This window comes from Staurois parvus, unplaced genomic scaffold (assembly GCF_062004578.1).
Source record: "Staurois parvus isolate SC_StPar_1 unplaced genomic scaffold, SC_StPar_1.0 ptg000548l, whole genome shotgun sequence".
Classification (NCBI taxonomy): domain Eukaryota; kingdom Metazoa; phylum Chordata; class Amphibia; order Anura; family Ranidae; genus Staurois; species Staurois parvus.
The window spans coordinates 11,272,295-11,344,383 of NW_028318344.1; the positions used below are offsets into that span (position 1 = coordinate 11,272,295).

The 72,089-nt window shown below is 42.8% G+C and overlaps 2 protein-coding genes across 4 annotated transcripts; both read right to left on the minus strand.

Annotated features, from left to right (window-relative positions):
* Nucleotides 1-13,656: 13,656 nt before the first annotated feature.
* LOC149451179 (histone-lysine N-methyltransferase KMT5C-like) lies at nucleotides 13,657-58,237 on the minus strand. Of its 3 annotated transcripts, none has more exons than XM_089691014.1 (9): nucleotides 58,097-58,237; nucleotides 42,340-42,483; nucleotides 34,223-34,382; nucleotides 29,666-29,775; nucleotides 25,731-25,894; nucleotides 24,735-24,754; nucleotides 21,409-21,545; nucleotides 16,692-16,855; nucleotides 13,657-15,738 (listed from the first exon to the last, which is right to left on the minus strand). In XM_089691014.1, exons 2-9 carry the CDS (start codon nucleotides 42,447-42,449, stop codon nucleotides 14,252-14,254), a joined length of 2,352 nt encoding a protein of 783 aa, XP_089547140.1. In that variant the 5' UTR covers nucleotides 42,450-42,483; nucleotides 58,097-58,237; the 3' UTR covers nucleotides 13,657-14,251. The 3 variants fall into 3 exon arrangements, with proteins under 3 accessions (XP_089547140.1, XP_089547138.1, XP_089547139.1); XM_089691012.1 differs by having other exon boundaries at nucleotides 16,692-16,870; XM_089691013.1 differs by having other exon boundaries at nucleotides 16,692-16,870; nucleotides 58,088-58,173.
* Nucleotides 51,322-52,651, minus strand: LOC149451180 (uncharacterized). Its single transcript, XM_089691011.1, has one exon. It carries the CDS (start codon nucleotides 52,425-52,427, stop codon nucleotides 51,336-51,338), a length of 1,092 nt encoding a protein of 363 aa, XP_089547137.1. The 5' UTR covers nucleotides 52,428-52,651; the 3' UTR covers nucleotides 51,322-51,335.
* Nucleotides 58,238-72,089: the final 13,852 nt, after the last annotated feature.

Sequence of the window (72,089 nt, forward strand, 5' to 3'; positions counted from 1 at the left end):
ACTCAGAATGTGAAATTCATTAAGAAATGGATCCTTTTGTTTCCAAAACTGGCAAACAATAAAAATTTGTTGAACAGTGTAATCATTTAACAGCTTGCTGACCACTCAGCTGCATTGTACTTGTACGTCGGCAGCTGGATCTGAGTGCAGGGTGTGCGCTGGTTTGCTGGTCAGCCCTGAGGAAGTCACATGGTATTGTGACGCAACGCGTCGGCCCAACGTAGTGACGCACTTCCGGTGTGGCAGCCATCTTGGTACACCTTTGTACACCCTTGTACACCCATGCATATTGCATCCAAAAGCGTGTGGTTGGAGCCCTGAATTTTACTGTTCTGAGCATTTTATTTAGTTTTTACTATACTTGGCAATAAACATACTACACAATGGAAGCTTGTGTTTTATGTTCCATATGAGTTGTTTGCGCAGCATGTGATCTTGCTTGGAGAAGGAGCCATTACTGAAGTGCTGATCCCTGGGGGGAAATTTACTGTATATACAGTGGGAGCAGCCGTTTGGAGTGATACTTACCTGGAGGATCTGTGAGAGGGATCCTATTAAACGTTTTGACTCGCAAGGGTCGAATCTTTAAGGTGAGAAGCTGATTCAGCCGGTGTTCAGATGATCTTCTGCTCAACTATCAACCCACTTTTGCACACAAATACCAGCACGAGTGTTTTTTGTTCACCTGAGTGTGATCATCCTTATTTGGACATTATATACACGGAAATATATTTTGTTTGTGTGCAGTTGCACTTATTGAGTTCACATAAATGCATGTTTTGACTTATTCACTATATGGGGTATGTTTAGGTACATACAGTATATATATGTTAATGCACATTTTTAATGTATATGTGTATATATTCACTTGTAAAAGCATGCATTGTCTTTCAGTTGAAAGGATTGATTTTTCACTATAGGAATTTAGATTCATTCACGTGTGTATTATGTGCATGATTTCACTTTAGTGGACACCAATTTTGTTAATTTATTTGATATTTATTTACCAGGTGTTTTATTTTGTTCACATGTTTATTTGAATACAAGCGAGTAGCGCTCCATTGTTTCCACAATTTAATGCTGAAGATCATTGGTATATGATTTAATGTGAGCAGCTTCTCGGGATTATCTTTGTGTTGGGAGTTATCCTGAGCGCAGGAGGTTCACACCATTATAGATCTGCAAAATACTCACCATGCCTCTTATCAAATACTTTGGGTGTCTACTTTCCAAAAAGCAGTAATTTCAGAGTGGGGTGATGAACTATACTTGGATTTCAGGGCCTCTGAAACTGTGATAGGTAGGGAGGAAGTGAACTGAGGAAATTACACCCGTTGAAAGCCTGAAGGTGGTCATTGGTTTTCCACCCCCGTACGTAGCTAGGCTCCCAAAAAGTCATGTGGTATCCCCATACTCGGGAGAAGTAGTAGAATGTGTTTTGGGGTGCAGTTCCACATATAGCCATGGCATGTGTAAGACATATCTAATTAAAATGACACCATTGTGTAACACCCTGTTGCTGTCAGAATAAACAGATCAGTGTTGCAGCTGATGGGCGTTCCTGCAAAGCAAACAACAACGAATAACAATAAAACACAGTAACAATATAACATTAACTCAATAAAAAATTTTATTTTTTTAATTTTTACTTTTTTTGTAACTTAGAACTGTAACTGTAAACGTGGCAGCCTTTGATTTTAGGGTCTCTCAAAATGCGATAGACAGTTCCCTGCCTATTTAACATCTTTCAAGAACCTGGAGAGTGATGTGTGTGCCCTAGACTGTGCTGTGCTTTATACCAATACTCCACTAGTGTGTGGTAGCGACGGAAGCAGTCCTTAACCCCTTGGCAGCGGCGCCGCCTGACCCTTTTAGGGTTTCAGAAGCTGGGAGGCGGGGTTTAGGGTAATGTGACCGGCGTGACACGCCATCATGGTGGTTACATGATCTGGAAAGGTTCCGATCGAAAGAGGAGATCGGGACCTTTCCGTGAGTACCGGACATGTGTGCTGGGAGCGTGCAGGGCGCCACTCAGGGCACCCCCCCCCCCCAGAGCACCGTGCCTGGAGCTGTACCACTCAGCCTTACCAACAGCCCAGGCTGTGTATCCGAGCTGTCCAAGAGTACAAGCTGGACAACATCCACCGCCGCACCACTGTCAAGTATTTTCAGCACTAGTGGGGGCGGGCAAGCATGTGATTGGTTGGTAGGGTATCAGCAGTCCTAACAACCAATCATGTTCTTGCCCCGCCCCTAGGCCCCGACATTCAGCCCTGGTTCACATATGTGCGTTCCTTCAGGCCGTGTTTTGCACGGGCACGAGAGCCCATTCATTTGAATGGACTCTGTGCCCTGGGACATGCAGGGAAGAAGTCCCTGCACTTCTTTGGGAATCACAGCCCGCATGGGTACCTCGGTTCCCAGTGCGGTTGCGATTTCCAGTGCGGGCGGCGTGCCATTAGAACTAACGGCACCCAGCTGCGGGTACGCATTTTGCTGTGTGGGCAGTGCGGCTGCACGGATTTTTGTGCAGAGCCACAGCGGCACCACCCGCACAGATGTGAACCTAGCCTCATAGGAGGAGGAGGGTGACAAGGACAAAACTTCCTTCTTCCAGCTTATGTAGCTGGCTGTAGGAATGAGAAGGCATGGACCGTGAGGTAGGGGGGTTCGGGGGCTCCTGATGTAATGGCAGGGGTACCCACGATGTCATTGGCTCCTGTAGGTGTCAATCACCGAGTTCCAGCCAGCGATTCATGGCCAGGACTCAGTGATCAGCACAGTAGCTGACAGAGAGATCTGCGAGTGTAGTCAACACCGATCTTTGTGCTGTCAGCAGGGACATGCTGCTTTTTATCTCTCTGCAAACAGGGAGATACAAGCCAGCACATCCCCTAGTAAAACACAACATAGTACACAGTTAACCCTTTGATCACACCAGATGTTAACCCCTTCCTACCCAGTGTCATTAGTACAGTATTGGTGCTTTTTATTAGCACTGATGACTGTATTAGTGTCACTGGAGATGTCAGAGGCAGTTAGTCTGTTCCCACCCAGTGTCAGTTATTGCAGTCCCGCTATAAGTTGCTGATTGCCTCCATTACTAGTATAATTAATAAATAAATAAAAATTCCAGTATATATACACTGCCATTTGTATACGCTATAACTTTCACACAAGCCATTTAATATACACTTATTGGGATCTTTTTTTTTTGTACCAGACATGTAGAAGAATACATTTTGGCCTAAATGTATAAAGATATTTTTATATTAGATATGTTTTATAGCAAAAAGTACAAAATATATATTTTTTTAATTTTAGGTCTTTTTTCATTTATAGTGCAGAAATTAAAAAAACGCAGTGATGATAAAATATCACCAAAAGAAAGCTCTATTTATATGAAAAAAAATTATATAAATTTAATTTGTGCACAGAGTTGCATGACCATGCAATTGTCAGTTAAAGTAGCGCAGCACCGTATAGCAAAAAATGGCCTGGTCAGGCAGGGGGGGGGGGGGTAAATCTTCTGGACGCTATAATATTAAACTATGTGAAAAAAAGATAGGAATCTAATGAATACTATTACATGCATTACCGCATGCTGCTACCAAAATACAGGCATTTTTGTAAATAGTAGTCCTTTAGCTCAGATGTCTACACTAATCTGGATTTTCAAGTTTGGAAGTGTTGCCTATAATTTTACTATTAGCTGGCTTTAGCAAACTTCAGCACCGGATAAAGCTTGTCAAATTTGTGGATTAAACAAACAGCTCTTAGAAATAAAGAAAGGCGTTCAGTATTTTTGTATGCAATCAATTTCTGATTTGCTGAGTGTTAGACGCCTGTCCCAAGTACACAAATTTCATAAGGCAGTATTATCTGCCACCTAGTGACCGGAAAGATTAAGTGCAGTCAGAGCCAACTCAGCCTGCCTTATCCTATTTGCCTTCAAGTGTTACTAAACCCAGGACCCTCCATGCACTATATCTGGTCTCCCACAGTACACACAACATGGAAATCCAATTATTTTAGTAAATATAAACTGCTAAATACCTTTTCTCATCTCAGTTAGAGCAGTCTTGTGACTTCAGCAGAGCACTGGTTAAAGCTTGTAGGCGGAGTTTTCTTTCTGCCCTAAGAGGATGCAGAACCCCTGACCCTCTGTCCGGACAGTGCAGATTGGACCTGTGCTGATCACATGCACTCTCCCAAGAAAAAAACCCTCTCTAGCAATACACACTAAACTGAGCATGTGCATGTGACTACAGGTTCAGTCTGTCTTATCAGGTGGACATTTGAACAAGAGAAGGGGCAGAGAAAACAGGACCAAACAGCCTTTTTACACAATGCAGAGGATTAACCCCTTAGGTTCCACAGTGAGTATAACAAGCATGCTTTACTGCATATACAGACTGATTTTACTGTTGTGGGTTTAGTCACACTTTAATTAGCCTGTATATCCTTATTCAAACTATTAAGTTGTGAACACACTACATACGTTTCAGTTGCTTTTTTTCTGCATCCAAAATGCACAGAAAGTAGGTTATATGGTTGTCAGTCATAGTTTACATCAGTGCTTGCATTTGCAGTGCATTTCCGTTGCAGAAAAAAAAAAAAGTAGAACAGGCTGCAATTGTCCTGCACGGAACTGTACTGGAATGCTGTAAAATGCACCGGAACACACTGGAATGCACCAGTCCCTATTTAAATTGAAGAAAAAGGGGAAAAAATGAACTGGAATGCTTCAAAAACGCATAAAAAAAATGCACTGTAATGCCAAAAATTTATCAAAAACATGCATACGGAAACGCATCCAGAACGCATCTCAACTGCGTTTCTATGGTGTGAACCAGCATTTACACTATGGTCCTGATGAACCTGCCAAAATTCGCTCCATTAGTGGGCCTGTTTCCACCCTCCTCGGACTGAAAAATCAAAGGAGTCGGGCAGATAATTGATGGCTGAACAACGGCTGGATCCAATCAGATGCAGCCAACATTCAAGTATCCACACTGCTGCGTACGTTTGTCATTTTCATACAGTTTGGGTCCCCTCTGTCTGTCTTCCTGTCGAAAGTAGAGCTCCAGTCTGCAGCCAGACCCCTCTCCTGAAAGCCCAAGACAAGGAGGTCCAAGAGGTTCTGGAAACAGAGATCCAAACTTTATGAAAATGACAAACGTACTATTCTTATTAAAGGGGGCAATGCTAGCAATACTGTGATACAAGCTCTACAGGATCTGCTTTTACCATTCTGGTGGGAAGTTGGAGTCCGGTCTCTTAAAGGGCCAGTAGCAAGGAAATAGCCACTAAGGCAGTGGTTCTCAACCTTCCTAATGCCGTGACCCTTTAATACAGTTCCTCATGTTGTGGTGACCCCCCAACCATAAAATTATTTACCCAGTAATTATAATTCATGAAGTGTCGTTTTACCTCCAATACTGCTGCTTTCAACACAGTAGCTGCTTTTAACAGAGTAGCTGCTTTCAACACAGCAGCTGCTTTCTACACAGTAGCTGCTTTTTACACATCGGAAATATGTGTTTTCTGATGGTCTTAGGGGACCCCTGTGAAAGGGTCGTTCGACCCCCAGGTTGAGAACCACTGCACTAAGGGATAACGGTGGATAAGCAAGAGATCAACCAACGTTATAGTGCTTATGACCTATATTTTATATGGGCCAAGGAAGAAGGTGAGTGCATGGTACACTCATTGGTGACAGGAAGCACTTTTGCACGTTGGATAAAGTGAATATTGAAACACTGTTTGCGGAGCACGGTGCGCTTTGCTTCAAAGTCAGTGCATATGTTTGGTTCACTCAATGTTTAGTTTACTTTAAACAGTGTTGCACTAGGTGATTTTTTTTTTTTATTTTTAATGCACGGTTTGGAGCCATGATTGAGTGAAGACACTTGAATTTATCGCCACATGAAAGCATTCATTCCTATAAAACACGTTTGACCTATTATAATATGTAGGTCGAACTTGAAGGTGAGCAGGGAGTGTTTTGAACACAAGCACATCTTTTGGAAAGTGATTGTAAAACACATTTATTTGGACACTTTTGGACTTGGGATCTGGACTTTTTTAGTTTATTATGAATTGATGTTTATGGTGCTATTTGAGGTTTATGTAATCAAATTTTTTGATGAGGAGTTAGCGCACTACATATTCTGGGTTTATATGTGTATTCACTGCTCAAACAATTAAAGGAACACTTTGAAAACACATCAGATCTCAGTGAGGAAAACTATCATGGTGGATATCTATACTGATATGGACTGGGTAATGTGTTAGGAATGTAAGGATGCCCCATCGTTTGATGGAAATGAAAATTATCAACCTACAGAGGACTGAATTCAAAGACACCCCAAAAATCAAAGTGAAAAAATTATACAGCAGGCTAGTCCGTTTGCTGAAATTTCATTGCAGAAACTCAGAATGGTACTCAGTAGTTTATATGGCCCCCATGTGCTTGTATGCATGCCTGACGTCAGGGTATGCTACTAATGAGACGACAGATGGCATCCTGGGGTATTTCCTCACAGATCTGGACCAGAGCATCACTAAGCTCCTGAACAGTATGAGGTGCAACTTGGTAGCATCAGATGGACCACAACATAATACCCCAGAGGTGTTCAATTGGATTTAGATCAGGCGAGGCTGGGGCCATTCAATGGTATCAATTCCTTCATCCTCCAGGAACTGCCTGCATACTCTCACCACATGAGGCCGGGCATTGTTGTGCACCAGGAGGAACCCATGACCCACTGCACCAGTGTAAGGTTTGATAATGGGTTCAAAAATTTCATCCCAATACCTAATGGCAGTCAGGGAGCCATTGTCTAGACTGTAGAGGTCTGTGCGTCCCTCCATGGATATGTTTCCCCAGACCATCACTGACCCACAACCAAAACGGTCATGCTGAACGATGTTACAGGCAACATAACATTCTCCATGGCTTCTCCGGACTCTTTCATGTTTCACATGTGCTCAGGGTGAACCTGCTCATCTGTGAAAGGCACAGGGCACCAGTGGCAGACCTGCAAGTTTTGGTGTTCAATGGTAAATGCCAATCAAGCTCTGTGCTGCCAGGCAGTGAACACAGGGCCCACTAGATGATGTCGGGCCATCAGGCCACCCTCCTGAAGTCTGTTTCTGATTGTTTGGTCAGAGACATTCACACCAGTGGCCTGCTGGAGGTAATTTTGTAGGGCTCTTGCAGTGCTCATCCTGTTCCTCCTTGCACAAAGGAGCAGATACCAGTCCAGCCAATGGTTTAAGGACCTCGTATAGCACTGTCCAGCTCTCCTAGAGTAACTGCCTGTCTCCTGGAATCTCCTCCATGCTCTTGAGACTGTGCTGGAAGACACAGCAAACCTTCTGGCAGTGGCACGTATTGATGTGCCACCCTGAAGGTGTTGAACTGCCTGTGCAACCTCTGTAGCGTCCAGGTATCTCCATTTGCCATCAGTAGTGACACTGACCCTAGCCAGATGCAAAAGTAGTGAAAAACCAGTCAGAAAAATTGAGTAGAGAAAGAAAGGTCAGTGGCCTCCACCTGTAAAAACCATTCCTGGTGTGGGGGTTGTCTAATTACCCATCTAGTGCACCTGTTAATTTTATTAACAAAGCAGCTGAAACTGATTGACAACCCCCTCTGCTACTTAACTGACCAGATCAATATCCCAGGAGTTTATTTGACTTGATGCTATACTCTGATTAAAAAGTGTTCCTTTTCAGTACCTGGATCAGTGCTTTTTTTTTTTTCTCATATCAGCCGAAAGGGGTGTTTTCAACAAAACGTTTCAGCCACCCAAATTTTGGTGCATCCCTACAGTTTATGAAAAAAGTTAAAGAACACTTACAAAGCACACCTGGGATAATGCACTAGGCTGGTGAATCCTCTGTTTTCTTGCAGTTATTACCAGACTTCAGCAGTCGTTAGAGTGCAGCAACACTTGGTACGCCCCTTGATGTCATTATAAAAAGAAGCACGTGCGAATAGACCCTAGTCCACCACCCTTATCCGCAGGAGGTATTATATCATTTGAGCTAAAAGAAAACTAATGTAACCACTGCATCTCAAAATGGTAAGCTGTAATATATCATTTTTGTTTAGATGCAATTTAATCTATATATGTGTGAACCTGGCCTGGTTAGGAATAAAAAAAAAGTGCTAACACAATTATATTACACACATCCATACTGTACATATACACACAGTGCATTCATAAAGTATTCAGACTTCCTTCAGCTTCCTCAATTGTGTTATGTTGGAGCGTGATAGTACAGTTAAGGGGGGGGGGGGGGGGGGGGGGGAGAAGAACTCCTGCTTCCAAGCACCTGGGCAGTCACAGTGGGAGCAGGTACCTGTCAAAATCAGGCACCCGCTCTCCCAAAAGGTGCCAATCCTTAACGGGAAGCAGGGGATAAGTCCCTAAAGCGCAACTTCCACTTTTGTTTTTTCTAAAATAAATTCAGACATTTCTAAAACTCGGTTTTCATCTTGTCATTATGGGGTACCAAGTGAAGATTGAGGGGAAAAGTTATTTAAACTGTAGTATCAGCAGTACTGAATACACTGTATCCATCAATCTCCAACTGCACACTATTCCCATTCCTTTCCACTTAATTCTCATTCAAGGATTCTGGTTCTCCCTGTCTTTTCCACTATTGTTTCATAGTCCTATCCGTGAAGAAGAAACAAAAACTATTAAAAGATAGTCTTAACGACAGAGCTCAATAGGATCTTTGGCCTGCAGAGCACACACTTACTGTTCACAACAAGCTTGGCACCAACCATAAATTCTAATGTTGCACCCTCTGAGTATACAAGCCACTATAAATCCTAGAGGGTATTTTTCAGTTCAAATCAATACTCTGGTTTTCCCATCTTACCCAATTGCTTTGCCTAGTCTCATCTGCCTTATTGACACACACACGTGTGCAATGACAGTTCTAGTTTTGTTTTTGTTTTGTTTTTTATGTTATATGCTCCTGTTGACAACCTCACTAGAAAGCTTTCCTATTGGTGTTGGTTGTTTCAGGTCATACAGATTTTTGGGGGAAAAAAAAAAATCAGGAAGTCGTAAGTAATAGCAGCCTATGGTACACACAACTGCAGAAACACACGATTATATAAAAACACCTGTCAAAATAAATAAAAAAACATCACAAGGAACATAAAAAAATGACACCTGTCAAATCTGGTTTGATTAAAAGTGGCTTCAGCTTAGTTCCCCAGCCATGTGAGAACCCCCCCTAATGAGTTTCACCCTAGTGGGGCTTAATTGGGGGACTGGGCTGATGCCTAAATAGGATTCACAGGATGCTGAAATAGTTTGCAGAAGAGGGCCATTTCTCTATACTCAAGGATGAGCTGATGTTCAGCACCTACCCAGCAGTCTATCTAGCCACCTGGGATAAGGAATTAAGGCATCTAATCAGAACCATTTTACTTTTATCAGGTGGAACACAATACAATCCCACCCAAAATCTCTGAAAATTTGTGTTTGGGGGAGAAAAAAAAAAAAGAGAACAGCATTTTGTAAAACTGATCTAAACCAACCAGAAAATATGGCTGATGGCAGCTGACCCCACACCTTATACTTAAAACTAATTGAAACCCATCCCCCCCATGTTTAAGATACAGTAAGGCTAGGTTCACACCTATGCAGTTTGCATTTGATCCATTTCTGCAGAGCTGTTTTTTTTGTTGCTAGGCAGATTAAAATGCATCAAAAACACACTACAAGCTTTTCTGCAGCGTCGCCATTTAAGTTTATAGAACCAAAAATGCAACATTTTCTGTTTGAAAAGAGTCGGGGACTTTTTTTTTTTTTTTTTAAAAAAGCACACCGGGTGAAAAACACAGATGTTAATGTGTCCCATAGGAAATCCTGTTAAATGGACTGTAGTGCGTTTCTGGAAACCGCTTAGGTGTGAACCTAGACTAAAGGGAGGGTTATAACCTGAAAGGTTTTTGTCATGTGTCCAATTATAGACATTACCCTTCACCTCCTTTCCCATAGTCTAAACAGGAATGAGAGGAATCCCTTGGGTGTCACCAGAACTATTGCCCCCACTAGAGGATTGTCCCCCTATTACCTTTTATAGTGTTGCTGACACTTCTTGTGTTCCTACACGTGACAAACAAAAACACCTGAGCTCTCTTGGCTCCCCCTATACAAAATAGGTGCTGTAATACACAGTTATGAGTAAAACCAAATATAACCCACAATACACAGCACTTACATAAAGTGCAAACAATTGTACACGTGTAATTGCTAATATATAAACGTGTGACTTCTTAAATATATACAGTGCTTCATATATATCCTTCAAATCAAGCCATTGTCCATAAAGTGCAACAGTTCCTTCACGACAAAGTGCAATGATATACGTCTCCTCTGTGTAAATAAAGTGCTTCATGCAATTCCACCACTTCCAATTTCTGTTCCTTGTGCTCCACTCCACCTCCGCATGCCACCACTACTGAGACCTCACCAGACAGCCATGACCTTCTCAATTAAGAATTGGTCTATATGCGCTTGCTTGTATAAATAGGATCCCCACTCCACCATGCTCTTCACTTGTGACTTCACTATGGGTATCATGTATAAAAAAAAGGGAGAAGGAGACTCCAATAGTGTAAAATACCCTTTATTAAAAACTCACATAGCAAACATAAAACCATTGGCATTTAATGGTGCATAGCACCCTGCACTTGTGTTTAAAACGCTCAATCTCATACCCGGCCCGCCTTGCATGAGGCAGAGCTACGGGAAGGGGCGACCCAGAACAGTGAGAGGGCATGGCTGTCTAGTGAATTCTCAGTAGTGGTGGCACACGGAGGTGGAGTGGAGCACAAGCAGCAGAATTTGGAAGTGGTGGAATCGCATGAAACACTTTATTTACACAAAGAAATTACATATCGTTGCACTTTCATGAAACAACTGTTGCACTTTATGGACAATGGATTGATTTGAAGGATATACATAAAGCATTTTAAAAGTTTAAGAAGTCACAAGTTTATAGTTTATATATTAGGAATTACACGTGTACATTTGTTAGTTGCACTTTATATTTATGTAAGCACTGTAGATTGTGGGTTATATGAATATAAATAAACCTATGTGGCAGTGTCATGCAGTTTAAAGTACATTAATCCATTGAACATATAAAAGTGCGCTATCCTAACACATCAATGTATTATATGCTTCATATATCAAAACAAATGCGATCAAATAAAACACCAAAAGTCCACGAGAAATGTACACAATAGATCTTAAATTTGTGCAAGATTTCCAAAGACATGCTGGTAGGTTAATTGGCTCCTGTCTAAATTGTAGTATGTATATGTATGAATGCGAGTTAGGGACCTTAGATTGTACACCCCTTGAGGGTTAGGGAGTGATGTGAATGTACAATATATGTAAAGCACTGTGTAAATTGACAGGGCTGTATAAGTACCTGAAATAAATAATTTCAATTCCTTAGTTCGTTTATATAGCCTCCACTTTTAAGCTTATCACCATGTGTATCTCTTCCATCACCTATTTCCATATGCTCTCACCCTGTTTTGACCCAACAAAAAAGGTCTCATGCTCCTTCCCCTTATAGTGAGGACTTTATCATTGGAGAGGGGGCTCTCTCCTCCTCCTCTCTGATGATTTCAATCCACCTCCATCCTCCACAATCCAACATACACAAGATTCCCTCAAAAGGGGACCACTTGATGAAGTTACGCGATTGGCTGACGTAACCACAGGGAGGAGCTGAAGCTTATCCATACTATGAGCCTGGATACTGAAGTACGCCAGTTATAGTGTACAATATAAGTTGAGTATATTTTAAACTTTGATAAAATATTGGTACCCATACAGAGCGCTTGCTATATTTTTTTTGAGAGAATCTCAGGTGTATGTTGCAGGATTGCAGAGGATGGAGGTGGATTGAAATCATCAGTGGAGAGAAGGCGAGAGCCCCCAATATAAGGGGAAGGCGCATGAGAGCTATTGTTGGGTTAAAACATTAAGGTGAGAGCATATGGAAATAGGCGATGGGAGAGATACAAGTGATAAGAAGGTAAAAAGTGGAGAATATATAAAATTACATTAAGGAATTGAAGTCTTGCACAAATATAAGAACTAATTGTGGACATTTTTCATATGGACTTTTGGAATTTTATTTGAGCACATTTGGGAATTTGAACACATTTGTTTGGACATATGCAACATAATACATTGGTGTGTTAGGAATATTATTACACAGGATTTATATAGCGCCAACAGTTTGAGCAGCGCTTTACAATGTGAGGAAAAACCATACAGTTACAATTAGGGATGCACAGAAATTTTGGTGACCAAAACATTTCGGCCGAAAATGTCCCTATCGGCCGGTGGCAGATATGAAAACCAGCACCAATATAGGTGCCGAAAATAACCCTGCCCCCTCGCCGCCCATTTGCTGGCTCAGTCTTACCCAAGAAACCACCAAATGATCCCAGCGCTGGGCATAGAGATAAGTGAAGGAAAGATGGCCTCCACTCACCTCTATGCCCTTGGAGTCCCGGAGCGATGTCACTTCCGGTTTCCAACACCTTGTAAACAAGGCCATTTTGTTTTTTTAAATTACTAGATCAATGCTTTTCTTGATCAAATACTTTAATTATAAAGAGATGTGGGGTCTTGACATTATTTCTCAAGGATGCATGCATTCCTCATGATAGGAATAAAAGTGATTTTTTTTTTTTATTTTTAAAGAGACCAAAAAAAAAAAAAAAAAGTTTCAAGTGCCCCCGTCTCCCTATGCTCACATGTAGTGATGAATGCATACGTATGTTACACATATGTTTATTGTGTTCAAACCACACATGTGAGGTATTGCCACAAACATCAGCGCAAGAGCAATAATTCTAGCCCTAGACCTCCTCTAACTTTACACTGGTAACCTGTAGACATTTTTAAAGCATCACTCATGGAGATTTTTTAAGTACTGTAGTTTGACACCATTTCATGAGCGTGCGCAAATTTTAAAAGCAGGACATGTTGGGTATTGAAAAAAATTGCATTTAAAAAAATTTCTAAAATCGTTCTATTTCAGTTTTGGCCAAGTGCATCCTGAACTTTTGGTACCAGAATTTTCATTTTGGTGCACCATATTTACAATACAATTGAATACAGGAGGAATCAGAGCTTACAATCTAAAAATAGGATAACTCACTTTGTATGTTAGATGGATTAATGCACTTTATACTGCGCAACACTGTCACATAGATTTATTTATATTTTGAAAGAAAAAAAAAAATAATATGATGCAACTGCAGTGTGAGCTGGAGTTTGGATGTACTAGCAGATTTAGATACACTAACAAAGTGATGCCAAACACTAATCTAAGTGTCCTGCGTCACTAATACAGGAGGTGTGTTACTGGCCATATCACCAGGTAAAAGACAAAAAAAGAACAAAAAACAAAAACACACACCTAAGAATTGCTAAACTGCAATACATTACATTTTGGGTCTGAGTATTATACAGCTGTAAAATTACTTTCAAGGTGTAACATAAATACATAAATAAAAAGGAAAACTAAACAAAAAAAAAAAAAAGCCTAAAGCATGCTTAATGGCTTGTTTTGTATCAGTGACACAGCTTGAGCTTTTAGAAAGATTTTTAATCCTGCTGGTACCATATTTAGTACAGTCAGTTTTCGGTGTTTTGTTTTTGTTTTTTTTACAACAAAAGATGCATCAAATACAGATCATACAATACAGAAACTTTGCCATTACATAAAAAGCAATGTTGTTTAGTGGCAAAAAGTCTCCAATCCTAAAAGGGATAACCTTTTAGATAATAGACATAGCACCATAGAGATTAACAACCCATGATAACACAAAAGCTAACTAATGGGAGTGCATATTCAATGAAGGCAAATTATAAACCTGGACAAAGCATGTCTGTATTGATGTCCATCAAGTTTTTTTTTTTCCTTTTAAAAAATAGAGGATGAAGACACTACATAAAATTGGATGTCAACCTGCTTTAGAGACTAAGGCAAACTGGTGTGTTAATTCAAAGAGGAGCTTGGGAGGGGATGATAAAGTCATTGAAAAATATATAAAACCAAACAGCACCCACGGTCAATACATTTGACCTGGCAAAACTGTAAATCCTGCAGTTTCTTCATCTAAACTTTGGAATCACTAACAGAAAAAAAAAAGGAATGACATTATTGGGGTTTGGGCTTTTCAGTTAGACTCATCACTAGCGGAGGATGCAATGTCCAGATCTATAGAACCATTATTAACAACAAGACGCAGTCTTTTGGAAGGGGTAAAAGGACTAAAGGTCACACTTTTTTTCTTGCTGCCATTAGTCAAAAGTTCAGACTGTGGTGAGATGAACATGCTCATGTCAGCAGCTCCCTCTGTTAATGGCACAGGACATGTTTGTGCTTCTGAAACAGAGATTCTTCTTTTGAGATTGTTGTTTAAACTAAGTTCTACGTATGGCTTTAAAGATAGCTTGGGATCCGACTGCAGTTCGACACTAAGTAGTTTATGAGGAGCAGAGTGACGCCTTTCAAGTCTACTACTTCTGTGGTTGCCTGCCAGTTTATTGTGCCCATTAAAGTCTAGATGAGTTGTCTGTCTTCGGTCTTTTGGCTCTTCAAACAATATAGGTCTGGATCGTAAAGAGAAAACTTTACTTGTGTATGTCCTTGGTTTCACATTTCTATCAGCTGGTTCAGTTAAAGAGCTGTCTGCATCCACGACCTGACTGTCAACAGCATTTTTCACTACCATCTGATCATGAGCAATTCCAGTAAATGGCTTTTGATTGCAGCTACGCTTATGCTTTCTGACATAATAGAAAGAGCTTGGAGTGTTTGAATATTCAGCACCTGAAACTCTTGATTTGCTCAAGTTGACTGTGATGTAATGTGTTAAACCAAGCTTTTTAGGCGACATAAAATCTGGAGAGAATTTGAAGCTTGAATTGTTTAGGTTCACAGTGTTTTCAGGTAAGGATCCAGCTGGTGGAAAGTTATCGTCCTCCTGCATTTGAGACACTACAGTTGAACATAATCTATTAGAGTTTAAAGGAGAAACAAGAACACCCAACTCTGGTTGAGCCATGGTGATATCAGCGCCATTTATGTTCATTCTGTCAGAGTTTGAAATGGAATCGGATGCAAAGTTTTGATTTTCAGAGACATCTACATCTGGTTCATCTATACACAAGCTGGTACAGGTTGAGAGGATTTCGGAATCTAAGCTCTCCTCCACCACACTATGTTCATTCAAAGTATGATCTTTGGCGTTTTGCTCCACAGCATTGGTTTTGCCTTGTAGAGATATTCGAGATGAATTGTGCAGGGCTTTATCTAAGCCTTGGTAAAACCTTAGCTTATCAGGACTTACATTTTGCCGCTTAAGTCTCACCACAGGTTCTTTGCCCAATTTGCAGCCATGGACTTCACTAGGTGTTCCTGCAGCTGAGTGTCGACTACATTTGGAATTGTGCAGGTTTATGCGAATGTCTCTTATGATGGTTCCTGGAGGCAATGCAAAATTCACTTGCATTTGTGACCTATTAATAGAACAGCGCCGAGTTCCATGGCAAGACCGGGAATATGGAGATGAAAGTGGCGACCTGAGACGTGACAGAAAAGTGCTATTCTTGCAATTTACAGGGCTCTTTTTGAGGCTTGGTGATGATCTACATCTTAAACCTTAAAATAAAACACAATTATGTGAGCATGAATCAGTAACTTTATCATGATACAGACATAGGATTGGAACAAAATACAATTACAGTAAACATTTAAAAATTACAGCTAAAGAATGAGCCACATGTACAAATAAATGATCCACAAGTACATCTTTAAAAAGGTCACATTTGCATTTCCGTGGTAATTTTGAGTTCCAAGGACAGAATAGGAAGTGTGAAAAATTACAGAACCATCCTTTACTAGTTTGGACAATTCACACCTTCAGTGATTTAAAACCAAGAATTAAACATTTATAGAAAAAAAAAAAAAAAAAAACCCAAAAAAAAACACTTTCCTGCACCCAAGGATGGGATTAGGCAACTAGTACAGGCTGGTTCCACACTTGTCACGCCTCCCATCTGGTCCTTCAGTTGCCAATACAGGGATTGAAATTTGATTGGTTCAGCAGGGACTGGCTGAATTTTGATTCATGCATGGGGCTAGCTGGTTGTACACAATCTGATCCATTGATCAACTTGTGTACAACTAGCCTGTCGGGTTTTTCCTGAACAGTAAGTGCCACCAGCTATAGCTGGCAACACTGATCGTTGTATTCTGCCAGCAGGGAAGGATCCCTGCTGGCAGAACACATTAGGAGGAGCGATTCTCCCATCCACACTGAATGTGTACATGGGGTAATCAGTTTTTTTTTTTTCATATCTATATTTCAACCAGCTGGTTGAATGAAAAAAAGAAGGAAGGCGGTATGGCCTGACTTGGACAACAACATCTGACCTTTCATGGTGATATGATCAAGGAGTTGGCACTACCTGTTTGGATACAAATGCAGGGGAATTTTCCAAACTTTCATTAAAACGGAAGTGGCGGCTTTGACAAGCAACAAAAACTTCAACATTATAGAACAAATCAAAATATATTCAAGAAAAAAAAAAAAAAAAAGAAAAGAATCTTACTTGAGACACGTTTTCTTTTTCGGGTAGTGCCATGCTGGGTTTGTTTGTCACTATGACCTTGCAACCTTTGCAGGCGACCATCAGTTTCTCTGAGCTGGTATTTCTCTAATGAGGTAGATTCACAGGGCTCTCTCTTTTGAAGTCTGAATGCTCCCTCCCCTTTTCTGAAAGGAACACATCTTGAAATGCACATGCATGTGAAAAAGACAAATATTTGCACCAGTGAAGCAAAACCTTTAAATAAAATATTGTGAAAAGTATCCCTTGAACTGTAATAGTGATGGATTTATACAATATACTGCTTCAAGTATTGGGGCACCTGTCTTTACATGCACATGAACTACAATGGCATCCCAGTCTTAGTCCGCAGGGTTCAATATTGAGTTGGCCCACCCTTTGCAGCCATAACAACTTCAACTCTTCTGGGAAGGCTGTCCGCAAGGTTTAGGAGTGTGTCTATGGGAATGTTTGACCATTCTTCCAGAAGTGCTTTTGGGAGGTCAGGCACTGATGTCAGGCCTCTGCAGGCCAGTCAAGTTCCTCCACCTCAAGCTCGCTCATCCATGTCTTTATGGACCTTGCTTTGTGCACTGGTGCACAGCCATGTTGGAACTGCTCTAGAGCCCAGAGCTTTGCACCACTGCATCCGACGCTTTGCATTGCACTTGATGTAAGGTTTGGCTGCAGCTGCTCAGCCATGGAAATTCATTCCATGAAGCTCTCTCTATATACTGTTGTTGTGCTAATCTGAAGGTCACATGAAGTTTGAAGGAATTTAGCTATTGACTCTGCAGACAGTTGGTGACTTTTGTGCACTTCAACATGCGCTGACTCCGCTCTGTCATTTTACGTGGTCTACCACCTGGTGGATGAGTTGCTGTTCCCAGTTGCATCCACTTTGATACAACACTATTAACAGTTAACTGTGGAATATTTGGTAGCAAGAAAATTTCAGATGGACTTCTTGCACGGGTGGCAACCTATCACGGTACCACGCTAGAGTGACCCATTCTTTCACAAATGTTTGTAGAAGCAGTCTGCATGCCTAAGTGCTTGATTTTATACATCTGTGGCCATGGAGGTGATTGGAACACCTAAATCCAATGATTTAGAGGGGTGTCCCAATATTTTTGGCAATATAGTGCATGTACATACAACCCCAATTCCAAAACAGTTGGTATGCTGTGTAAAATCTACATAAAAACAGAATGCAATGATTTGCAAATCTCAACTCAGTATTTTACCCACAATAGAAAACAAGATGTTTAAAACAGGAAACAAAAAACATTTTGAATTTGATGGCAGCAAGATGTCTCAAAGTTGAGACAGGGCAACAAAAAGCTGGCAAAATAAGTGGTACTAATAAGAGCCAGAAGAGCATTTTGCATCTAATTAGGTTAATTGGCAACAGGTCAGTAACATGATTGAGTATGAAAAGGACATCTTAGAGAGTCAGTGTCTCAGAAGTAAAAATGGGCAGAAGGTTCACCAATCTATAAAAAGCTGCGGTTAAAAAAGGTCAAACAATTTCAGAATAATGTTCAACATAAAATTGCAAAGACTTTAAATATAGGATTATCTATAATACATAAATGCATTTATTACAGGTACTTATACAGCGGCATCAATTTACGCAGCACGAGATATAGATATATAGAGATATAGATATATAGATATATAGATCTCTCTCTCTCTCTCTCTCTCACATTCACATCAGTCCCTAACCCTCAAGGGGTGTACAATCTAAGGTCCCTAACTCACATTCATACATGCACATAGTAGGGCCAATTTAGACAGGATCCAATTAACCTACCAGCATGTCTTTGGAGTGTAGGAGGAAACCGGAGTACCCGGAGGAAACCCACGCAGGCTCAAAGAGAACATGCAAACTCCAGGCAGGTGGTGCCATGGTTGGGATTCAAACCAACGACCCTAGTACTGCCAGGCGGAAGTGCTAACCATTTAGCCACTGTGCTGCCCAATCAAAATATTCTGAGAATCTGGAGAAAATCACAGTGTGCAAGGGACAAGGTAGAAATACAATACAGAAAGCCTGTTATCTATGGGTCCTCAGGTGACACTGCATTAAAAACAGGCATGACTTGGTGATAGACATCACTGCATGGACTTGGGAATACTTCCAAAAATCGTCTGAAATCAGTTCACCATGCCATCCAAAAATGCAAGGCAAGGCTCCATCATCCAAAGAAGCCATTTCTGAAAATGATCCAGAAACGCTGTTTTCACTGGGCCAAAGCAGATTTAAAATGGTCTGTTGCACATTGGAAAACTGTTCTGTCAGATGAATCAAAATTTTACATTTTTGGAAAGCATGGGCATTGCACCCTCTAGACAAAGATTAGAGGAACCTCTTGGCTTATCAGCACTCAGTTCAAAAGTCTACATCTCTGATGGTATGGGAAGGGGGGGGGGGGTAGGGGTGCATTAGGAAATGGGCAGCTTGCACACCTGGAAAGGCACCATCAATGCTGAAAAGATATATCCAGGTTTTAGAGCAGCACATACTCCCAGCCAGACCAGGTCTTTCAGAGAAGGCCTTTCATATTACTAAACCACATTCTGCATCTGTGACTGGAGCATGGATTTGCAGTGGAAAAGTCCAGGTATTTAAAACAAGCTCGCCTGCAGTCCAGACCTTTAATGGAAAAACATTTGGTGCACCTTGAAATGATAAATACGACGAACACAACAAAAAGGGGATGGTAAACCTGCTCCTGTCCAGACATTGAGATGTACTGCTGCAATCAGTTTCAAAAATTACTTTTTTTTTCTAAAAATGGTACATTTTCTAAGTTTAAACATTTGCCATGTGTGCCATTTACGATTGTGAATATTTTGGTTTATGAGATTTGCAAATCATTGCATTCTGTTTTTATGTAGATTTTACACAGACTCCTAACTTTTTTGCAATAGGGGTTGTAATAAAATCCAGTCAGACACTGAAATATCCCTTGTAGAAAGAAGTGACTGCTGGATTAGGCTCACTTTTGTCTGCCAGTGTCTAAATCCTTATATAGACCGCAGTATAACCCAACAATAATTGAATTCCTGCATTCTTAAAAACGCTAAAGAAATATACATTTGGAAAAAGGATATTAAAAGACCCAACTACTACTCAACGTATGGGCTAATATGCATACATTAAATTAGTTTTCATAGATTGGTTTCTACAAGACTCTCCAGTCAAAAAAAAAAAAAAAAAAAAAAAAGTCAAGTGGGAGAGTGATATTTCCCCTACTCATACACAAAACATAACTGGGCTCAGTAATACTGCTGAAGAAAAGACACCAACTAGGAATGTGCCCTGCATGACAGCTAATATGGTACAATAGGTTGTATAACAAAGTAACATGAAGGCCAATTATTTATTTCTTGGATTTGAATGCAAATAAGAGCGGTCACAACATTTGGCCAATAAGACAAAATAAGAAAAGGACAGTTTTAGTGAAGTTTGATTGTAAACTAGCAGTGCTGGGTTTAGAGGTGCACATTGAACACTTGATCGGATGGCCATCAATCTACAAGCAACAGGCAAAAGGGAAGGGGGGCTCAGTTATTAGATTACAAAAGTGTAATTTGGTTTACGTGGAAGGTGGAGCATCAATTGGGGGATCATCAGTTGATACCATACACATTCAGAAATTATTCAGGCCCCCTTTCACTTTTTTCCCAATTTTATATTGCAGCCTGATACTACAGTTGTTACAATTTTTTTACGCTCATCAGTCTATATTCAATATCCCAAGACAACAAAGTGAAAACAAAATTTTAGAAATAAATTGCAAAATTAATGAAAAAGGAAAAAATATATCACATTGGCATAAGTATTCAGCCTAAAAACCTTTTGGAAACTCCAAGTGGACTTTCATGTGTTTTGCACTTAGGAGAGGCTTCTGTCTAGCCACTCCACCATAAAACCCAGATAGGTGGAGGGCTGCAGTGATGGTCGTCCTTCTGGCACTTTGTCCCATCTTCACACAGGGTGTCGGGAGCTCAGTCAGAGTGACCATCTGGTTCTTGGTCACCTCTTACTGAAGCCCTTCTCCCCCGAATGCTCAGTTTGTCTTAGCGACCAGCTCTTGCATGAGTCCTGGTTGTGACAAACTTCTTCCATTTGAGAATCAGAGTCCACTGTGCTCTTAGGTACCTTCAGTTTAGCAGATTTTTTTTGTAGCCTTCCCCAGATGTGTGTCCTATCCCTGAACTTTGTAGGCAGTTCCTTTGACCTCATGGCTTTTGCTCTGACACAGTATGCATGGTCAGCTGTGACGGCTTTTATAGAGAGGTGTGTGACTTTCCAAACCATGTCCAACCAATTTACATTTACCACAGGTGGACTTCAATCAAGGTGTAGAAATCTCAGCAATGATCGTGAGAAATGGGATGCACCCGAGCTAAAATTTCAAGTGTTGTTGAAAAGGGTCCGAATACAAGTACTTGTGATATTTCAGTTCTCTTTTTAATAAATTCACAGACATTTCAAAAATTCTGTTTTCACTTTATCATTATGGAACATTGGGTATTGGGTGTAGATTAATGAGAAAAAAAAAAAAAAGGACTTTAAACAACTGCAACATAACAAAACTGAAAAATGTGAAGGGGGTCTGAATACTTTCTGAATGCACTGTACACCCTCTCTCTCCCCCCAAAGTGAAGTGGTACTTCCCATAGCCTGGACTTTAAATAGAACACTCACCTTTCACAAGTGCAGCACTCGCACATCTCATTCTTCTCTCCGAAAAAACTGTCTCCATAGAAGCAGGTGATTTCATCGTCTGGCTTAATGTCCCTGAGAACTTTTACACAAGCTGTATTTCCTTCTGTTGGAACAAACTGAACCACAGAAGAGGAAATTAAGTAAGAGCACTTTTATTACACATCAATTAAACAAGGAATAAAAAAACACAAAAAAAACACAAACAATGCAAGGGCCACCATATAACCCCTCCAACTCCGTTCTTTAGCAAGCATTAAAACCAGAGGGGAGGGTGTCCTGCATCCTGCACCGTATTCCAAGCAATGGATTTTACTGACAAGTCAAAATATTTTCTGGGGCATGGCGAGAAAGCATGCAAGAAAAATTCATGATATCGCAGTGGAAATGGGAGTGGGTACCTGTCAAAACCTGGTACCTGCTCTGTGACAGAAATATTTATCAACAATCTCCCTCAAGAAATTTAAGATAGATGAATTCAACTTTTTCAGACTGTTGAAAATATTGGAGTTTTGTCTTATGATAGACAGGTTATTCTAGTGAAAGCAAACAAGACAGCATATGTAAGGTACTTTGTGTATTCAGGAGTGGGCTTGTTGCCAGGCGGTCTGTGGTGGACACCCCGAGTAATCAAAGCATTGTTTGAGTGCTTGGTTAGCTTACTGTTAGCGGTTGACTGTACTTTTTACCATTTGCACTGTTTAGGGTAATGTGATCAAGCTCTTACCTAATCAGTGTGGGGTGTTTATCATAATGTGGAATATTTGTTTTTATTGTTCATGTGGGGACTGCCCCCATTTCTGAGTGTATAAAAACCTGTATTTCTGTTGACTAAAGAGTTCCAGTTTTGCACCTAAGCTAGTGTTGCCTAGTCTTGCGTGTGATGCCCAACTAATACCTTGTTCCTGTGTTCCAGTGGTGAGTAAACAGTTCTCTGATGGAAGCACTCAGGCAGTCCATCACACGCTCCCCACAAAGGTGCCAATCCTTAGGTGGGAGCAGGGGACAGGGCCTTAAAAACAGACCTTCCCCTTTTGGGTGGAGCTCTGCTTTAAGGTGATAGACCTTATCCTTATCTCCTGGGTTCAGTCCAAATTTAGGTTTACTACTTAAGAAAAAAAAAAAAAAAAAGGGAGAAGGACAGTATAACCTTCAAATACTGTGGGGTGTCTAGTTCTCTCAGTGATGTCTCCTCTTGAAGACTAAGCCTACTGTTCATCTCCTAGAAAACAGGATGCAGTCTGTCTATAGTCTAGACATTAAAGAGTTTACATGGCTCCTCCAGCTGATCACCTTCTGCAACATCATGCAAGAACATTTGAAGAAGTTTCAAACAGCTTTCACACAAAGATAGTGACTTATCCCAAAAGGCTGATATGTACACATGAGCTTTGATGTATCCTTTTACCGTGCTTACTAACAAAAAGGACCATTGCACATGTGAATAAATTTCAGCATAAAGCTGGCTATACATGTATCGAATTTCGGCCAGTTCAGCAGGAACTGGCCAAATTTCGGTGTGTGCGTAAACATGTCTGTTTAATAGAATCCAGTGGTTAGACCGGCTTCTGTCGAACAGTCCATCTAGAAAACTACCACCTCCAAAGGCTGCAGCGCTGATCAATGTAAAAAAACAAAAAAACAAAAAAAGTAACGCTACCAGCTACCATAGATAACTAGCAGTTGCAGTGCTAGTTCTGGATGGGACCCAAGGGAACTTCTGAGTCCGGATGTTTAAAAAGGGCACCAGTAAGAATAGTTGCTATACCCATGCGGCTTTAAATTGGCCTCTGGGGCTCACAGGATTAAAGAACCATATACCAAGAGAAAAATCTTAACTGGATTTGTGTCAATTTGTCAACCAGTCAAGATTTGTCTTTAGTCTATGGTTCTTAATTAAGAAATAAAATGCTAAGGTTTAGAAATGACGCTCTATAAGCAAATCCATGATGGTCAAATTTGCAAGTAGGATAATACAGCAGAAGTGTATATACCGAGTTGCTGCCTAATGGTTTTACTGAAGATATGGATTCAGTACTAGTATGCAACTGCCATGAAGTCAATTCTCAACATTCATACTTGTTTCATGCCAAAAGGTTAAGCATTACAGGTTATGATAGTGACCAATGCATTCCCCTCACACCAGGATTCCTTTAAAGTCTATTTCCACTTTTGCAGGTAAAAATGCAAAAAAAAATGCAAAAAAAAAAAAAAAAAACACACCTCACTAGACATTATACTTGCCAAGTGTTCCCATTCATACAACATGCCCATTTTTTTTATCCTTCTCAGCTTTAGAAGGTTTCTTAGGAGAAGGTGCCAGGTCCGCATGCCGCACAGACCTGACCGCAGGGGGTTTTATACATAACCCAGTGGCTGCAGCCACCAGGATTGTGTATAAAACTGACAGGCAGACTCCTGCCTGCCAGGTGGAAGCAGTCAGGCAGCTCTGCTGTAGCCGATCACTTCCACAGCCCCCTGTGCCCTTCCCAGGGGTTCCCGCCATGTAAAAATCGTGCTCTGCTTGCCCATCTGGGAACCCAGGGAGAGCCATAACAGGTGCTGGTGAGTAGGGGGGGGAGAGGAGAGAGGAGTGCAGACCAGCCTTCAATTCACTGTGACTTGGAAGGCAATATCCATGACTTCCCGGTCACGGCTGGTCATTTCCTGGCTAGAATAGCTGGGGAAAGATGTATTACAATGCGCACCAAAAAAAATCATCACAATCACTTTATGTCCCTATGTAATTTGGGGGGGGGGGGGGGGGGGGTTTGGGGGAAACAAAACACACACCACAACACCCTTACACCCAAGCACACAATCCCCCCCCAAAAAAAAAATTGAGGCACCCCCACATATGAACGTAAACGCACATGTTGGGGCATCTACACATGAAAATGCCGATTGTGATGCATATTATATATCAGGGGGGTTTTGTGTAATCTTCAAGCCTAAACCTATATAAGCATGTATGCAAAAACTGCTCAGGCAGCGAAAGGGTTAAAGACTTGCCTGGACAGCGCAGACAAATGTACATTATAGCAAACACAATTTCCCATCCCCTCAAACAAAAAAGGCAAAACTAGTGAAATTTTTCCTTCCTGGAGGGTCCAGAATAGAATCTAAAAAAAAGGTAAGCAACAATTCTGAAATCTTTTTAAGTTATGCTATGTGAATGGAGATAGGTAACAAATATAAAAAGTAGGTGTTCTCAATTCGGCTGGGGAAAAAAAAAAAAAAAAAAACAAAAAAAAAGCAACACAACCCGCCAAAAAAAACTCCATTTACTTTGTGCAGTGTAAATTTACCTTGCAGTTGGGCCGACAGTCTTATGTTCACAGAAGTAATGAAAACATGAAGAAAAAAAAAATATATAATATGAATACAAGCAATTGAACTAGAATTATACAAGAAAAACCCCCAAAAATGACATACTTAAACACACAAACCTTGCCCATAGCATCTATTTTGTTAGCATATTATCTGTGATTTCTATAAAATTAGTTACAAGCCAAGTCTATGCACAGTCACAAACTACTATTCCTATACACTGTATGTTTAAAATTACAGTAACCAAAACAAATAGCTTTCTGTTTATTTTACTTCGCCTGTAACAGGACTAACAAGTTACTATGGGCTGGCAAACTCTGCACTGGTTTTGGAATCTGAACCAGGGTTTCTTTTGAAAAATGTTCAAGAAGCCAGCTATGGAGGCTATGTAAACCTATGCAGTTTACAGTTGATCCGTTTCTGCAGTGCGTTTGACATTTTTTGCATCTCAGGAAATCATTAAATACACTATAATGCGTTTCTGCATAATGCACCACAAAATGCTTAGGTGTGAACCTAGCCTTACTTTGTTAGCCAGAAAAGCTTTTTTTGTGTTCTGATTACCAACACCTAACTTTCCTGATTATGGCCAAGCTTAACTGCTAGCCCCTGTCCAACAAGTCTTCCTCAGAAGCCAATACAGATGCCCTCAATGAGCTGGGGGATGGGATGGCAGTTGATGGAACGTGGTCAAAAAGTTAAGCTGCCATCTTGCAGCAACCTGTGTGGAAGGTTTTAGTACACCACTTCTACAAGCCTAGGACCTGAATATAAAACCCAAGTGGGACTTTAGAACTATTACTCTAATGGCATGCATGGTGTGCACACATTTTGCACAAGATAATAAATGTCTGCTTCGGCTACAGTTTAGTACTTCTACAAATACTGATCATGAGCACATACCGGACACAAAAAAAAAAAAAAAAACAAAAAAAAAAAAAAACGTATGTACAATTTTAGGCAGGATTGTTTACCATGATTAATAAAAGCAGCCGGCCCCAGCCAAAGCTGTGCACACTTCTTCCTGGTGGAGTACATAACACTGAAGTCATTCTCACCAAAGCGAAGGAGGCTCTCGTCAGCTTTGGTTAACTCGGCTATGCAGCCTACAAGCAGAGCTATTTTCTCATTCTTTACCCTGAAAAATAAATCGACAGCTGTTAAAGGAAAAGAACCAATGCAAACCTTTTGAATATTAGCAATCCATCTCTTTCATATACTTATCCTAAATAAGACTCAAACGAAGTATAATGAAGTTTAAGTTCCCCTTTGTTTCAGCCCAATGTAAAGTTTACATGCTAATAGGGTTTCAATAGTTTAGGAAGCAGGAGTGATCAATAGTGTTGTATTTCCAATAAAATTTTACCTTGAAAGCAAAAAGAATCATTTTGTATGCTTGACTTCTAGAAAAAGGTCTGATATGTTTGGAAAGGTTCACTGGTAATATAAAGATATAAATCCAAAAAATTGTGGGACTTTCCTGGTACAGTGTAGGACAGACATCTCATTAAAAATCATTTTATAAAATGTCACTGAACTCCTATACCACAGAGTCAGCGGAGATAGGTGGCAGGCAGATGCAACATCAGGGTGCAAAGTGCCAGGGGTACTGAATAATTTAGAAGCTCAAAGTCTACGCTGACTGAGCAACACTCAACAAGGTGCAAACTCCTAGATAGCATTGCAAGCAAGGCAAGCAATAAGGAGTTTAGTCAGCATGAGGGAAGGACATTAGGATGAAAGCAATTTAAACTATAGTTAGCCTTTAGGCCTGTTTCAGACATGTGTTGAAGTAGTGTACAATTTAGAGACAGCATAGAAATAGACGGCTGAGAAAGGCAGGAAAGGAGCAGAGCAGTGTATACAGTGACTGGCTATCACTATATGTCAGTGCCAGGTTTGAAATGTAATTACCGGCTTTCTTTTTTTTTCACTATAGCTCACAGAATTAGCCGTCACTTTCCCCCCAAGCTAAAAAAACAAAAAAAAAAAAAAAAAAAAAAACCCACCACAAAAAACAGCAATTGCATTTAAAAACCAGCACAGACATAGTGACAGCCAGTGAGGGAGCCTCTCCGTATACACTGCTCCTCTCCTGCCCCCTCCCCCTTACAAAAAGAGAACTGGTCACTCATATGCTATCACATAGAGGACTATTGGTCACTATGTGAAAGCAATAAAATCATAAGTTAAAAAAAATAAAAAAAAATATACATGAAGTAGAAAAAAAATTTTTTTTTACAAATTGGAGCCTCCTCACATACACAGACATTTCAGTTTCGGCCACATGCATTCTGAATTTTCGGTATTGGTTTCGACACCAGAATTTTAATTTCGGTGCACCACTAAAATAAAGCTTATGCGTTGGTACAAGTAATTTTGTAATAGGTTATTAAAAATTACCCTTCAAATTTCAAATCTGCAGGTGCTGTAATTTTGTAAAAAGGTCTAAAAATTCAATGCAATATAGCAACTTGGATGTATTCTGTACATGGCTGGTGTATACAAGTTCCCCAGAAATGTAATTTCCTGCCTGTGCGATTGGCTCACTGATGTTCTCAATTTTGCAATGATACAAGTCAAATTTTATGCATCCCTGCTTTTGGAATTTCAGTTTTGGCAATATACGCTCAAAAGGGTTCAGTACTTCTAAAAAAAGGGATGCAGATACTGCAACTTTTAAAGTGCATTAGGTGATTAATATGTCAGCACACCAAAGTATCTTCAGAAAAGCATTAAAAAAAAACAAAAATCAAATCACAGCAGTAAATTGCAGTGTTTCGGGACCACGCAGGACCCCTTTCATCAGTGGGTACATACCTGATGGAGTCCTGGGTAGCTCAAAACATTCAAAATTTATTACAGTGATGTGATCCTATTCTGAAGAGCTATTGTGTGCTGGTATGGTTTGATTTGTAGCAACTACAGCCTGGGAACCAGCATGAGCACAGCGCCGACTTACTTCAAGCCATTTCCAGAAACATGCGTGATAAGAACATTCTACTTTAGGTGATTATAATGAACACAACCCCTCCCATTCAGGAATCAGTGTAGAAACAACTTGGTGAAAAAGCAATTTCTTCAGAACTGAAAAGGTAGGCATCTGCAAAAACATTTGTTAAAATTGTTGCAATGTAGACACATCACCCATGAAAATGTTTAAGAGAATTCATCAGTAAATTTGATACCTTAACTTTAAAGTGGAACTTTACCCATAAAGACTTGAAAAAAATGCCATATAGCAAAGAACAGACATTTCACAACAATAATTCTACCAAAAAATTAGGGCGTGCTGTAAATTGCCTCCAGCAATGTTCCTGTTTATTCTTGCTGGAGGCTGCCATTTTCCTAACCCCCAGAGCCCCTGAGCAGCAGTAAACCTTTAGGCTGTGAGAACGGCCTCCACAAATTCTAGAAATAGAGAGCAACTGAGCATGTGCAGAGCAGAGTAGGACTGTGTATTACTGGATTTTAAACAATATAGGCGCTTATTTTTAATGTTTTACATAACTATACCTGCAAAAGGGGCCAGCCTGAAGCGATCTAGCAAGATTTGATTTTCTGACTAAAGTTCCACATTAAAGAATGTCATTCAAAAGTTCTTGCAAATTCCATTTGCTTTTAGCATTCGGTTGTGAAGTGAATAGGCTTCCCACAAAAATCATACTCCGTTAGGAAAATGTGAATGAGCAGGATGGAAATTTGTTTTTTTTTTTCTTGAATGAACAAATTTCTATCATTTCGGTCAAAAGTTAATTTGACCTTAATAATGATCAGAAAAACTGAACAAAAACATTCTTAAAAGAAAAATTCTTGCACAAAGTTATATTGGCATATGGCCAGCTTTGCGCTAGAAGGATAAGGAAACTTTTAAGCAGTATTTTTCTGAATATTTTAACCACCCCATCTACTCCCCCACTGCACTGCTCTAACTACTCCTCCCATACTCCCACCACTCTGCGGTATACCTGCGCAGTTCTGACAGTTCCCCAGTGTTTTGCTGCAATGTTTACCTGTGGCCAGTGAGTCTTCCCCTTCTCATTGCCTGTGCATTTGCAGTAGAACACGAAAAGTAGATCCACCAGCCATGCATAGGAAGCAGGATTCAGACTCAATATTTTGCTATTCTGATCTTCTACAACCAGCAATCAGCTTCCGGCACTGAAGTCTCCCAAAGCTAATAACTTATTTGGAGCTCGTCGGTAGATCACATGACCAGGAGAAACCACAAATAAGTCATTTGTGACAGGAGACCTGCTGTGCTGGGAATGAATCGATGCTTTCAGCAAAGACAGCTGCCGGTTAGAGATCAGAAGCACTGTCATTAAATACCAGGATGCTCCGGAGGGTACTGTAAAGCGTCTGGGATAATTCAAAATGGCAAAAGTGCAGTAGCATAAATGTTTAAATGTACTCCAGCACCAGTCACACCAACCATACCCCAGTGGGACGTACATCCAGAGTGGACCATACTGCAGACATGTCTATGATGCAATGGGACATGGCTCTCTAAATTCTGGCCCCGTCAGCTCACACCACCCATACCCCTGGCTTGTAATGCAACTTATACAGACACCAATCCACGTTCTGGCTGCTTATACCACCAAGTCCCTAGTAACTTGAAAATACCACAAACTCCATGCCTGAAACCTCCCCATGTTACTGTGCCTACACACCACCAGTATTCTTACCTCAGCATCTGATGCCACCATCCTCACTCACTGCACCTGACCCCTATTCACTCTCCCCACTCTCACCACTTCTCACTTCATTCACCACTGCACCAACAACCACCTATGGACTCACTGCCACTGCACATATGGATTCCTTGATACTCTCCACCACTGAAAAAATGGGTACTTTTGTGCTCTCCACCATTGCAGTAACACACCCTTCTGTATTCACTTACCAAGGCTTTATAGCAACTACTTTGGCTCCATTGGTTTCCAGAGAGTACCGATTGCAAGGCAGGATCATGAAGCCACTCTCTGGCAGGAACATTCGCAAGTATCGGAATATCTGGAAGTGAAGAGCAGGAGTAAAGTTTTAAAGACTTGTCCATGGTCATCCAAAAAAATATAAAAATCTGCTTTGATGTGGTAGTAAACTTGACACCAGCACTATAAAAGCCCTGACCTAACACAAACATATCCATCCATTCACCATCATTATAGAACCAGTAACAACCTCCCACTTCCACCACCACATAGAGAGAGAAAAAAAAAAAAGTTTCCCGCATCAACATAAGCAATGTTGCTGAAGGGATCTACCTGTCTGTTCTTTTGTATTCTGATAAGGGGGACTCCTACCACTGTTAGACTACACAGATTGGGGCTGCAGTCAAGGCAGAAGACCAGCTTCTGTTGAATGGACACCGCTATGCATTTACTACGCCTTAGAGACACCGGTGACTGGACACTGGCAAAAAAAATAATTTGATAGGGCAGTACCTATTCCACACTCCTGAAACCCAAAAACCTGTGTCGCCAAGGTGACACGGGGCCAAAAAAACTGGAGATTTATACGAGAAACTGCCTGAAGAAAAAAGTTTTGGTTAAAAATTGCAAGGCAAACTGTTTCTAGAAGAGAATGGTTAGGGCAGAAACCAGTCCCTTAGGGGAACTCAGAGCAAGACACTGGGTCGGGACCAGACAACAGAAAGGAAACTATACAGTGTTGCCTCCTCTTCCTGTCCTCACTAGGCAAAGAAAGTACAGTGCCTTAAAAAGTATTCATACCCCTTGAAATTTTCCACATTTTTTTATGTTACAACCAAAAACCAATGTATGTTATTGGGTTATTCCGTTTGTTTTCCAGCATGTCAGAGATTACTCGGCTATAACTGAGGCCATGGAGGAAGAGGAGGACTTTTAGGCTGTGGTGTTTCCTGTGTTATGGGTGGAGCTGCGCTCTCTCCAGGTGCTGTCCTGAAGGGCTCCTAGAAATACAGTAACCAGTAAATCCAACTAAGGATTTCTATAGGCGACCGTTTTAAAGCCCCTTATAGGTCATCAGTATAGTGATTCGGAGGATTTCTCACGCTAGAATTATTGCTCTCATTCTGGTATGTGCGGCAATATGTAACATATGTATTGCAATGAACATTTTCATGTGTAGACATGCTTTTACTTTGGTACGTGTGTATATGTGGGGGCTCAAATTTTTTTTGAGGGGATGTTATGTGCCTGGGAGCATAGGATGTCCTCCCAGAAAGCACCCTCCCACACGCCCCAAGCCGTGTGCACCTGGCGATCTCCGTGATCGCTGTGTCCTACAGACACAGCTGATCATGAGATGCGGTAAAAGGCCAATCACAGCAGAATTTTACCGTGTAATGACAGAGCAGATCACCAGGTAATACAGCTGCCAAAAACCGGCAGCTGTCAGAGAACAGATCGGCACTGATGATCAGTGCACTGATAAGTTCCTGTCAGTTCTGCATATCAGTGCCACCTCAGTTCCCATCAGTGCTGCCTATCTGTGCAGCCTCATCAACACACAGCGAAGGAGAAAAATTACCTGTTAGCAAATCATTTGAAAATTTTGCACTTTTTTTTTTCTTCACTATAAAACAAACACCCAGTGGCAATTAAATACCACCAAAAGAAAACTATGTATGAAAAAAATGATAAAAATTTCATATGGGTACAATGTTGCATGACCACACAATTGTAATGCAAAGTGCGACAGCGCTGAAAATTGGCCTAGGCAGGAAGGGGGTACAAGTGCCCAGCAAGCAAGGGGTTAATCCTTATGCTACTAGGCTTACAAATAGATAGGAAAGCATAATATAGATTTTCTTGATTTAAATTTTTTTTTTACATTTCTTCAGTCGCTTCCTTTTTGGCATTTCTCTTTCATCTGGATTGGGGAGTTTGTGAACATTTAAAATGAATTAATAGAGGTTTCAGTTTGTGGTACTTTGGCTTAAATTGGGCAATAAAGTGAAATTTAATCAAACTCTTCTCCAGTACTAGCTGTGGTTTTGTTGGAACATGCTGCTGGGAGATATCACTACCCTCTGTGTGAGAGCAGCTAAGTCTTTAAAGCCATCCAACAATGCTCACTTCAGCAAGCATTGCCACTGACAGGACAGTGAACAAAAAGCGTGTTAAAATTTTCCCCAAAAGAAATCTCGTTAGAAATGTTCAATATAGGTTATTGGACCCTGTAACCAGTGCAGTGTATAGGACATTTAAGACATGCCTCAGAGATGACACAAGCGCAACTGTGACAGTTGCTTATCTTCAACCAAAATTTAAAGCCTATAAATGGCTGATGCCCTTGCTAATCAAATATGCAGCACCATGGCAGTTGCAAGGGCGAAATAGAGGCAAGGAGGGCATTGTTCTTAGATGCAACAAGATGCATGGGTTTAGTTTTGCTTTACTACTAGGTGGGAACCATGAATCTAGTTCAACACCTTTACTGTGACCTTAACCACTTGCCCTCCAGAGGATTTACCCCCCTTCCTGACCAGGGCATTTTTTGCGATACGGCGCTGTGTTACTTTGACAATTGTGCAGTCATGCAACACTGTGCCCAAATGAAATGTATATCTTTTTTTCCCCCCCACAAATTGAGCTCTGTGGTATTTGATCGCCTCTGCTTTTATTTTTTCCACTATAAACAAAAAACACATAAATTTTTTTTACTATTTATTAACCGCTTCCCGTCCACCCTACAGCGATTTTTTTACATTTTTTTTTATTGGACATGTTTAATAGCAAAAAGCCAAAAATAGTTTTTTTTCCTCTCAAAATTGTCAGTCTTTTATTTATAGCACACACAAAAAACAAAAAACACAAAAAACCACCAACAATCAAATACCACCAAAAGCAAGCTCTATTTGTGAGTACAGCGTTGCATAACCGTGCAATTGTCCGTTAAAGAAATGCAGCACCAGAATGCAAAAAAATGGCCTGGTCAGGAAGGGGGGGGTGGGGCGTGGGTGTTTAATCCACTGGAGGGCAAGTGGTTCAACATGTCCAGTAAAAAAAATATTAGAAAAAAAAATAAAAAATTTAGGACAAAATATATTCTGCTACGTCTTTTTTTTTTTTTTTTTTTAGAAAAGACATGTAGCAGAATATATTTTGTCCTAAATTTTTTTTTTTTTTCCTTTTTCTAATTTTATTTTTTATTTTTTTTTTAACTGGACATGTTGAACCACTTGCCCTCCAGTGGATTAAACACCCACGCCCCACCCCCTTCCTGACCAAGCCATTTTTTTTTTTTGCATTCCGGCGCTGCATTTCTTTAACGGACAATTGCACGGTTATGCAACGCTGCACTCACAAATAGAGCTTTCGGTGGTATTTGATTGTTGGTTGTTGTGTTTTTGTTTTGTTTTTTTAGCCAAAAGTCCAATATTTGTAAATTAATTGGTTTACATGGAAGTTATAGCATTTACAAAATGGTGGTATATATACACACTGGAATTTTTTTATTTTTTAACTAGTAATGGTGGTGATCAGCGACTTATAGTGGGACTGTGCCAGGCATTCTGACACTAGGGAGGGAACTGGACTGTCACCGACATCCCCAGTGACACTAATACAGTGATCAATGCTAATAAAAAGCACTGACAATGTACTGACACTGGGCAGGAAGGGGTTAACATCTGGGTGATCAAAGGGTTAACTGTGTGCATGTTTTTACAGTGTAAGCATGCGTGCTTTGTATTGCTCTGCTATGTAGAGCAATACAAAGCAGCGTGCAGGAGCGGACAGGGGAGAGATCTGTATTGTTTACATACAGACTTCTCCCCCGTCAGTGGTACTTGATTGCCGGTGGGGAATCACCGACAGTGACTCTGTGATTGACAGCTGAAGCCGCCAACGGTGGCGCACCACCTACCCAGAAATGCAAAAGACACACACTAATTTGATGGCATTCAGTTCTAGAATATGACGGGAGTCCAACTCCTCAGAGGACCAGTTCCTTTGAACCATTCGTAAACCAAGCCCCATCCCCCAGCCTATAAATCTAGCATCCGTTGTCACTACCTGTCAAGGCATGAAAAGGAATGACCTTCCCCAAATCCAGGGCAGAGGTGGAGATCCATCATACCAGGGAGACATGCAACTGGGTGAACAGATGCATAGGGTGATCTATAGGATAAGTGCAGCTGTGCCGCCCTGTAGCAATATTTCTGCTATAGGGCGGCGGGCAAGCAACTAATGATAACACTTGAAAATATACAATGCACATCAACATGCAGTCTCATGGTCACAGGTAAGAATATGCTTCCACAAGAAGCACAAACATATACTGGATGTATGTTAGCACATTTACTATAAACATCTTGAAATTGAGAATTAATCTCTGGTGTGGGAATGTACCATGTGTTAAGTGCACATTTACACCCCTTAGTCATTAATAGGTTCAGCATGCCTGATGATACCCTGCTACTGAATGAATACAATACACAGATGCATACATATAAATAAAAAAGTCAATTTACATGTGCCTTCAGCGTAGCTTCCTGCTGTGTTATTTGGTTTTTGAGGTAATGATTGGCCCCTGTTATAAGAGCACGGAATGCTGCCTCCAGGTCTCTCTTCTTACGGAATGTGTGCAGTGCCTCTCTCAAGTGATGCTGTCTCCTTATAGAAGGCAGTGGACTAAAAAAAAAAAAAAAAAGAAAAAGAAAAAAAAACCCACACATTAAATATATTGCACATATACACAACAGGTATCCCTAAGGTTAACCTAGCCTTAAGGTAACCCCAATTTATCTTAACAGTGATAACTTGCAACAAAAAATAGTTAAGTTATATATAGAAAATTTGTATAAAATGAAAGGCTTTGGAGTGAAATGTAAATAAAAATGGTTTGTAAAGCAAAGGTTTACATGTGTGAGGATTAGAATTTCTCTCTGCATCCAAGAGACATTAGATAAAAGAAATAAAGTAAAATATGCTCACATTGCACAAAAAGCACCAGTGTTTACATAAAAGCAGTAAGGTTTTGGTTAAATGTTAAGGTACATGCAGGGAGCGAATTAGAGCACAACTAAAGCATTCCTTTTGTTTTTACATGCAAAACACTGCATTTATGCATGCACTATTTGACTTGCAATTTCAAATTTAATATCTTGACCTATATTTAGGTTATCTCTCCATGGAATTAGTGGGCAGGTGGTGAAGGCAGTGCTGCATCTGAGGAAAGGAATGTCCTTCCCTCAACTAAGTTCCCTGTGGGAACTACTCATCCTTTGCCAGGAACCGGAAGCAGGTAAGCAACACAGCACTTCCTGGTTATCCTCTTCCCAATCTTCTCTTTTACCAAGCAATTTTATAAAATTAAGCTGTCAATCACATGAGAAGGTAACCTGAAAGCTAAGAGTAGGTGGAGTCTTGTTTTGTGTGGTCTGTTATACAGATATAGGAGGGACGTTTGAAAAGCCTAGAACACACAAAAACAGCTTCACGTTCTGCTGGAAGCGTGAGAAGTGGTGTTAGGACTCCAGATCAATTCTTAACTGAAAATCTACAATGAGGTCTGTAATTTTTATCATAGGTAGATTTTTAAAATGATAGAGACAGAATATCAACCAAAAATCCATAAAAAACACGATACAAATGTTATAAATGTAGTTGCAGTTCAGTGAGTAAAATAAGTATTTGATCCCTGAGCAAAACATGACTTGGTGGAGAAACCCTTGCTGGCAAGCACAAAGTATTGACGCATACATCTTGTAGTTGGTTACCAGGTTTGCACATCTCAGGAAGGATTTTGGTCCACTCTTTGCAGATCTTTAAATGCTTAATCGCTTCTCGCTCGCAATGCATTGCATACAGGGTGGCAGCTACAGGCAAAGTGACGTACCCGTACGTCGCTCTGGCTGTACTAACACAGGGGGGTGTAGAGCCCTTCCCCCTTGCGACTGATGTGTCCGGCGGACACAGCGGAATGAAGATCGTGGTGAACGGGACCCAGTGATCTCTATACGATCACATGATCACAATGTAAGCAAAGCTGTTATGAATCAATCATTCATAGCAGCTCTGCTCCTCTTCCTAGTAAGCTGTGATTGGCCCACAGCTGTCACATGGGGCCAATCACAGCACCCTGTAAAATGTTACCAGCTCCAGCCAATCACAGATCACTATCCTGATCTGTCAAAACTTAACTCATTCATGACAATTAATGAATGAGTTAGGTTCATGACAGCAAGCTTTGCATTGCAGGAGAAATGAAATTTATTTCTCCTGCAAAGCAATCTGTAAAAAAAAACAAAAAAAAAAACCTAAAAATCCCTGATCACCCCCCCCCCCCCACAGTAGTACAGTGTTACCATAGTAACATTGTGCTTTTCTGATAAATTAAAAAAAAAAAAAAAAAAAAAAAAAAAAAACACTACACCTCTTAATTTTTAACCACTTCCAGACCGGACACTTTTACCCCCTTCCTGACCAGGGCAATTTTCAGCTTTCAGCGCTATCACACTTTGAATGACAATTGCGCGGTCCTGCAACACTGTACCCAAATTAATTTTTTACCATTTTTTGAGACAGATAAAGCTTTATATTGGTGGTATTTATTACTGCTGGGATTATTTTTTTTTTGCTATGTAAATGAAAGTCCAAAAATGTTGAAAGTGTTTTTTCATAAAATTTTGCAAATAAATATTTCATCAAAAATCTTGGCCAAAATTTATTCCGTTATCTTTTTAGTAAAAAAAAAAAAAAATCCAAATTAGTTTATAAACAAAAATTATAATTTTTTAAAACTTTTTTTTTTTATATTTTTATTTTTTACATACTGTCACCCTAGCAGTACAGTGTCACCATGGTGACACTGTACTACTTGTGGGGGGTGATGAAGTTTTTTTGTTTTTTTTTTTACACCCATATAGGATGTAAAAGCAATCATTTCTTTCTCTCCGTCTGCATTCTTGCAGTCATTGAGAAGTACTGAGTGAGCTGTGATTGGTCACAGCTTGTCACATGGTACAAGGCTGGTGTGAATCGCCTTGTACCATGTGACCTCTTATCACAGATTTCACACGTAGTAAGCAATGTCACAAGCGACATCTTGCTTACTACTTTGCATGTGATCACTGATTGGCCAATCAGTGATCACATGATTGGGACCTCGTACAGAGGTCCCGTCCGACAATCTGTTTCACTGTGTCCAGAGGACACAGCGGGCTCCATATCGCGGTGCTGCGCGCTCCCAGGAAGCGCGCACAAGCAGGGTGCAGGGAGGCCGTTTATATACAACGGCCGGTCGGGAAGTGGTTAACTACTTGCCAATCGCTTACCTGCATTTTGCGGGCGAGCAGCAGCTCTTGGCAACGCGACATAACCTTACATCACTTCCCCATTTTGGGGTGTGAACGCACCTGCCCCCCCCCCCCCACGGCATCAACTAAAAGCACTACAATACACAAACACACCCCTTTGGTTGCCCCTATTAACTCTGATCACCCACTCACCCAACCACTGCCATTAGTACAGTGCCAGTATATAACATTTTTCATTGCCACTAGCGGCATCAGACAACGTCAGGGTCAGTAAGCGCCCCTCCCAGCCAGGGGTATCTAGCATTAGATTGCCAGCACACTACCGCACTCACGCTCTAGGTTGATCACCGCCATTACTAGTTTAGTGTTTGTACAGATAAAGAGATTGATCACATACAGAACTATACTAGTGCCTCCTTTGTATAGAGTCCCCAAAAACACTTAATATGAGCGGCCCAGTTCGCGGCCAGCACTAGCGTTTAGTCTCTCTGCTGTTTTTCATGGAAGATTTGTATCATTTTGATTGTGGGCCAAGGCATTTTATACGCACAACAATACGTCACCGCCCACCCAAATTCAGCTCTTGCCAATGCGGATGGAAACCTATCACGGTCTCTGAATTCAAAACTCTTTTGGGCCCAACCCTCAACATGGGCATTACAGAAAAGAATGAATTGCCGTCATATTGATCCACAGAGCCAATTCATCGTATGCCCAGGTTCTCTGCGGTTATATATATATGCCCATCGTGGACCAGAAACATTCTGGCACGTCACAGGACTTTGAGAGGTCCAGTTTTCTTGGGTTCTCCTGTCCCAGAGAGGAATCAGAATGCAGCCAGCAGTTCCGCTAGCTGACCGAAGAGCTGGTCAGAGAACAGAATGGCTGCAATCATCTCTATAGTCAGACAGTGGTCTCCAAACTGCGGCCCTTTGCTTGCCTTTATCCAGCCCTTGGGGAACTATTCCTCTGATACAAGACACTATTATGTCAACTGACACCACCTAAGGGGCACCATTTCTCCAAATGATACAAAACGATGATGCACTATTCTTCTACTTAACATGAAACGTGATGTTAACTCCCACTGATGCCAGGTAAATTTCCGCTCCCACTGGCCACAGTCCGGCCTACCTAAAGTCTGAAGGACAAAAACGGGCCCTTTGTTAGAAAGTTTGGAGACCCTGGTCTAAGAAAATCGGAAACCAATAGCAAGCATCTGATCACACACACAAAAAAAAAAAAAAAAAAAAAAAAAGTTCCAAGGACTCAACATGCCTCTCCTTGGGGTGTCTACTTTGTCATTTGGGGAGAGAGAGAGAGAGAGAGAGATCACGAGAGAGAGAGAGAGAGAGATCACGAGAGAGAGAGAGAGAGAGATCACGAGAGAGAGAGAGAGAGAGATCACGAGAGAGAGAGAGAGAGAGATCTCGAGAGAGATCGAGAGAGAGATCTCGAGAGAGATCGAGAGAGAGATCTCGAGAGAGATCGAGAGAGAGATCTCGAGAGAGATCGAGAGAGAGAGATCGAGAGAGATCGAGAGAGAGAGATCGAGAGAGATCGAGAGAGATCGAGAGAGATCGAGAGAGATCGAGAGAGATCGAGAGAGATCGAGAGAGATCGAGAGAGATCGAGAGAGATCGAGAGAGATCGAGAGAGATCGAGAGAGATCGAGAGAGATCGAGAGAGATCGAGAGAGAGAGATCGAGAGAGATCGAGAGAGAGAGATCGAGAGAGATCGAGAGAGAGAGATCGAGAGAGATCGAGAGAGATCGAGAGAGATCGAGAGAGAGAGATCGAGAGAGATCGAGAGAGATCGAGAGAGATCGAGAGAGATCGAGAGAGATCGAGAGAGATCGAGAGAGATCGAGAGAGATCGAGAGAGATCGAGAGAGAGAGAGAGAGAGATCACACACGTTTTTAGAGACTATAACTTTCACACAAGCCAATTAATATACAGGTGTACATCGGTTTACAAAACGCCTTTTTTTCAGAATTTGAAGTGTGTGTCGGTGTCGATTTTTAAATGCAATTGCCGGCTTTGCTTCAACCCCGACCAGTCTCCCAGTCCCTGCTGTGGAAAAACACCCCCATAACATGCTGCTGTCGCCACCATGCTTCATTGTTGGGATAGTATTGGGCAGGTGGTGAGCAATGTCTGGTTTCCTCCAGACATAACATTTAGAACGGAGGCTAAACAATTCAAATCTTGGTTTCACCAGTCCAGAGAATCTTGTTCCTCAAAGTCTCAGAGTCCTTCAAGGTGCTTTTTTGCAAACTCCAAGCGTGCCTTAATGTGTTCTTCACGGAGGAGAGGCCTCCATCTAGCTACTCCATAAAGCCCACATTGGGGGGGAGGGCTGTCCTTCTGGAATTTTGTCCCATGTCCACACAGGATCTCTGGAGCTCAGTCAGAGTGACCATCAGGTTCTTTGTCACCACTTACTCAGGCCCTTCTCCATCAATTGCTTAGTTTGGCTTGGTGACCAGCTCTTGGAAGAATCCTGGTCGTGCCAAAACCTCTTCCATTTGAGAATTATGGAGGCCACTGTGCTTTTGGGAACCTTTAGTGCAGCAGAATTTTTGTAGCTTTTCTCAGATCTGTGCTTTGCAACAATCCTGTCTGAGCTCTACAGACAGTTCCTTTGACCTCATGGCTTTTGCTCTGATACAGTATGCATGGTCAGCTTTGAGGTAAGGTATTTTAGGCACCATTCACACAAATTATTTTTTAGTGCTTTTTGCAGAAATGCACCCCAGTCCATTTGACAGTTTCCTATGAGACATGCTCACATCTATGCTTTTTTGAGCTGCTGCGTTTTTGGAAAGGGTCAGGGACTTTTTTAAAAGCAAAAAGTAGTGTTTGGACAATAGAAGATTGGAAAAAATGTTGCCTGGTCTGAGTCTCGATTTCAGCTGTGACATTCAGATGGAAGGGTCACAATCTGGCATAAACAGCATGAATTCATCCTGCCTTGTTTCAACAGTTCAGGCTGGTGGTGTGACAGGCGTGTGGGTCAGTGGCCCCCAGCGTAGATGGTAGTTGCTCACCAGAACTCCTATCAAATAAGGACAAGCGGCTGTGTCTGTGCAGCCACTGTATCCCCAAAAACTAACAATGGCTGGAGGCTCAAGCTGCATACATTAGACCATACAGCCCATGTGAATGAGGATTAAGGGAAAATCTACCAAGCTGAGGCAATGGCTGCACTTGGTCCACATCAGGAATATACAACTCCTATTCTCAGTGATATGGTTACCTTGGAGTACATTTTTTAAATATTTGTGTCCAAAACACATTTCATTGTGAAAAAAAAATATATATATATTTTTCTTCTTCTAATCCATCTGATTAAACATTTTTATATTAGATTTGCTGTCATAGCACCCACCCCCCTTGCTTATCTATTACTGAACAGGACACCACCTAGTGTATGGAGTCATCACCAACTTCAGATGGCATGTGCCACATTCAGATACCATGACCAGAGATAACCTGGATTTTGGACAGGACTGCAACTGATGTGCAATCAAAAATGAATCCCACTGCATCTGGTGTGGGCTCTTAAAGAGAAAGGCAGGAAAAATATTGATAGTTCTGGTGCCTTAGATAAAAGGTCTACAGATCAATTGTAAAGCTTTATTTTTGGAGTTAGGTTTGGGTTCAAAAGAGGTCATTTAAAAAAAAAAAAAAAAAAAAAAAGTGTAAGTTTTTTTTTTTTTTAAACCTCAATTTATGCACTTTCAGCAACGGATGTAATCACTTAACCGAGTATGCAGTTTCTTTATCTACCGATTCCTACCCACGTTCCATTTTGCATTGGTGTCGCAACTGCTGCTTCAGGTTTCCAGGTAGCTCCTTTCTCTGCAGCATTCTATGGAATCACCCTTGCGTGCAGACACTAAAATGTTGTTTCCCTGCACTGTGTGTGCATCAATCGAAATGTACAGCCCCATAGCCTAGGACAGCAAGGCACTCCCCCTGCTCCTCCCCATCCCTTCTACAAAAGGGACAGGCAGACTGCAGACCACACTGCCCTCTTATCCTTTTCCTATGTAGCCTAGAACAGGGAAACAGCTCTGAGAGCAAAAAACAGCAGCATTGACAGTTGTAAACCAAGTGCTGGGGTAAGAAGTTTAAACAAATTGTTTACTGGGAAAATGTAATTTTATTGAACTCAATGTGTTAACTTAGTATTAATTAATTTAGGAATATCAAACCCTCATTATTTTGTTATTTTTCTGTCCATTTAGTTTAGGGGTTACATTTAAGTCTTATGGGTAGTTTAAGGATTAGTAGGAGGGATTGACAATAAGTGATAGAACAGGTAAACCTTGGGAGAATATGGGTGTTTATACCGGAAATGTATACTTTTTTCAGTGCTGATATGTTAAAGTGTTACTAAACCCAGGACCCTGCAATCACTATATCTGGTCTCCCATAGAACGTGGAAGTGCAATTATTAAAGTAAATATGAACTGCTAAATACCTTTGCTCTTCAGCAGTATATAGCAGCCTTGTGACTTATATCAGTGTCCAGCAGAGTACTGGCTAAAGCTTGGAGGAGTTTTCATTCTCCTCTCACTGTCCTATGAGATTGCAGGACCCCTGACCCTCTGTCTTGACAGTGTTGACTGATCCTGTGCTTATCACATGCACACTCCCAAGAGAAAAAAAAAAAACCCAAAAAACCACCACCTCTAGCAATACACACCAAACTGAGCCTATACAGCTTGCCATCAAGGCTCTGTTCTATCAGCAGATGAGTCGTGGACTGTGGAAGAAGAGGAGGATCAGAGAAGACAGCATTAAACATCCTTTTCACACAATGCAGAGGATTGCTGCACACAGGTTTTTTTTTTACCTCCATGCATAGAATGCATGAAGGTAAAAACCTTACACCTTTAGAAGCACTTTAAGTTTCAGTGAGTATAAAAAGCACACACTTTACCGCATATACAGATTCCTTTTACTGTTCATATACAGATTGATTTTACTGTTGTGGGTTTAGTAACACTTTAACCTTAGTTGTCTTGTGACTTTCTATATTCATGCATTCAATTGCGATTCAGAATTTAAACCTGAGAAGCAGATGTAGCCTCTGAATCGGTTCGATGTTCCAGTAGGTGCATGACAAAACCAATGTGTGTGACACTGATTTAAATTAAGCCCTGAGACAGGACACTGCACCAAGCTTGGATGCTCAACACTGCTTGGTTTTTCTAAACAAAATCTTAAGACAGGAGAATAGCAGAGACTCTGGAGGAAAAATAAAGCAACTGGTCTATTCAGCTGAAATGGTATGAAGACAACATAGCATGCAGCTCACCCAACGTTCATTTTGTGTGTTCGGAATCCCAGGTAAGGATCAAGCACCAAGCTGGTTGCCAGGTCATCATTTTCACAGAGTTCTCTTGCGGTCACTCGGTTGGAACCCATAGTATTGTCGGATTGTGTATCATGCTGTTATTACCTATCCCAAAAAAAGAAAAAAAAATGCAGTCAATCACTCTCGCAGGAGGGGAGGGGTGAACAATCTCTGTAATAAAACACATTCCCTGGGATTCATAGATAATATAGTAGACAGTCCTCAGAGTAGCTCAGGAACGCCAAGCTGCCTGCCTGGACACTGCGTCTGTTACACAAACAGGTGCTGCAGACAAGGAGTTTTGCTATTATGTGGCCAGAGGGTAATGGGAAACTATCCCAGCAATCACTTTCACAATATGGTTTGTTTGAGAAGTGGAAACAGCTTGTATATATTTTGTTTTGCAGTTACTTCTCCTTTAAAACTCTGGGGTTTCAATTAAATCCAACACCCACTGCATCTCATTAGAAACATCTCATTAAAAATAGCTCAGTGGGCTACATGATCACGATTACACCTGCTGCTGTGTTAAAATCCTCTAGGAATCCAAACACACTGCTACACGTGAGAAACAGAAAAGTTTCATATGTGTAATTAGACCTCATATCATCTTTCATAGCAATTTGTGGAACACCATACTTGTGTTCTGTACACAGAAAGGCACACAACAGCCTATTATGCCTGCTCTGAAAGATAAAAAACATGAAAATGTTACATTATTCAAAGCAATTGTATTTTATATCAGTTTAGGCTGTGTCATTTGTTTGTACTCCCATGTACAGTACATGCATTGCTCTGCCCGTTTAGTGTTGATTCACCTATGTGATGGATGGACACAGGTCCAGTTTTTTTTCAATCATATGCAGGGGAAATAATGGGAAAGCTTCCTCTGCTCAGTGTCACGCATCAGGATGAATCCGGTGCAAAGTGCATGTCAGTGCTGGGTCACTGGGCACAATCTGCGCAAAGCAGCATCCTGCATCTGCTGATGGAAGGCAGATCTATAGACTCACAGCGGCATCTCCGTGTCCAGGCCTGAAGCAACTGAAGACCTCCCTACTCAAAGCAACTGCCAATTACTAGGTAGTGAAATGAATGCAAAATGTAAAAGCTATTCACACATTTAAAGTGATATTAAAAAGGGCAATTTTTTTCTATTTATTTTGTTATAAAAAAGCGCTCCTGGCCCCTCCCTCCCGCTCAGTGCCCCCAGAGCAAGTAGGATGCTGTGGGGAACCAAAAATCAGGCTTAACTCCAAAGTCACTGATCCGTGTGTCCATTCACACACGCAGAGCCCAGGTAAGTATTAGGAGGGATGCTGCACACAGGTGGTTTTTTTTTTTTACCTTCATGCATAGAGAAAAAAAAAAAAAATTATATACACATATACATATACATACATACATACAGCTGCAAAACACACTAGGAGATATATATTATCCATAATAAAGTGCATGAAATAAACTGCTTTTTTTCCCCCTAGCAGTGCAACACCGTTTATTTAAAAAAAATAGCTTTGGACTGCAAGAAAAATGCAAACCCTAACAGGTCCAAAAAAGGTCTATATCTATAGCTCTGTATTTATTTATATTATCTTGTTATCTTTAGTAATGACAAGGTTATTGCTGAATACACAGGTTCATAGCAGATATGTGAAAACTGCTCTGGTCCATAGGGGGGTGATCAGGTGTGAGGCTGAATTCACACTTGAACAATTTGTAACCTGAAGCTGCAAAAATGCTCAAATTTAAAAAAAAAAAAAAAAAATCAGTTCTCTATGGTGTCCGTTCCTGCAATCGGGTGTGAACAGGCACCATAGAGAACAATTGATTTTTTTTTTTTTTTTTTTTTAAGTTTTAGGCATTTTTGGAGCTTTGAACTTCAAGCTACAAAATAGCTCAAGTGTGAATCCAGCTTGAGAGGTGAAGAAGTTGAAAGACTGCTAGCAGCTTGATTAAAGTGACTGCCAGCCCTCATATTAGGATAGGTATTAAAAATTTACAAAATTTAAACTGAAAAGGTACTTTAAAAATTCTACAAAGCTTGCTGAAAGCTCTGCAAATGTTTTGCAAAAGCCTGCCCTTATACAAACCCATGTGAAACAAGGGAAAGACAGCAGGTGGGTGGATGGGCTTTGCCTGCTTCAGTCTGAGGCCTTCAGTCACTCATGTACCATTAGACAATCAGTGAAGCTTTAAACCCTAGGGCCACAAACTTTGTTTAAAGTGTTATTAAACTCGCAACAGTTTGGGAGGGTGCATGTAATCGGCCCAGGGCCAATCAGCGCTGTCCAAACAGGATCAGGGGTTATGAAGCCTCATAGGACAGTGAGAAGAATGAAAACTCCTCATATAAGATTTAACCAGTTCTCAGACTGGCAATGATAGAAACATCACAAGACTGCTATATACTGCTGATGAGAAAAAATATTTAGCAGCTTATATTTACTAAAATAATTGCATTTCCATGTGTGTACTGTGGGAGACCAGATATAGTGAATGCAGGGTCCTGGGTTTAACATCACTTTTAATTAGTTCCTCTGGGCAGGGGTTTCAACCCTCAGAGCCACGCTAATAAGTTGGCTGAAACCCACTCGGCATAGACAGACACCTTCTCTAAGATACTCAACATACTACCAGCACTGGATACAAGACTAAAGAAAATTTGGAGGTTAGGATGTAAATAAAAAGGGAATTTATATTTTCCCCACTTTGTAGCACCAGCAATCTGATTTTGCATTTTCGTCAGTCTCTGATCCAAATAACTGGACATATTACATTTTATTGTTCCTCCAAAAGGATTTTGTAATGCAAAAGCTTTTGTACTTATTACATTGATGTTGTAACTGCTTCGCAGTCAGCAGTGGAAATCATTGGTTTGGGCAACCTCTGTTTAACGTCATATTGTCAAAAGCTCTGGACACTGGCACAGCACTACATTTATTCAAAGTGACCCCAAAAGTCCAAATTACATAATCACATTGTAACACACTGGAAACCAACACACATGGCAACATATTACTTCAAGGGTGGTTTGAGTGCCAGACATCTCTATCTACGAGCAAGTAGGTACTTACAGGGTGCCTAAACATATCTGCCGCCAGTAATTGACGTCCACCCCACCCCATTTTGGATAGTGTAAAAGGAATTTTCCTGTCATCTGTGTCCCATTAAGGTGATTTCATTCTCTGCCGGTCACATAACCAAAACAGGAAGTGATAGGAAATCCCGATGCGTCACCAGAACAAGAGTCCCCATTGGAAGATTTCCCCTCTATTAATGTCTTGATGTCACCCTAAAATTTGGCGGTCTCTTTCGCATTGATAATGGTAAACGGGGAAAATAGAGATAGAAGAAAACCTAAGCTCTCCATTAGGAAAATTCACTATTTTTATCTGGTGATCCAGTAAGTCTGAAGAGAAAGAACAAGCTCTCCAGCAGATGCATCAGAAGAGAAAGAACAAGCTCTCCAGCAGATGCATCACTCACAGGGTTGGTGTAAACCATTTAATACTGGCAGGGGTGCTTGCAATGATCAGCTTTTATGTGCGCTGTAACTGCTTATAAAGTGTTAGCTGGTGTCTTGCTTCAATTTGTTAGTATATTTAAAACTACTAGTACATTTAATACCCGCCCCCCTCCCAGACTGAGAATGCTACAGTCCAAATATGCCACCTGTGTTCCTTCATCCAGTGTGGGGGTACTCGAATGCAGGAGGTGTGTTACTGGCCAGATCACCAGGTGAAGAGAATAGGGGGAAAAAAATTAAACACTAATGCAGCCACCACATCTAATGATAGGTAAGCTGCAATATATTACATTTTGGGTTTATTACCAGTTTGATACATGAACTGTAGTGTTTTTGGCAATCAGCCACACTAATCACTGGGGTATTGTACACGCTTGTGTTACTTTAGATAGGAAACTGCTGCATATCTGTGCACGCTTTTCTTGGTTAAAACTCTCTTAAAGCCTCTATTAGTATGTCTGAGGCAAAGAATCAATTTCAAGATATCAGTACATGTGCAGGCACCAGACCAGAATCTCTCACCCATTATGCTCTGTTCAGCATTACCAACTGTTAGGTATGAAAATCTGGGACTGTCATTACAAACTGAAGATTTGAAGCACATCCATTTTGAAGATTGTGTTTTTATGTACTGTAGGTCGCGAGATTCAATTGAATGGGCTGCAGTGCTCTTGAAAGGTTAAAAGGTCCCTGCATCATTTTGTGAAGTTGCAGTCCACATGGGAATTGCATATGTAGTACAGCTACATGCAGGAAGTGGCTGCTGCAATTGCCTGTGCGTGAGAGTCCCAATTAGAATTAATGGCACCCACATGCATCTCCTGTATTTTTCTGTGCAGGTGGTAGCAGCTGAAGGAACAGGTGTGGATCCCCAGCATGAAACAAGCCTGAATGTAACCCCCACCTAGTCAGTCAATTCTCTGGGGTAATACCAATAAGTGGTCATTAGCACCACTACTATATGACAGGATTTTTGAAAACGCCCCATAACTAAACTGCCTATAGAAGATGGCCATCAATGGATCAAAAAGGTAAGCATGCATAGTCCACGGGACAAATTAGCAAACAAGGCAATGTCCAGCCAACACATGCTGATCCTGGACCTAAAAGTACTAAAGCCAGACAACTAGCATTTTCAAAAGACAGTGAGAAATGTCAGCCCCAATATTTTTCCTAAGACACATTGGGTAAGTTAAGATCTACCTCAAACCCGTCCAACTTAAATTAATGATAAAACTGATTCATAGCAGAATAGAACCAATAGGAAGTGTCCAGGTCATGCAGGCAGGAACTAGGACATGCGAATGAGGATTCTGCCAGAACCAGTACATACAACCTGCACTTAATACCAACCCAACATCTATATGCAGCCTGACAAAAGCTTTTTTTTTTCCCCACCTGGATAGGTAGCGACCAGTAAATCAAAAACTAGCACTATGAAAAACTCATTACTGTGCAATACTGAAGAAAATACACACTAGTAGAAGAATGAAAATACGTAAAACATAAAATAATCTCATTCCAACAAAATATACAGCATGTGCCCAGTGAAATAACACAAACGTGCACAAAATCCATACACAAGTGTATGCAAACTCAAAATATTATATTGTAACAATTCATTCAAAGCCCTTGATGTGTCCATCATATGCCAACAATCCATCAACCTAAATCATTCACCTCTGTGCACAATATATAACTGCAGAACGCTCAGTAAAATCATATGACCACTTTATTTCAAAGATGCTCAGAAATCACCATAAAAAAGGCAGGGCCCCACTGGCACCAAACACCTTCGGTTTAGAAGCAGACAAACGTCAATTTAAAACTGCTTTCATATAAATGTTAAGATTGTAATCACAAAAAAATAAACAAGATCTTTAGTTTAGCAACTACCTGAATATGTTGAAATAGTGGCAGGTCTGACATGTGCATGTACTTGGCACAGTACTTTCTAAAGTGACAACATCACCAGAAAAGTGTTCCAAATGCTTTATTGAATTGCCCCCATTGGGTCTTCATTCAAGGTTACTGGAAGTGTATGTTGTCTTGTCACTTCAAAGGGTACTTTGTGGTTCCTCTACAAGATAAAAGGGCCCTTTCACTCCTGAGCAATTTGTAGTTCAAATCTACAAAAAACACTTAAGGAGGAAAAGAAAAAAAAAAAAACACAAAAAAACCAAGTTACACTTACGGTAACGTCTTTTCCAGGAGTCTTTCAGGCCAGCACTCTGAGAGACCTCGGCTCCTCCCCATCTGAGGAAACACCTCCACCTACAATAAAAAAGCTCCACTCCCCTCTGACCTCAGTTCTCCAAGCATCCTCCGGTCATCTGGGGAGACACAATGCGAGACAACATAATCATAATAAGCCATCTTCACATAACCAATATCAACAGTGGGTGGGAAACCGGTGCTGGCCTGAAAGACTCCTGGAAAAGACGTTACCGTAAGTGTAACTTGGTTTTTCCCCTACCGTCTTTCAGGCCAGCACTCTGAGAGGATAAGCGAGTACTCACCCTTTCGGGCGGGCTAACTGCTTGTAAGACCTTACGACCAAAGTCCTGCTCCTGCACCGAGACCAGGTCCAGTCTGTAATGCTTGGCAAATGTGTCATAGCTGGACCATGTTGCCGCTCTGCAAATCTGCCCTGGGGAAACCCCTGCTAACTCTGCCTGGGTAGCCGCCACAGCTCGGGTGGAATGTGCCTTGATACCCTCCGGGACCTCCAGGCCTTCTGCCTGATATGCTCCTGTAATCGCCAGCCGCAGCCAGCTGGCCAGCGTCCTTCTAGACGCCTTCTTGCCTCTTCTAGCCCCCTTAAAAAAAACAAAAAGGGATTCGGTGCTTCTGAATCCCTAGATTTCTCTAGATACTGGAGAACGCACCTTCTGACATCTAAACAGTGATACCTCTCCTGATCTACCCCCACCGGGTCAGGAAAAAATGAGGGAAGGACAATGTCCTGTTCCCTCTGGAAACTCCGAGCTACCTTCGGAATGAAGGACGGGTCTGGTCTGAAAACGATCCTGTCTGAAAAAATACGGAGATAGGGTGTTCTGATCGAGAGGGCCTCCATCTCACACACCCTCCTCGCCGTGGTAATTGCCACCAGAAAAGCAGTCTTAATGGTGAGCTCACCTATCGGACAGGACTCCAAGGGCTCGAATGGAGCCCTAGTCATCCCCCCGAGCACCTTGGCCAAATCCCACACTGGAAATGGTCTGGACCTCGGAGGCCTCTGCCTCACCAGAGCTTTGAAAAACCTACTCACCAACGCCTCCCTGGCCAGGGGCGTCTCCAAGAACACACTGAGGGCCGAGACCTGGCCCTTGAGCGTGCTGACAGACAATCCCTTGTCCGCTCCCGCCTGCAGGAATTCCAACACAGAAACCAAACTATGGGTTGCCACAGCTGTCCGGTCACACCAGGCTGTAAAGCAACCCCAGACCCTACCATAAATGGCCTGGGTCTCCTCCTTCCTACTGGCCAGTAATGTCGCCACCACCCTAGGCGAGAACCCCTTTTCTAAGAGGAGCTGCTGCTCAGAAACCAGGCCGTTAACCGCAATCTTCCTATGCTGGGGCAAAGAACCGGCCCCTGTGTTAACAAATCCACTCTTGGAGGCAGCTCCCAGGGTGGACGAGAGGCCAAACTCTTCAGGGTCGCAAACCACGCCCGCCGCGGCCAGAAGGGAGCTATCAGTATTAACGAGGTCCCCTCTGTCCTGAATTTCCTCAGGACCAGGGGGAGCAAAGGAACCGGGGGAAAGGCGTAACAAAGCCGGTAGTCCCACCTCTGACCTAATGCGTCCACCGCTCTGGACCCGTCCCAGCGGGATAGAGAGAAGAAATTTGGGACCTTGTTGTTCCTTCCGGAGGCAAAAAGGTCCACATCCGGGGATCCCCACCTTCGCACAATCTCCTGAAAGACATCGGGGTTCAAGGCCCATTCCGACTCCCTGAGCCGAGTCCTGCTCAGGAAGTCTGCCTTCTGGTTCAGCTCCCCCTTTAAGTGTATCGCAGACAGGGACGCCAAATTCAGTTCTGCCCAGGACAACAGTGTCGCCGCTAAGGCCCCGAGGGCCTTGCTCCGCGTCCCTCCCTGCCTGTTTATATAAGCCACTGCCGTGGCATTGTCCGTCAGGACACGCACGTGCCGGCCCCTGACCTCCGCCTGGAAGGAGTGCAGAGCCTCCCACACTGCCCTCAATTCCTTCCAATTCGAGGATTTGTCCTTCTGCCCTAAGGACCATTCCCCCTGAGTCACCAAATTTCCCAGGTGGGCTCCCCAGCCCCTGGCGCTGGCATCCGTAGTGACCTCCGCGGAAATCGGAAAGCACCACAACAGCCCCTGAGTTATGCTGGACGATCTCCTCCACCACCATAGAGACCTTTTCACACTGGGGGGCACCAAGACCCTGCGTTCTAGGGAGTGACACTTCCTGTCCCAAACCCTCAGGATCCACAACTGGAGGGGACGCATATGCAGACCTGCCCACTGAACTGCCGGAATGGACGCTGTCAGCAATCCAAGTACCGACATGGCCTGTCTTATGGACATCGACCTGCTCCCCTGCAGTAATCTGACTCCGGCCTCCAACTTGGTGACCTTTTCCAAAGTCAGGCTGGTCTTTTGGTCTACCGAGTCTAGAGTGTAGCCCAAGTAAATCACCTTCTGAGAAGGCACCAGGCAGGACTTCTCCAGATTCAAAACCCACCCCAAGCTTTCCAGATGGTTCCTCACTACAACCAGGTCTTGCCGTAAGTGAGCCTCTGAATCTGCGAAGAGCAGCAAATCGTCCAGATAGGCCACCACTGAAATCCCCCTCAAGCGGATAGAAATCAGTGCCTCCGACAGAACCTTGGTGAATACTCTTGGCGAGGAGGAAAGGCCGAATGGAAGAGCCCTGAACTGCCAGTGTCGAATTCCTTCCTCCCCCCCCACTGCCAACCTGAGGAACCTCTGAGAGGCTTCCGCCACGGGCACGTGTAGGTAGGCGTCCTTCAAGTCTATGGATGCCATGAATGCACCTGGTGGGATTAGGGACCTGATTGTAAAAATGGAATCCATGCGGAACCTCCGGTAACGTACTGACTTGTTCAAGGGTTTCAGGTTCAAAATCAGTCTGAACGCCCCAGACGGCTTTTGAACCACGAACACATGGGAATAAACTCCCTTCCCTCGCTCCGCTACCGGAACCCTGGAGATGACCCCCTGGGACTCCAGAATCTCCAAAGCGCCCACCAGAGCCGCGTCCTTCGTCGGATCCCTTGGACGGGTCGTCACTAGAAAAGTCTCGGGTGGCGGTCTCAGAAATTCTAACCGGTAACCCCTTCGGATGACATCCAAAATGAAGGGGCTGGTGACCACGGCTTCCCACTGTGGGAGGAATGCCGCCAATCTTCCCCCCACAGGAGGAACCAAGTCACCTTGGTTTTTGGGGCTGCTCAGGAGGGCGAAAAATCGCCCCCCCTCTTCCCCTACCTCTCTGTCCAGCCGACCTACCCTGACCAGGCGGTCGCAGGCTCAGCCTCTTTGCCGGGCGGGCCTTCCGTGTCCCCCCCTCCTGCATTTTCCTCTTGAGGGGGAAGGACTTTTTCCTATCAGCTGTCCGGTCCAATAATTCCTCCAACCCCGGGCCGAACAGACAGTCTCCTGTGAGGGGGATGCCGCATAACCTAACTTTTGAAGTGATGTCCCCCTGCCATGTCTTTAGCCACAGCGCCCTTCTGGCTGAATTGGTCAGGGCAGCAGACCTGGCCCCCAATCTCACCGACTCTGCGGAAGCATCCGCAATATACCCCACTCCTTGCAAAAGGGTCTCAAAAGAGGCCAAGATTTTTTCCTTGGGAGAGTCTGCCACAATATGGGCCTGTAATTGCGTAAGCCAATACTCTAAGTTCCTGGCTACCACTGTCGTAGCCATGGCCGGTTTCAGGTTGTACAGGGTCGAGTCCCAGGCCTTCCTAAGGAGAGACTCTGCCCTTCTGTCCAATAAGTCCGGTAAGACCCCCATGTCCTCAAACGCTAGGTCAGTTCTCCTGGTTGTTTGGGAAAAGGCCGCGTCTAGCCTGGGGCTCTTGTTCCAGACCGCCTCCGGGTCTTCCGAAAACGGAAACCTCCTCCTCAACGCTTTTGAGAAGAACGGTTTCCTTTCCGGGTCTTGCCACTCCTTCTTAATCGTGTCTACCAAAATGTCATGCACAGGAAACATTCTGTGCTGGTGCTCCTCCAATCCCTGATACATTTGGTCGTGGAGAGATAAGGCCTTAACCTCCTCCTTAATGTCCAGGGTTTCGTATATAGCCCCCAGGAGCTCATCAACCTCCTCTAGGGTCAACTTATACCGGGAGGGGCCCCTCCCTTCCTCTGAGGGACCCTCACCCGCTGATTCCTCCTCAGACTGGGAGTCCCCCACTGGTTCCTCCCCAGTCATAAGGGGTTCCCGACGACTCACCGAAGCCACCTGGGGGGGGGGGGGGGGAAGTGTAGGTAATGGGAGGGCAAACCTCTCCATGAGGGACTTGAAGGAGTCGAAGGTGGTAGCCAACTCCTTCACTGACCTAGCTAGGTCCCCCTGTTCCGGCTTCTCCTCCCTCACCAACCCCTGTATACATGGGCCACAAAGAACCTTTCGCCAAGATTCTTTTAGAACTTCCTTACAGGAAGGGCATCTCCGCTTGGGCTCCTGGTGCCTAAGTTTAGCTCGGGCCTTGCCCTGCAAGACACAAAAGAAAAAGGGGGGGGGGGGGGGGAAGCCCAATCAGTCCGACACTAAACACCCCCCCCCCCCTGCTTCCCGGCAGAGCAACAAGGGCCTGAAAAACCACAGACCCCTTGCCCTACCTTCTGCTAGGGGCCCACAGGTAGGGGAGGCCTCACTGAGGCACCTTACCTGCGACTGGCTGGTGCTGGCATCTCCTGGTCCCGGTGCCTCCGACATCCCGTACCGGAGGGTGGTCGCCTGGTGCAGGTCTGTCCCCCAGACCGCTGTGCACCGCACCGCCACATTCAAATTTCGCGCCGCCGTGGTGTGAAGGCCGCGACCGGAAGCGGAAGTCGCGGCCCTGGGCGAAGCCCCGCCCCTTCCGCCGGAAACCGCCGTCTCCCGACGTCCGGCCCGGCAAAGCCCTCAGACCGCCAGCATGGGAAGGAGCGGAACTCCCCCCGATCCTCCCCAGACCTCACCACGGCCACCCCCCCTCGCCGGAGGGGGCCGGGGGGCGAAGAGCAGGTAAGTGCCCTGTCCCGTCCCCCGGGATGCACTCTCACTGCTGGCAGCCTGCCCTGGGAGGATATGCAGCCGGACACTCCGGCCTTCACTCCCGGCTGCGTCGGGCCTCACAGCCGGCTATCCGGCCCTCGGCTCCCCTATCGTCCTCCTGCGCCTCCTCGTGTCTCCCCACCGGAGGAAACACCTGAACTGAGGTCAGAGGGGAGTGGAGCTTTTTTATTGTAGGTGGAGGTGTTTCCTCAGATGGGGAGGAGCCGAGGTCTCTCAGAGTGCTGGCCTGAAAGACGGTAGGGGAAAAAACAATTATTCTCAATGGAGATGGTTCACTCCACTCCGAGTCGCCTGAATTCAAACGTTTGAAGCTTTGTTTTGTTGCTCAAATCAGGAAGATTTGCGGGCTTGAGTGTTTTTAATTAATGGGCATGCGCAATTCATGCATTTTTTGGAATGTTTTCCCGCTCAAATTAAAAAAAAAAAAAAACACGTAAACACAAAAATAATCATAAATACATATGTAATCATTAACCCTTAACACCCCCAAAAAAATAGGGTGTGTTTATATATATATATATATATATATATATATATATATATATATATATATATATATAAAACACCCTAACAAAAAATAATAAACATTTTGTGTTAGGGCTTTTTTTTTTTTTTAATTATTTTCTAACTTTTCTTTTATAAGAGTTAGGGGGCTGAGGTTAGGGGTTATTTATGATTATATTGGTGTATTTATTTTACATTTATTCATTTATCAATCATTATTAACAGCCTAACAAAAAATAAATAAAAAGACATTAACTCCTAACCAAAACCCTAACCCATAATCCTAACCCAACCTTAACTCGTTATAACCCCTTACCCTAACAAATAAATAAAATCTGATAGAAAAGCTTAAAAAGCAGAACAAAACTAGGAACAAAAGGATGCAACAGATGATATTTTTCTCTACTGGTAGGTGAATTGATTCCTGTCCAAATTGGCCCTAGTATGTGTATATATGAATGTGAGTTAGGGACCTTAGATTGTACACTCCTTGAGGGTTAGAGACTGATGTGAATGTAATATATATATAAATAAAGAGCTGCGTAAATTGACGGCGCTATACAAGTACCTGAAACAAATACTGGCCAATTAAAAAAAAAAAAAAAAAAAAAAAAAAGCTCAGCTAGTCTTACCAACCCCCTTAAGCTGCAAAGGAAGCCAGGCAGGCTTGAACGCACAGAGTGATTATGATGGTTTTCAGCATACAATTATCCCCCCATTGCTTTCGGCAGACAGTACTGCCACGGAACGTGCCCCATTCAAATGAATGGGGCAACAAAGCAACTGCAAGACAAGTTGCAAGGGTTGTGGTGTGGTATTCCCATTGAAAACCCGTGCTCGGTTTTCAGGAGGCGGCAGTATTACCTACTGAATGCCTTTCAGCCATACCTGCGGCACTCTTTGAAAAAAGATCTACCGCAGATCGTTCTTCAGGAAGCAAAATAGATGAAAATAAAACTCGGGAAACGGTAAGGGTTTGTTTACAAGGCCAGCTATAGGTTCATACTAACCAGTGGTGCACCGAAATGAAAATTCTGGTTTCCGAAACAGATACCGAAACATATGCCCATGTGGGGATGGGGAGACTCCAATTTTGTTTTTGTATTGTTTTCTACTTCCATGTATATTTTTATTTTTTTTAAATGTATGATTTTATTTCCATCACATTGGGGACCAATAGTCCCTTATGTTATAGCATATGAGTGACAGGTCCTCTTTATAGGGGGGCAGTGTGTGCAAGGAGGGAGCAGGAGAGGATCAGTGTATACAGAGAGGCTCCCTCACTGGCTGTCACTATATGTCAGTGCCGGTTTTTAAATGCAATCGCCGCCTTATTTTTTCTTCTTCACTATAGCTCACAGAATTAGCTGTCACTTTCCCCGGAGCTAAAGGAAACTTTCTTTTAACTCAGGAAAAGAAAACTAGAAGGAAACTTAGCTTGGGGAAAGTGACAGCTAATTCTGTGAGCTATAGTGAAGAAAGAAAAAAAAAAAAACACAAGCTGGTAATTACATTTAAAAACTGGCACTGACATATAGTGACAGCCAGTCACTGCCTCTCTCAGTCGTCTCCCCTCACCCCCACCTCACATCTGCAGTATACCGTCTCCTGTATTGGCTAAATTTTTCCTATTGCCAAAATGCAGATAGGACTATTTTCGGCCGATAGGTTTCGGCGGCCGAAATTTCGGTGCATCCCCAATACTAACATTTATAGGAGTACTAGATGTCAGCAAGGAGTTCTATAACCATTTAATACCCAAAAACTAAAATTTGCAGGACCTGTCAAGGAGCGCTTAGCTTGCAATGTGAAGAACATTATTATACTGAGGGTTTACTGCAGCTTAAAAGTGATTTTTCATGTCCTTGTTTACTCGTTTATAAAATCGCGTCTACAAATTCCACAGTCCCCTCCATGTATGTCAGTCCCCAAAAGTCACATCCAACCTAATGCCCCATCAGTCATACAGACACAATCGTTAGTTGAATCTAGTTAACATGTATTACAAGGATACATAACACAGGTATAGGTAGAAGTGTATTGTCATACCATTCTGAATGGCTAAAGAGCCAACACACAGCAGAGAAGAATGCACCTATGCTATAGGTCACTGCAATAAGCAATCATGAACGGTGTGTTATGGTACACTGCACTGGAGGTTGTTTTTTGCACATTGAAGTTTTAAATTGGATGCCTTAACGCAGCAAGCCTAAAGCGTCATAAAAACCTCCACAAGGCCTGGTTCACACCTATGCATTTTTTTTTGCAGAAACATAATACAGACAATTTAATGTGGTTTGCTATGGGACACATTCACATCTATGCGTTTTTCAGCCACTGCATTTTTAGAAAGGGTCAGGGCATTCTTTTTTTTAAACGCAACATGGTGCTTTTTTTGTGTTCGATGGACTTCAATGGACAAATGGCAGAAACGCATGTAGTGCATGTTTTATGCATTTTGGGTTTTTTTGCTAATAGGAATGTATGACAGTTCTGGTCATGTAGTAGGACTTGGATGCAACCATACACTCTCTGGTGCCAAAGTCGCACCCAAGTCCCACCGAGCCAAAAAAAAAAAAAAAAAAAAAGCGCAAAACATCAAAAAAAGTGTGTTAAATGAAAAACATACCAGAAAAATGCAACAATCTCAACATGCAGAGATATGAACCAGGCCTAAAAAGCAAATGTAGCAGCAAACCTTATGTCACCTTTGTTTCTTTTCCTCTTTACTGTGCAACGTTTAGAGCAAAACCATTTATGAAAGTCTGGTATGTGAAGTTTCTGCCTATAGGGTGGCTCTTTTGCCCTGCAGACTCTCCCTGGAGCCACCCTATTGTGCACTCCTGGAAAGGAACACACACACACACACTTTTGGTGATGTATTTGCCCAACACATGCGCAGCACGGGCAGCTACTGCTCTTTTGCTGTAGTGGCTGCTTGTACGGTGCATGTTTCACCCACACAGCATCTGGACTGCAGCCTGTACCGCACGTGTGCTGGGTAAACGCAGCATGCAAGCAATCATTGGACACAATCCTGGTGATTTCAATTTCTGATGTGCTTGGGGAGCAACCAGAAGTTTGGGGGAAACACTGAAAAGAGAAAAAGAGGAAAATAATCCAATAATGTACGTACAGTAAAAAGAAATCTAAAGCATCTATTTGAGTGGACTGTAATGTGAAGAGCATGAATATACTGAGTGTCTGCGGATACTTTAAGACATGCATAAGGTGAAACGAGTCCTTAGTGTGTGCCAACAAAACAAACTGCCCAGTACTAATTTATCCTTGTAGATTAGTCTCTTTTTTACCCAAATTGGAGCCCCCCCCAAAAAAAGAAACAAGAAAATTAGGGGAGGAGCTAAAGCCTACACAGGTCTATACCTATAGGGTATACTGATCCAGGTAGACAAGACCCCAGTGATGCAGTGTCCTACTACCTGCCTACAGAAAAAAAAAAATTATGCAGCTAGTCGGGTAAAAAGGGAACTTCAGCCTCACTCACAAGGGCATACTGATCCCTACACCCGTATGAAGGACCAACTTCAACCCCCCAGGATGCAGACGTGTTACAGGCAGACAGCCTGCTCAAACCAATGACAGGCAGGCGACGTCACGGATCTCCTAGCACATCCCTGACTGAACATGTGTGCAGGAACAATGCATAGATCAGTACACAGAGACTTCATCCCCAACATTACCATGAGGTGCCATGTGCACCCTCACCTCCCTCAGCAATACCATGATGTGCCCCCCCCCATCCACCATGAGGTGCCCTCTGTGCCCCCCCCCTCGAACCAGCAATACCATGAGGTGCCCTCTGTGTCCCCCTCCTTCAGCAATACCATGATGTGCTCTCTGTGCCCCCCCCCCCATCCACCATGATGTGCCCTCTATGCCCCCCCTCCTACAGCAATACCATGAGGTGCCCTGTGTCCCCCCTCCTTCAGCTATACCATGAGGTGCCCTCTGTGTCCCCCCTCCTTCAGCAATACCATGAGGTGCCCTCTGTGTCCCCCCTCGCCCTTCCAATCCACCAATACCATGAGGTGCCCTCTATGCCCCCCCCCCCGATCCACCAATACCATGAGGTGCCCTCTGTGCCGCCCCCTCCCTCCTCCAGAACTGTGAGTACACAGGGCCTCCATGCTGTACACGGTGTCTGTCGGACTGAGCTGCAATGTCACAACACGTTGGATGGACGGATCACTATGTGCGGGGGGGGGGGGGGCACTTCCCTTACCGGGGAGACCCCTGCTGGCAGGAAACCCCATCCCTTCCTTCCCTCCCGCGCCCGGCACCTCACGTTTCCGCTCCCACAATGCCTTGCGAGGTGTGCTTAGCCTGAGCTGACCCAGCCATGTCTACCCCGCCATAGACCCACTCACACGTCTTACCGAACCTCAGCACTCCTCCGCCCGTAATTTACCGATCCGCTTCCGCCCTCCTCCGACGCCTCCACCTCTCCTTTTTTTTCTATTAGCGCGTCCCTCCTAGATCAGATAGGCCGTCCTTTCCATTGGCTGACAGCTTCCTAACCGTCTTTTACGATAGGTTAATGGTGCCGCCAATCAAACCAGTCCTGGGCCTTTCTTTGGTAGACACAGACATCCGTCTAAGGCTATGAACTCCACCCACTAAGAGGGTATGACGTAGTAGGTTCTCCTGCAGTGTAGACTGTAGCCATGCGGCGGCAGACCATAACGTTACCCGGGTAACTGCCAGTTGTGTGGAACGCTGCCACTTCTAAATGTTCACTGAATATTCCATCAATGTATTTGCAGGAAATAACTGCCGTGTCTGTGCGCCTGTGTGAGGAAGACGGTGCGTTCCTTGTCACAGGCATTCCTGGTGATACTGGAGTGGGTGGGGAGGCACAGCTCCCAGTTCAGGAACGGAGCCCACAGTCTTCCCTCACTGGAGGGCTCAGAGGGAGGAGTGGACCCCCAATGTGGGGACCAAAGAAAGCCTCCCTGACCGCCACAGAGCCACACATAAAGGTCTCCAATACAGCCAGAGGGGGCAGCTCCCAGGGCAACAGCAATGCTTTGTGCATGTCAGTGGGGCCACATTGCAGCCACAAGCGTACAATGCACTGCTACCATTGTAAGGCCTCATGCACACAGGTGTATGCACCAAATATGCTGCCAGGTTGTCGGAAACATGGCGCTCATCTTGCGTTTTTCACTCGCATTTCTGTGTGTTTCCAGACAAATGCCTTTTAGAAACATTTGAATGTAGACTCGGTCCATTTACAGCTAAGGCAGCGTCTATGGGCCTTCATGTTATTGCAAATACAACAACTCTTCCTGCGCTCAGGGACCCAGATCCATAGGTGACCGATGGACCAGTACTCTTGAAGACTATGGAGATTCGTCCAGGACCGATCAAAGGCCGTGCAGCTCAAACAAAAAGCTGGAGAAGCTCGATACAAACTGTAGTGAAGAACAAAAGACAGAGCGCACCAGCCTTGCGCATTACCTCAGTAAACAGTTAATGGATTTATTGATTTAGGAGATCTACTCACAAACATAGTAAAACAAGCATGTAAAGTCCAACGTTGAACCACATGATAAGGAGACACGTGCGCATCTCATCAGAAATGAAGACTCTCAGAGTGACTCTGACGCGTTTCGAAGGGGGATCCCTTCTTCATCAGAGCTAGTTTTACTACTATGTCTCCTAAATCAATAAATCCGTTAACTATTTACTGAGGTAATGCGCAAGGCTGGTGCGCTCTGTCTTTTGTTCTTCACTACACCTTCAGGTTATTGGCCAGGATATTCATGTATTCTAGCCCTTAGAACAGGGGTGGGCAAACTTTTTGACTTGAGGGCCGCAATGGGTTCATATATTGGACCCGGGGGCCGGACCAAGAGTAGATGAATGATGTGTATGTGTCATCCATAGTAAGTATAGTAATATTCCCCCATAGTAAGCATAGTAATTAATCCCCCATATAGTAATTCATCCCCCATATAGTAATTAATCCCCCATATAGTAATTCATCCCCCATATAGTAATTCATCCCCCATAGTAATTCATCCCCCATATAGTAATTCATCCCCCATAGTAATTCATCCCCCATATAGTAATTCATCCCCCATATAGTAATTCATCCCCCATAGTAATTCATCCCCCATATAGTAATTCATCCCCCATATAGTAATTCATCCCCCCTATAGTAATTCATCCCCCATATAGTAATTAATTCCCCATAGTAATTCATCCCCCATATAGTAATTCATCCCCCTATAGTAATTCATTCCCTATATTAAGTCCCCAAGTCCCCCCTGTGTCAATTCACTTACCTTTGCTCCGCGTGTTCCTCTCGCCGTATTCCCGCGCCGTTCCGGTGTAGCATGAAAATCTGTCTCCTATGAGGATCTGTCCCCCTCGACGTATCTGCGCATGTGCCAGTTTCAGGCATTAGCAGCCGATCGGCGATCTCCGGCACATGCGCAGATACGTTGAGGGGGACAGATCCTCATAGGAGACAGATTTTCATGCTACACCGGTCTTCAGGGCGGACTGTGAGAGGAGCCTAGCGGGAGCCTAGCTCCGTGGGCCGGATTAAAAGGTCCGCCGGGCCGTATACGGCCCGCAGACCGTAGTTTGCCCATTGCTGCCTTAGAACAAAGTTCTGCTCACAAGTGTGCCTTTAAACACTCTATGTGAGTTCACACGTAAAGGACGCTCAGAAACTCCTCTCCAAATGCAGTTTTGGTGCTTTAATGCCTATAAACGCTGCTCTTAAAATATGAATCTAAATGCCCAGTGTGCTTGGTCACATGGACTAATGCAGGCCATAGACGGGTCGAATATCAGCTGATTTTTCGGCAAAAAGAAAAAATCGCCCGATTTTTGCACCATTAATGGGTTAATTGGTCGACCGTTTTTCAGGGTTTTGGCACATTTTTTTAATCGGTAAAGTTGGAATAAAATCAGCCGATTTTCCCGGCAATGATGGGAAAATCAGCCGATCGTTTTACCAATGAAAAATCTGTGCATGAACCATGACCTGCAAGAAGAAGAAAAAGAAGAAGAATTCCAGTCTGCTATTATATTTGACATGAAAAAGTATTGCGGTTGCAACAATGTATCTATTTGTATCTGAATAAAACCATCTGTATCCGAAATGGATACAAAAAGATACATTGTTGCAACCGCAATACTTTTTCATGTCAAATATAATAGCAGAGCTCTCTGCAGGGACAGAAGTAATTAAATGTCGGCCGTAGACGGGATGAAAATTGGCCGATTTTTTTTACCGTTGGTGGTAACGTCTGCCTATTGAACGACCGATTTTTCGTTTTAAAAAAAAAAAATGGCCGGTTTTCGACCCGTCTATGGCCTGCATAACACAGAACTGAATTTAACCACTTAAAGCGGAGCTCCACCCAAAAGGGGAAGTTCCACTTTAAGCCCTTAACCGCCGCTCCCGATTAAGGATTGGCACCTTTGGGGAGCGGGTACCCGAATTTGACAGGTACCCGCTACCACTTCCGCTGCAATCACCTTGGTGATCGGAAGCGGAAGTTGTCTCCTCCCCCTCCCTCCCCATAGTCTTTTAGGACACGTGACAGGTCCCAGAACACTACGGGACCATTCACAAAGCGCAGCGCTTCTTGCACATGTGCAGTGAGCACCTGGCTGTGAAGCCGCAAGCTATCACAGCCGGGTGCCCACACTGAAGATGCCGGCGCCAGGGAGAGAAGACAGCCGGTGAAACCAGCCATAGTGAGGACACCACTGGACCGAGGGACAGGTAAGTGTATTTTAAAAGTCAGCAGCTACAATTTTTGTAGCTGCTGACTTTTTTATTTTTTTCAGGTGGAACTCCGCTTTAAGCTCCAGCAGATTTTACCCCATTCATGACCAGGCTATTTTTTGCTGTACGGCACTGAGCTAATTTAACTAATAAATTGTGCAGTCATGCAAAACTGTACCCAAATGTGAAAAATAAAAACACAGTGGTAATCAAATACCACCAAAATAAAGCTATATTATCATTCCCAGAACAAACCAAGTGGAGCTGAACACTGCTCAGCCATTCACAGAAAGCTTTGTATTTTTCTGAATGACTACATAGCTTCCTCTGATTGGGTGGATGACATCATGATCTCCTCAGTTAGTCAAAGGAAGCCTTGCATTCATTCATAGAAATAAAAGGCTTCCTGTGAATGGCTGAGCAGTGTCCAGCCTGACTTGATTTTGTTTCAGGAGTTGGTCGGGAAGTCCTTATACCACTGCTGGAACACAGCTCTGCATACTGTATGTACCTGATGCTATATACAACTTATACAGCTCTCACATCTGTTAGTGAAGGTAATAGTTCATTTGGACCAGCTCAGCCCAAACAAACTATTTTAAAGTAGCAGAAAGCCATTGTAATTAATGTAATTTAACCACTTGCCCTCTTGAGGATTTACCCCCCTTCCTGACCAGGTCATTTTTTGCATTACAGCGCTGTATTACTGTAACTGACAATTGCGCGGTCATGCAATGCTGCACCCAAATGAAATTTGCGTCCTTTTTTCCCCATGAATAGAGCTTTCTTTCGGTGGTATTTGATCACCTCTGCATTATTTTTTGTGCTATTATTACAGGTACTTATGTAGCGCCGTCAATATATGCAACGCTTTACATATATATATATTGTACATTCACATCAGTTCCTAACCCTCAAGGGGCATACAATCTAAGGTTCCTAACTCACATTCATACATACACATACTAGGGCCAATATAGACAGGAGCTAATTAACCTACCAGCATGTCTTTGGAGCGTGGGAGGAAACCGGAGTACCCGGAGGAAACCCACACAGGAACAGGAAGAACATGCAAACTCCAAGCAGGTGGTGCCATGGTTGGGATTCGAACCAATGACCCTAGTACTAACAATTTTGAGAAAAAACAATATTTTTTACTTTTTGCTATTAAACATGTCCAGTGAAAAAGTAAAAAAAAATTGTCAGAAATTTAGGCCAAAATTTATTCTTCTACGTCTTTACTGAAAAAAAATCCCAATATTTGTAAAGTAATTTGTTTACGTGAAAGTTATAACATTTACAAATGGTGGTATAGATACTGGAATCTTTTTTCCTTTTTTTAATTTTTACTATTAATGGCGGTGATCAGCAACTTATAGCTGAACTGCGGAGGGCATTCTGACACTGGGGGAACTGACTTGGTGTCACTCACATCCCCAGTGACACCAATACAGTGATCAGTGCTAAAAAAAAGCACTGACACTGTACTAATGGCACTGGGCAGGAAGGGGTTAACATGAGGGGCGATCAAAGGGTTAACTGTGTGCTGTTCTCCATTGGGCTGTGTCTGTGTGCTTCACTGTAAGCACACTGCTTTGGATGGCTGTGCTGTGCACAGCCATCCAAAACAGTGTGCAGGTGCTGACAGAGAGGAGAACTGTTTTGTTTACAAGATGCTCAGTAATCACTGGGTGCCAGCGAGTAATCACCAGCTGGGACCCGGTGATTGACAGCCGTGGCCACAAATGGCGGCGCAGGTAGGCCCCCTACCTGGAGATGCAAAATCACGTATATATACGTGATTTTGTGCACCCGTGCTGCCCTGTAGCAGTATATCTGCTATAGGGCGGTCGGGAATCGGTTAATGTAGCCAGTTCATTGGCTTGCAATAACAAAAAAAGCATCAAAGAGGCGCTGGGAATTTGATGTGAGTTTTTACAAAGTAGTTAGAGGGCAAAAATATTCGTAGAGCTCACTGGCTCAGATTAGGCTGCTCACAGCAAACAGGGCTACCCTGTGGGTATCCAGCAGCTTACTAGAAGAGAAACAGCCAGCAATGGAAGGAGTGCCAGACCAAAGGGTAAAAGAGTCCAAATGAATGTATTGCCTTACAATAAAAAAATTCAACACATTTCAGGGGTCAGAAGAAACCCTCCCTTCATCAGGACTTCAGTTAAAATAAGACCATTGATTGGACTTAGAAAAGACCTATAAATACAGAACAGCTGTATTTATACTGAGATTAAATTATACACAGGAGGGCTCTACTTACTAATTAGGTGACTTCTGAAGGCAATTGGTTCCACTAGATTTTAGTTAGGGGAATCAGGGTAAAGGGGGTTGAATACAAATGCACTCTACACTATTCACATATTTATTTATAAAAAAAATTAAAAACCATTTATCATTTTCCTTCCACTTCACAATTACTGTATGTGCCACTTTTGTGTTGGTCTATCACATAAAATGATACATTTTTGGTTGTAACATGAAAAAATGTGGAAAATTTCAAGGGGTATGAATACTTTTTCAAGGCACTGTACATGAGCAATCAAGAAAACTTCCATTGGATTGGGTTTCCATTGCAACAGAACTAATAAAAACAATCCACACCTGCACCTGTTTCTCTGATGCAGCGTACCTCAGTGTACATGCATGCACAATGCGATACCATGCCCTGTGATGATCTGCAACATAGTTGCTTAGCCCTGAAGCACTGGGGTGATAATAAAAATGAACGCGCACATTATCACAACACATAATAGAAAGGAGACCTTTAGAGAAAACCTAGGAAATGTAGGTTGCCATTGCTGTCCGTTCCTTTTGAAAATGTGGTCAAGGAATCAGTTCTTTCTAAAATAAGAGAAATTTCCTGTTCATTCTATAAGGCTCTTTCATACCAGCCTACACACTAAACTGATTCATTTTAGCGTGTGGGCTGGTGTCCGGTCTTGTGTTTTTATAACATAAGGCACTTTTTATTATAAAATATTTTTTATTTTATTGAAATGTCACAGTGTGGTACAGTGGGGCAAAAAAGTATTTAGTCACCCACCAATTGTGCAAGTTCTCCCACTTAAAAAGATGAGAGAGGCCTGTAATTGGCATCATAGGTAGACCTCAACTATGAGAGACAAAATGAGAAAAAAAATCCAGACAATCACATTGGCTGATTTGGAAAGAATTTATTTGCAAATTATGGTGGAAAATAAGTATTTGGTCACCTACAAACAAGCAAGATTTCTGGCTCTCACAGACCTGTACCTTCTTCTTTAAGAGGCTCCTCTGTCCTGCACTCATTACCTGTATCAATGGCACCTGTTTGAACTTGTTATCAGTATAAAAGACACCTGTCCACAACCTCAAACAGTAACACTCCAAACTCCACTATGGTGAAGACCAAAGAGCTGTCAAAGGACACCAGAAACAAAATTGTAGACCTGCACCAGGCTGGGAAGACTGTATCTGCAATAGGCAAGCAGCTTGGTGTGAACAAATCAACTGTGGGAGCAATAATTAGAAAATGGAAGACATACAAGACCACTGATAATCTCCCTCGATTCAGCCATTCAGCACTATCCAGACAGAGGTCAGGGGATTTCCATCCTCCTAGAACAGAAAGAAAACTCCTTCTACAAGATTTAGCTAGTGCTGGCCTGGACAGAGATAGAAGCCACAAGACTGCTCTAACTGCTGATGAGAAAAGGTATTTAGCAGTTTATATTTACTGAAATAATTGCACTTTCATGTTCTGTGTACTCTGGGAGATCAGATATAGTGGATGTAGAGTCCTGGGTTTAGTAACACTTTAAACAAAAATTAGCTGCATGGTTGAGTTGCCAGAAAGAATCCTTTAATGTGCCAATGCCACAAAAAAGTCTGGTTACAATATGCCCAACCACACCTTAACACGCCTTACAGCTTCTGGCACACTGTAATCTGGAGAGATGAAACCAAAAATAGAGCTTTATGGTTATGACCATAAGCACTATGTTTGAAGAGGGATCAACAGCGACAAGAATACCATCCCCACTGTGAAGCATGGTGGTGGCTCACTGATGTATTGGGGGTGCGTAAGCTCTAAAGGCACAGGGAATCTTGTGAAAATTGATTGCAAGATGAATGCAGCATGTTATCAGAAAATACTGGAAGACAATTTGCAATCTTCTGCACAAAAAATGCTCGTGGAACGCTCTTGGACTTTCCAGCACCCTAAGCATCAGGCCAAGTTGACCAGTGGTTACAGCAGAAAAAGGTGAAGGTTCTTGAGTGGTCATCACAGTCTCCTGAACTTAATACCATCTAGCCACTCTGGGGAGATCTCAAACGTGCTGTTCATGCAAGATGACCAAAGACTGCATGACCTGTTGGAATTTTGCCAAGATGAATGGGCAGCTATACCACTGGCAAGAATTCAGGGCCTCATAAAGAACTATTAAAAAAGACTGCACGCTGTCATTGATGCTAAAGAGGGCAATACACAGTATTAAGAACTAAGGGTATGCAGATTTTTGAACATAACATTCTGTTATGACCTACAGTTGAATATGAATCCCATAAGAAATAAAAGAAATATGTTTTGCCTGCTCACTCTGTATTCTGTATATTACCAATTCTCCAAGGGTATGCAAACCTTAGAGCACAAGTGTATATACTGTATCTATGTACTGTGTATATATCACACTGTATAGCAAGTGTAGTCCAAGCAAGTTTATAAAGTATGCTATGCATTGTATTTACAGATTTCTCACTCTCACCTTGCACTCAGCATTTTCTGAACACTGCCATGTTGAATTTGTTTCCCTCTTTTTTTTCCACCTTGTGACTCTGGTTTAGTGCTGCACTCCCCTCTTGTAGAAGATTTCTGTGGTTTGATTACTTTACATTTTGTACTGCAATGAAAGGGATGGACGCTGCTCACACCAGCCCAGTGTCAGATGTATAAGATGGTTTCAGCCGCCGCTCCGACCATGACCCCCGATGCATTTCGCCCCACCCACGGATGGGTGCCATTAATTCTAATGGCGCACTGCCCACACTGGAAATCGCAACCATACTGGGAACTGAGGTTCCCATGCAGACTGCGTTTTCCGAAGAAGTGCAGGGACTTCTTCCCTGTGTGTCCCGGGGCACGGGAGTCCATTCAAATAAATGGGCTCTCAAGCCCGCGCAAAACGCAGCCCACAGGAACGCAGAAATGTGAACCTAGCCTCTAAGGGGCCTACAGCACAATGTCAGCACAAGCCTGAAGCTACATTACCCTCCTCAGCAACATAGGCACTTAGGCTGGCCATACATTATACAATTATCTGGAGATTTTTGGTTTAGATTTACCAAAAACCATATAATAGGAGGACAAACCTAAACAACACTTTCAGTTGTATCCAATTAGGCAGGCCCTTGCACTACACAGTTGAAGGTAAATCTAAAGGAAATTGGGCAGAAAATTGGAAGATAATTGTATAATGTATGGCCAGCCCTAGGTTAGGTATAGTAGTACCGAAGGAACCAAAGGGCCCACCACTAAAATACTGTGAGTTGCAGTAACTGGCAAAAAAACACTTTACCTTTAGGCTAGCCATACAGTATACAATTTTCTGTCCAATTTCTGCCCACTTTCCTTTAGATTTACCTTCAGCTATGTAGTGCAAGGGCCTGCCTAATTGGTTACAATTGAAAGTGTTGTTTAAGTTTGACCTCATATTATATGGTTTTTGGTAAATCTAAAGCAAAATTCCCAAGAAAATTGTATAATGTATGGCCAGCCTTACACAGAATTTGTGCTACATTGTGGTACCATTCATTTCGAATGGCACCCCATTGCAACTAAACCGCGCACTGCCACATACCCATATTTTAGTGAACATGATTGCACTGCAGTAAAAGAAAAAATATTTTAGATGTGTTATAACCTGCATTGTGGTGGGCGGGCAGCCTATACCATATACTGAAAATGTGCTGCCTTACTGCAAGGCAGGTTACACACAAATAATCACTCAAATTCATGAGTATGTGGTAACTCAATACAGCAAGGTAGTGTGAATCTGGCCTTAAAGATAATCATCCTTCTTAGGAGCAAGCACCTCAAAGAACCAGGAATCCGAAATGCACTTTTGATCTAAGGTTCACTTACTAAGCTTTAAGATTAAGGCCTCATGCATAGTGCAACTCTAATAAATGTCTTTCTCCTGGCAGGAGAAAGCAGCGTTAAAAATGAACCTAAAGTCATGTTTTTGAAACACTGTTAGGCGCGTTTAAACGTGTTTAGGCGTGTCAAGCGTTTTGGCCATCATTTCATTAAGTCATTGTGGCCATTGAAATAAATCAGTGCTAAACACGCCTAGCTTTAAAGCGTGCTTGGATGCGTTTTCACATGTTTAGGCTTGTCGGATTTTTTTTGCAGCAAAACACTTCTCTTCTGAACGCTCTTGCACTGAATTTTTGCCTCTAAATGCCTGTAAAGGCCTATCTGTGTATGGACACATAGGGTAAAACTAAACTAAAACTGGTGCACTCAGAATCTGGTGCAGCTGCGCATGGTAGTCAATTGGCTTCTAACTTCAGCTTGTTCAGTTATGTTTTAGCAATAAAACCTGGAAGCTGATTAGTTTCTATATGAAAGTGCACCTGATTTTGCACCATGCAGCGTTGGTACCCCCCGGTTCACATATATGCAGCCGTGCGGGCCACGTTTTGCACGGGCACGAGAGCCCATTCATTTGAATGAACTCCCATGCCTGTGACACGCAGGAAAGAAGTCTCTGTACTTCTTCCAAAAACGCAGCCCGCACGGGAACCTTGGTTCACAGTACGGTTGCGTTTTCAAGTGCAGGCGGCATGCCATTAGAATTAATGGCACCCGCCCGCGGATCCGCATTTCTCTGTGTGGGTGGTGTGGCTGCACGGATTTTTGTGCAGATCCGCAGCGGCACCACCCGCACAGATGTGAACCTAGAGTCAATAAAACCCAGAAAATAGAGGGGCATTTAGAAACAGAAAAAAAGTCAACACTCTAAAAGCAGCGGTTTTGACACCTAATGTGCATGAGATCTAAAGCACTGCAACAGAATTTCCATCTAAATCCAAGAAACAAAGACATTCCTTTTTGTAAGAGGGGACATGTAAACCATTTCTTCATGTCCCTGTAGCCAGCAGCTGTTTCGGGCTTGTAGGCTTTCTTTGCAAACTTTGGTTTTTTACATGGTAGAGAAGATTAAAAGCCTCAAGAGCATCTTGTAGTGATATCTATAAATATGTTCTCAGGGAACACACCTATGCTGATCTCAAAAGATACACAACAGGTACATAAGTAGGCAAATGCCATGTGTCTTTCTTTATACTTTATACCCCCTCATGGCCACAGATTTGAGAGATGGTTCACCTCTGGGGAGCTGAACAGAATGATATATTGAAGGCACTCTCCCCTGAGAGAGCTGTTTTCATTTTCATCAGATGCAGGCAGAAGTGTCATTATTTTCATACTCAGTACGGTCTGACTGTTCACACTGGCTAAGTCTGCATTTACCCTGTTACAAGTGTTAATCCATGGTACAGTAATGCATGACATATGTGCTTTGTAGTATGTTACCATTCACATTTTCAATAGCAGCTCAACGCAGATATATGGAGCAAAAATTTTATAATAAACACATGCGTTGCACTGCGCTGAAATAAAAAAAAAAAGACAAAATTGTGACAACTGATGCACAGGTATAAAGAGGGGCATTTTTAAATTGGAAAATCAGGACTATTTGCATATAGCACTACATGGTCTATAATATTTTACATTAGGGTATCCAGTAGATATACAAACAGTAGAGGAAATACCAGGAGGTATAATAGCCATGCTTGGTATAGTCTACCATCTTACAGAAACAGAGAAGGGCTAGCTATATCAAAAAATAAAATAGGCAAAATAGATTGTTCACTTTGTAAGGGAATTTTTCCCAGAGCCTAGTGAATGAGATGAAATGCTGCTGACTTCCGTAATTCAATCATGTGCAAACAGATTTTTTTTTTATTCCTTTTGGCAGTGGAAGAGGAAGTCAAGAGAAACTGTCTGTCTCTATGGTTTCTTAGGTCGACTAGAGCAGCAATCCGGTTGGTTATGCTGGATTCAGGTGACCTTGATGGCCATCTTGGGTCACTCAGAGTCTTCTTAAGTCCCTGCCTCCAGGTTTTGGCATGCACTCTTGCGATTTTGTAATGTAGGAACAAATCCCCCATCAGGCAGGGACATTACTATTGGTAGGGAGAGGTTCCAGAGAAGTAGGGAAAGCATAGGCCCTACATCTGTTCTTCAGTAAATTCCCTTTCGGAGTTGGACAGGCCAGGCTGCATTCCACTCTCCTTGACAGACGCTATTTTCAACTAGGGCCTACACACTGCTGACTTGCTCTCGGAATTGCTGTAAGTGCCCCAGACAGGAAAGCCTCCCTGCTAGGTCTGTTGTACTGTTTTCATGTTTTGCAGTACATCGTTTTCTGCAACCCAAGACTCTGTGTGCTTTCTGCTGCCGCACCACGCTGCACCTGGCCAACACAGTGGGTTGGATAAGCACTCAAGGTGTTTCCTGCATGGGAGTTCTCCTGACCAGAATTTAGGCCAGAAAATTTTGCTCATGTATACAGAGAGAAGGCTCATTTTCGAAAATGGGTAAAGTATAACCTGCCAAGCAATTAGTTAAAGTGGTTCTAAAGGCTCAAGGTTTTTTACCTTCATGCATTCTATGCATGAAGGTAAAAAACCTTCTCTGTGCAGCATCCCCCCCCAACCCCCCCCCAATACTTACCTAAGCCCCCTCTCAATCCAAAGATATGCACTGGAGTCTCGGCTTTTCCAGTACTCCCTCTCCAGGCTCCCGCTGCTGTCAATCACAGCCACTGAGCCAATGAGAGGAGAGAGGGGGTGGGGCCAAGCTCCATGTGTGAATGGACGCACAGAGCAGCAGGTACCCCCTAGCAAGCTGCTTGCTGTGGGGGCACCCGACAGTAGGGATGGGCCAGGAGAGCCTGCGGGGGACCCGAGAAGAGGAGGATCAGGGCTGCTCTGTGCAAAACCACTGCGCACAGCATGTAAATATAGGCATGTTTGCTTTTTTTTCTATAAAAAAATAAGCCTTTAGAATCACTTTAAGTAAGGAAGGAGCTGGGTTTCTGGGCCATACATTTAATCCAGACAGCAATGGTATGACAGACTACAACCGAGGGTTGCATAGCAGGCCTCCCCAAAGCAATGATAGTCTTAAGGAGTGCCTCTAACCTTTCGACTATGGGGTTTTTAAACACTGGATTATCTGCCATGGGGGCCATGGGGGAGGGTCTTGTTAGGGTACAAAAAGGCAGGATCAGCCACAGGAATTGCTAATTTCCTAAGGATCTTTCTTTAAAATTATATAATTAGGTGAAACATTTGTAGAGGCCAGTCTCCATTTAGGACAAGTTCAACCAGCATGTGGACCAGGAAGATCTTAGCCAATGTAGGGTATTTTAGAGACCCCATACTGCATATTTTTGGGCAAGCAGATTCAGACTACTCCAATGCTAAAAAAGCATAAAGCTTCAATAAAAGTTGCAATAGGCTCCTTTAGCTTAAGGGGAAATGTCTGTAGCAGGCATATCACCAGGGGCGGACTGACCATTTGGAAACTGCCCAAGGGCCCGGGGTCAGTAGGGGGCCCCATGAGATGCCCCTGGTACCTTTTTCATAGGCTTTTTTGAGTTTGGGCAAGGACACAGGGGCCCCATAATCCCCTATTGCCCGGGGGCCCCATGAGTTGTTACTCCGCCCCTGCATATCACCCTGATCCAGCTCCTCAAAAGGTGAAGCATCTTCCTTAGCTGACACCTGCTCCTCCTGCTCTGTGTCTGGCTCAGAAAAAGTGAAAAACAATTTAGGAGGGAAAGTTGAAGGGCAAACTTATGATCTCTGCTATCTAGGATCTAAGTGAAGCCAAATATTCTGCCTATGAACTCTAACATTGTGGCAAAAAACTCCTCTCTATGTAGGAAGGATGAGGCTGGCAAGGCCGAAAGGCTAGCTAAATGACTGAAAGAAGGCAGGAAGTCAGACTGGCACCAACCATCAGAGGAGACAGTACAGAGGCCCTGGACAGATGTACTATAACCTCCAAGAGAGTTAAAAGATGATCCTGAGCTAGTGAGCCCATCTGAACCTTTTATTCCTGTGCTTGTGATCTGCCATTCCTGTGCACAAAATGTCCCTGATGGGGTACCTATTATCTCCACAGTAGTGGAGCAGGAGGGGGAAGCACCTTTAGGCCGCTGTACCCCAGGAATTGTGAGAATAAACTGCTATCAATGTTCCCCATAGACCAGGAGATGTTGACTGACCACTAAGTCTAAACCAGAACAGACAGAGCATGCAAGTACAGTAACCTCCAAGGGAACAAGGCTGGTACAGTAATGTGCAGATGCAACAACACCACACCAGGTGTGCACCAGAATTAAAAGTGGTGTAAATGCTACCTTTAACACCAGCCATCCTGGAGCCATCACTGCACCACCAGAAGGGTGGATGGTAGTCACCATACCCAAATGGGAGACTTCAATGGGATGGGTACCCTGGGATACATGTTTATAGGGCTTCTACCCTGTACT

Excerpts from the sequence above, each read along its gene's own strand:
- LOC149451179 (XM_089691012.1), bottom strand. The coding sequence starts at position 42,449 with ATGGGTTCCAACCGAGTGACCGCAAGAGAACTCTGTGAAAATGATGAC. Across the intron at positions 25,895-29,665 it reads GTAGTTGCTATAAAGCCTTG|GGTAAAGAATGAGAAAATAG; the intron begins GTAAGTGAATAC and ends TTTATTTTTCAG. Across the intron at positions 15,739-16,691 it reads AAAAAGAAAACGTGTCTCAA|GTTTAAGATGTAGATCATCA; the intron begins GTAAGATTCTTT and ends TTTTATTTTAAG.
- LOC149451180 (XM_089691011.1), bottom strand. The coding sequence starts at position 52,427 with ATGGAGAGGTTTGCCCTCCCATTACCTACACTTCCCCCCCCCCCCCCC.